We start from the raw sequence: 60,818 nt of genomic DNA on the forward strand, positions 1-60,818 counted from the left end.
TGGCCCGGGCACCCACCTGGCTGTGCCGGGAGCCCGCGCTGAGCTGGGGGTCAGAGGGTGAGGGTGGCAAGCGTCGTCTCTCTCCCACGCTGGGCTGGACGCGCGCTTTATAGCGGGGCAGGCAGGGTGATTTACAGCGCACGGAGCTCAGCTCCATAAACCTCTCAGTCCCACTCACATGACCCATCTTTCCTCCGAGCTGAATTTAGGGAAGAGCGCGGGAGCCAGATAAGGTGAGATTTATATTTACCCGTTAAGAGGCGCCCCACCCCACCCCCACCCCCACCCCCACCCCGGCCGCCCCGTCACCTCTGTGGGGCCAGGCTCGGGCACGGCCCCGCAGTGCGGCACCCGGGCCCACCACGCCCTGGCACCCTGAACCCTGAGAACTTATGTTCAGGGGACGCCCCAAGGACCTGGGGGCATCGCAACGCCCTCGGGGCGCCCTGTGCCTTTGTGCGCCTCTGTTGCTTCCCCATCTCTGGCCCCTCGTGCCCCTTTCCCCGCGCCCTCTCAGTGATCTAAGTTCCCTCTCCCTCCTTCCCCTGCCCCCCTTCCTCTGCTCCGCTGGATGCGCCCAAGTCGAGCTCGGATACAAGTTCTCCCGTGACGCGCGGAGTCCGCGCCGGTCTCCAGCGCCCCCTGCTGGAGAGGGTCTCGCTGACCTCGCGGGAGCGGACGGCGGACGGGACCGCCGGGTTCTATTTGCTGACGGTCCCGCGGTTGGTCCTAATAACCTTCTCCGGCCCACTGTCCCAGGGGTCGCGACTGCCGCAGACACTCCTCCCCAGCCCTCGGTCCGTTCCTGGGATGCGTGGAGACACGGGAGCCGGCACCCGGGCTCCAGTGAGGACAGACCTCGGACTGCCCCTAGACAGGTCCTCACTGCGCAGGGAGCTGGGGTGGACATTTTTGGGGAGAGGGCAGGGCCTCGCCCGGTCACCCCAGTGCTCTCGGACCCAGGGTGTTTAGGACCCAGGGGCAGCCGGGGGCGGCTCCCTGGGCCGCGGAGATCCTCCCCCTCCGGCCGGTGCGCGGCTCAGATGTCGGAGTAGCGGCGGCTCTGCGCTCCGCACCCACCGTCTGCGGCAGCGGGGCTGGCGGCCCCGGCCCCTGCCCGGCCCCCTCCCCCCACCCCATGCCTCAGTCCTAACCCCGAAAACCTCCCCCGCGGGGGGCCTTTTCCCGAGCCGCTGGCCCGCCCCGTCCAAGTCGGGAGCCATGAACGACCAGTACCACCGGGCGGCCCGGGACGGCTACCTGGAGCTCCTCAAGGAGGCCACCCGGAAGGAGCTGAACGCCCCCGACGAGGATGGCATGACCCCCACTCTCTGGGCTGCTTACCATGGCAACCTGGAGTCGCTGCGCCTCATCGTGAGCCGGGGGTGAGTGCCCAGCCCAGTCCCTAGGGGAGGGGGCAGAGCGCCCGCGCTCTCAGCCCCCAGCCCCGCCCGGGTCCCAGGCCGCTCTCCTCTGAGCCACTTCCTTCCCTGGGGACGGACCCTGGGGTGGGACTTTGGGGCCTGGCCGTCGTGGGAGGGAGGGGGACACCGGCTGAGGCATGTGACACTTGTGACCTGGATATGGGGCTAGGAGAGGAGGGCTAGGATTTGGGGGTTCATGATTGTGGGAGGGGCTGCAGAGGGAGGGGGAGGTGGGAGAGGTCTCCTGCGTGGGTGGCACCTTGCAGCAAGTGTGAGAGGCACAGTGAGAAGGGAGAGAAGGTGCGGAAGCCTCAGAGGGGACAGGGGGGCTAGGAAAGGAGGGGTCCCCGCTGCCCACCCAGCCTGGATCTGAGGGCTCGCCCAGAAGTGTGCCCCTCCCCCCCCAGGGTGGGCACACACTCTCTCTCTTGGCTCACTGCCGGGATTTATGGGCATTGCCCACAGCACCAACTGTCACTGGGTTCAGCCACCCTACAACTCCCGCTGCACCCCTCCCCCACGGAAGGCTCCCTCTTCCTCCCTTTGGAATTGTCTAGGGGGAGGGGGAGCATAGAGCCCAGGCGTCAGGGCCAGGGAAGGGGTTTGGGGGTAGCCGTTGAGGAATGCAGGGTTCAGGGACACTGAAGGGGGCTCCCGGGGCTGAATGGCATTGTGGACAACTCCCCCGCCCCCAGCAGATTTATAGAGAAGTCAGGCTGAAGTGGACAGACACCAGGGCAGCCTGGACAGAGAGAAAGAGGTGGAGATGCCCCAGGAGGGTCCTGGGAACATGGTGGAGGGCCAGGGGCCGGCTGGCCCTCGCGCCAGGTGCTGGTCTGTGGCCCGAATATGTGGTGGGTGGGGGAACCCCTTGCCTTCCCTGGGTGGCTGTTCCTGGGGCCCAGCAGGCGGGGGCAGCCCCTACGACCAGGCAGTGGAACCATGTTCCAAAAGGCTAAGACTGGCCCCTCTCCACGCCAAGAGGGCACACGTGATCCTGCCCTCCTGCCCCTCCCTCAGAGAGACTCATTTCCCTCCAATGCCCCCACCTCCAGCAAGGGGCACGGGTGTGGGCACCAGATGCCAAGCAGCCCTCCCCTCATGGCCCTGCGGGACTTGGCAACTTGGGAGGGACGTGAGGAGGGGTTGCTCAGGGAGCGGTAGTGACAAAGGGGTGATTCTCCAGCCCCGAGGGGTGGCCTTGTGGCCTCATTAGCCTGAGGCAGAGGCACTGAGCTAGGCTCCTGCGGGAGGAGGGAGCTTGGAGGAGCCAGCGGGAGCCTGCCCTGCCTGGTGTGGAGGGTGCTGCAGACCTGGGAGGGTCCCGTGGACAGGCCTGCCTCGCAGGGCTCCTAGTGATGGGGCAGCGGGGCGGAGAGGGCGCTGGGCCCCGGTGGCAGACTTCCCTCCTCCTCCCTCTAGTCCTGGCTGCCCCCACGCTCCCCTTCTGGCCCAGGCCAAGACCCGACACCTGCTCTCACACTCGGGCTTGCCAGGCCTGGCCCTGCTCCCTGCAGACATGGCTGTGCCCGCCGCCACGCAGGCACACACCCTCACGCACACGCACTCACCCAGGGCTCAGGCCCAGCACACACCACCCCTCATCCTCCTGCGATCACTCCCGCACACGCAGCCATGCTCACCACCACGCCTGCCTAGAGACCCAGACGCCCCTGGCCCACCACCTCTCTGGGCCATCTCCCCACTGGGCCGCATGAATAATTCACTCCTTTCTCTCTGGGCATCAATTATTCATCCCCTGAGATTCCCAGCCCTCAGTTCTCTTGGGGAAAGCCCCGCCCTGGCCCCGCCTTCTCTGTCGCCCCACCCCCTGCGCACCCGGGGCGCCTCTACGTCCGAATAGTGGCCCAGGGCTGCGCGTCTCCTGGTATCAGGAGAGATCTCAGGCCCTCGGGTCCCGCTGGTGTGCCCGTGGGGGAGGCTGGGAGCTCCCCACACCCGCAGCCACAGCCGAAAGCCCGCCTGAGCTGCGATGGCTCATCACCCCTCCCCACGTGTTCCCACTGCAGGGGCGACCCGGACAAGTGTGACATCTGGGGCAACACGCCCCTGCACCTGGCCGCTTCCAATGGCCATCTGCACTGCCTCTCCTTCCTGGTGTCCTTCGGGGCCAACATCTGGTGCCTGGACAACGACTACCACACCCCGCTGGACATGGCCGCCATGAAGGGCCACATGGAGTGCGTGCGCTACCTGGACTCCATCGCGGCCAAGCAGAGCAGCCTCAACCCCAAGCTGGTGGGCAAGCTGAAGGACAAGGCCTTCCGCGAGGCGGAGCGGCGCATCCGCGAGTGCGCCAAGATGCAGCGCAAGCACCACGAGCGCATGGAGCGGCGCTACCGGCGCGAGCTGGCCGAGCGCTCCGACACGCTCAGCTTCTCCAGCCTCACGTCCAGCACCCTGAGCCGCCGGCTGCAGCACCTGGCGCTGGGCAGCCACCTGCCCTACTCGCAGGCCACCCTGCATGGCACCAACAGGGGCAAGACCAAGATCCAGCGGAAGCTGGAGCGGCGCAAGCAGGGCGGCGAGGGCACCTTCAAGGTCTCCGAGGACGGCCGCAAGAGCGTGCGCTCGCTCTCGGGCTTGCAGCTGGGCAGCGACGTGATGTTCGTGCGCCAGGGCAACTACGCCAACCCCAAGGAGTGGGGTCGCTCCCCGCTCCGGGACATGTTCCTCTCCGACGAGGACAGCGTCTCCCGTGCCACGCTGGCGAACGAGCCGGCCCACTCGGAGGTCAGCACCGACTCAGGCCACGACTCCTTGTTTACCCGCCCGGGCCTGGGCACCATGGTGTTCCGCAGGAACTACCTGAGCAGCGGGCTGCATGGGCTGGGCCGGGAGGACGCGGCGCTGGACGGCGCGGGCACGCCGCGGGGCCGGCTGCAGAGCTCCCCCAGCCTGGACGACGACAGCCTGGGCAGTGCCAACAGCCTGCAGGAGCGCAGCTGCGGGGAGGAGCTGCCCTGGGACGAGCTGGACTTGGGCCTCGATGAGGACCTGGAGCCCGAGACGAGCCCGCTGGAGACCTTCCTGGCCTCCCTGCACATGGAGGACTTCACCCCGCTCCTGCGGCAGGAGAAGATCGACCTGGAAGCCCTGATGCTGTGCTCAGACCTCGACCTCCGCAGCATCAGCGTCCCCCTGGGGTCCCGCAAGAAGATCATGGGGGCCGTGCGGAGGCGGAGGCAGGCGCTGGAGCGCCCACCGGCCCTGGAGGACACGGAGCTGTGAGTGCCTGCCCCACCCCCACCCCCACCCCCGCAATGGGCCGGGAGACAGGCGGTCGAAGGGGGAGGGGATCTGCTTTTCCCGGAAGTGAGGGGTAATACCGCATTTCATAAAACCCAGTCCCCACCCATCACATGAGGCCCCACTTCTTTTCTTTACCCCCAGTTCAGAAAAAGAGGCTGCCAATTTGGTGAAGCCTTATCACAGCGAATGAAAAGGGCACCTTGGTTTTGGGCAAATCAAAATGTGGGGAAATGGGTGTCTTAGTCTGGGCGAGACATGGGGGTCACAGTCATGGCAGCCCTCCCAAGTCCCGGCTCCTTGTTCTTTCATTTCATCCTCCCCAGCTCCCCAGCTCCCCAGCGCAGGGCTAGATCACCCCCATTTTCTAGTGAGCAAGTGGGGGCTCCGAGGGTTTGAGGAGCTCACCCCGAGGGCCTGCTGGGCTGGCTCCCTGTCTAAAGCCTGGGACTGGGTGACTCCCAGGAAGGGCAGCGTTGTCACTTGCGTTCAGGAAACCTCGGGGCGCTCAAAGCTGCTGCCACACTAGCCGAACCGTGGCCCGTCCCTGCCCCGACCCCTCCCCCCTGGCAAACCACAAGCCCTTTTGGTAACTCCAGCCTGTTCCCTACATGTGTGGGCAGGGGTGGATGTGGGGAGGCAGTCTGGTTTAGAGTTTGGGGTGTGGGGTGGGCACCCCTAGGCAAGTGTCCCCATTCCTGACCATCAGCCTGCCCAGCGGTAAGTTGTCAAGTTGTCCAAATGGCTAGTCTTGGTTTAACATGTCTCAGAGGCTCTTCTCTGAGGTCTGTTTCTGTCTCTTTCTCTACAGATAAAGGGGCCTCCTCTCCCAGACCAAAGTGAATTGCAAGTTGCCACAACCTACGGTGGGGCCACAAAGCCTCCACAGTTGCCAGCCCTGCAGCCCCAGGCCCCTCCCCGGGGGCAAGGACTCGGAAGTAGAGGGTATGGCCCGGAGGCACCCAGAAGGGTCCTGGAGCCCTTGAGCCACCCCCATTGGAGTGGCCCTAAAGGACATGTGGATTTGCAGGAGGCCCGGGGACTAGACGAGGTGCCCATGAGAGCGGGTGGGAGTGGGTGCGTGGGGGGTGGGCGCAGCCTGTCTCAGGGGCCGCTGTCTCCCGCATCCCTCCTCCGGGGATCCCGTTGCTCAGGCTCGACACTTGCTCACGTCCTACATTTTTGGGAAGAGGAGAGTTTGGGCTGCCTCCCCTCACACTCCACAGAAGAGGTCCTGGCTCGACTCTTCAGCCAAATGCCCTGACCTCAGCCCTCACCCGTGCCCCTAGCACAGCCAGCCCCCTCCCCTTCTCCCACCAGCCATGCTGGGGAGTTGGAGTGCCAGGCTGGAGTGTGTGTGTGTGTTGCGGGGGGAGGAGTGACTGGTGCCCTTCCCAGCTTACCCTGGGGTGGAGCCCAGTCTGACTCTGCCCTCCCTACCCTGTCCTCCTCCACCTCCCCTCTCCTTGGCTTTGTAGCCTGGCCCCCCAGGGACCCCAGAGGGTCAGGGCAACAGACGCAAGGTGCTAGAGTAACCGGCTGCAGTATTATGGCCCCAGGCCCGAGACAGGTGGAGGCTGGCATGGCAGGGAGTCCAGCCTAGTGTGGGCAGGCCGTGGTGCGAACGCTGGAGCAGCCTGCGGAGGTGGATAATCTAAGCTGCTGATTGTCCCCAGGGCTCTGTGTGCCAGTGTTGGGGGTTGGTGGGTGGATTTCCCTCAAAGCCTGGGAGCGGCTGGGCGGCGGCCTGTTCTGCATGAAGAGTGGGTAAGGGAGAGCTCGAGAGCTCCAGAGCTCGCAGGAGAAAGGCCAGCCCCTTAAGGTCCTCAGACAGGTGTCCTCAGAGCTCTCCAGTCACCGAGGTCACAGATGTGGGCGTCACTCAGGAGCTCACACGCATGTGTGAGCACATGCACACCCCCATGCAATGAACCCCAGCCCCCGACCTTCAGCTTGGAAGCAGCTTCTGCTGGGAGCACTGCCACAGCTCCCCCCGCCCGACTCCTTCCCTGGCTGGGGCAGGGGAAAAAGAACCCCCAAAGAATGCCATGGGCCTCCCTTTGGGTGTGAGCCCTGTCCGGCCATGCCCAGAGCTGGGGGTGTGATGGAGGTGGTCTGTAGTGCCTGGTCCCACCCGGAGGGCTGTGCTGCCTGCCACTGCCACCCTGAGCCCACCCCAGTCCTCCTCCCTGTTCTCGGCCTGAGCCTGGGGCCACCCCCAAGTGCCGACTAGATTTCCTCGGAGCCCCAGGTGCTGCCCTTTCTCCCCTGTTCCTGGCTGTGCACTGCCTCAGCCCCTCCTGTTCTCCTGTGCTGGGGCGGGCGGGCTCTGTGACCCCCACCCTGTGCACAGCGCCCCTCCTGCAGGTTCATTATAACTTTTACAGAGTATGTTCTGCATCATTGTCATGCCTGTGTCCTGTTCTTTAATCACGTGGGGGTGGGAGAGGGTTGGGATGAAGAGGGCAAGGGGGTGGGGTAGGAGAGGGAGAGGGTCTTTTTGTGCCTTCGAGGACTTGGACCTATTCCTTGCAGGGAGTCCTGGGATGGGCGGTTGGGCGCTCCTCCCTGGGCATCTCTGCAGGGCCTCCACCTGCTCCCTGGGCCCAGAATTTGGAGCTGATGGAGAGGGAAGGCTCAGAACGGGGATGAGACAGCCCCCAGCTGCTGAGTGAGGAGGCCGCCCAGCCGCCAGCCCTGTTCCCAGGGCCTGCAGCTGCTGAAGGTAGGACCACGCTTTCTCTCCCTCTCACCGGGGTCTGCCCGGGCTTCTCCAGACACGGGCAGGAGCCGAATCCAGCACACTGCCATCCACCACCTGGGCCCCATCAGCCCTGAATCAAGGCCCCCTCCCCCCAACCCACCCCTGGGAGGCCTCCCAGGCAGCTCTTGGGGCAGCCCTGTTTAGAACCCTCCTTTCTTCCAGCTCCCCCTTAAGCTGCAGGACAATGAGCTCTGTTTTCTCGGTCAAGTTTGGGAAAGGGCTCTGGAGTTTTGTTCCATTCCCTCAGGATGCTGGTCCAAGTGCTTCTGCCAAGGGGAGTTCAAGACAACCCCCCTCCCTCCAGCATCCATCAGAAAGGTTCACAGGACCTCGGGGCTGGAAGGTTGCCTAGCAACCATCTAGGGGTTCTAGGCCACCTCCCTCCACTCTACAGATGGAAAAACTGAGGCTTACCAAGAGGAAGGTCCAGACCTGACACAGGCCTCCTTTCCTCACCCTGGGTCTGTCAAGGGGGCCAACAAGACGTGAGAATTCGGCCTCCCATGCTCCACGGGGTTCATCAGCCCAGCGACCCCTACTGGCCATCCTGGTCACTGCACCTACCTCTGGAAAGACCGGCCTGTCCGGGCAGCGAAGCAGGTCCAGGGACGGACATGGGGATGAAGATTTGCAATGACAAGAGATCAGAGCATCAGCGTGGAGGCAGAGACTAACCGGAAGCAGTGGGGGCGGAGGTCTCCAGAGGTCAGTGTGGCTGAGGGTGGAAGCCCGGGGTGAAGAGCCGGTGGCTCTAGAAGTCTGGGGAACACACAGAGTGAAGGGGAGAATTTTACACCAGACTCAACTTTCTCCACGCATTCCCCTAAAAATTCAGATCGAGTTAGGGAGTCTTCCTACAAGGTTAGGGTAACCAGTGATGCTTAGCCGTTGGGGATTAGAATCTGATGATAATATGGACACTTTCCCTGGAAAATGCGCATCCGGCACACACACACTCAAGTGCACTTTCATTCACAACTTCAGGCCGTTCACGGAGCCCCCAGAGGCCCAGGGACCCAGGTTACGAGCCTTAGTTAGCCTGCTGTGGGTCGTATCGTAAGTGGGATTACTGATGGATGGAGATGAGGGTGGGGAATGAATCAGAGGCAGGAAGGGCCTCCGGGTATGACGTGAAATTCTGCCTCCCATGCTCAACGGGGTTCGTCACCCCAGCGTTCTCATTTTACAGACGAGGTTAATTAAGGCCAGAGGGCAAGGGACTGGCTGAAGGTCACAGAGCAGCCAAGTGGGCAAAGTAGTACCAGGTTTCCCGATGCTTTCCATGGTGCCAGCTGCCTCCTGTGCCCACGTTAGCCAGCCCTGGACAGCGTGACACTCCCGTTCTCCCAGCCCGTGCCTGCGTCACATCCTCTGAGATAAGCCTGGGTTTATGGGAGGCGGCAAACCTCTGGGCAGCAAAACCATCTCCGCCCCTGTCTAGCTGTATGGCCTTGGATAAGTCACCCCCCCTTTGAGTCTGTAAAATAGGTATTATAATTCATTATAATGACAGTGTTAATCCCACAGGTCATTAGGGGGGTGAAATGATAATGGGGCAAAGCACTTCACGCATAGCAGTTAATAATGATCGTGTTTATTGGTGGCCTGAAACAGACCCATTGTTCCTGCGGTCCCAGCCCTACCCAGTTGGTGAGCCCTAGGCAGTCCCAGGGTGCAGTCTCTTGAGACGGAACCCCTCCCCCACTAAACACCTAGAGGCATCTTCATCTGACCAGCAGGGGGCGATGACAACCCAGCCTGACCTGGTGGACAGGAATCTGGAGATGAGGAGGGTTCATGGGCATCCGCCAGGCCTGGGCATCCCTGTGCCCATGGCAGAGAGAACTGACATGCTGGGTGGTCCCCAGACTCCCCTTTCAATGCTCCCCACACCATCTACACAGCGTGGTCATACTTCAGAGCTGTGGGAGGAGTCACCATGGCCCTGAACCTCAGCCCTACACACACGCGTGCGCGCGCACACACACACACACACACACACACACACGGAAAACATGGGCAAGGAGGAGCGGGAAATAGGCAGAGAGAGCATGTTCAGGCCCTGTTCCTGCTGGAAATGGAAGCCACGTTTTACTATCATTATCTATCATCGATACCAAAGGGTATCAGATTTAAATCATATCAATATTCAACATAACAATAATTACAATTGCACAAGAACTGTCATCAGTGATAACTGTATCTACCACGAGCACTTGCCCTGTGTGGCCCATTGGTATCCATTCTACAGAAATGATCTTTTCTGGCTGGTGTGGCTCAGTGGTTGAGGGTCAACCTATGAAGCAGGAGGTCAAGATTCCATTCTCGGCCTGGGTTGCGGGCTCGATCCCCAGGAAGGGGCGTGCAGGAGGCAGCCGATCAATGATGCTCCTCTCTTATTGATTTTTTTTATCTCTCTATCCCTCTCCCTTCCTCACTTTCTAAAAATAAATAAAAACATATTTAAAACAACAACAACAACAAAAGAAATGATCTTAATACTCTGCCCAGAGAACTGTTAAGGTAACTGGTGTCGCCTTCATCTACTCCGAATCACCCTCTCAGGAAGTGACCTGCCTAGGGTCACACAGCAAGGACTGGAACCTGGGTGTGTCTGAGCCCAGAGCCTCGCTCTACACACGGTTCTGGGCCTCCATACTGTGTGAGAACCCCGGCTCTCACTCCCAGCCCTGGCACCAACCCCGCCAGGCCCAACACACTCCCTTAAAGGCGAACCCAAATCCAGAGTCACTGGCACACACTGGACCGTGGTGCCAACCGGACTCAGAGGGAGCAACCAGGTGCCCCCTGGGGAACCTCACCAGCCAGGAGTCTGGGTTCCCAACATCCCAGCCTTGGGTGTTCAAGGACCGAACTTGCTGTGTATTTTGGAAAGGTAGCCTGGGCCTCCGTTTCCGTCCTGTAAGGTGGGGACAGACTGACAGCGCTGGGAGCCTCAGCGGTGTCCCCAGCAGCACCAGGCTGGCCCCCTCTCCCTCACCCCCTCACTCCCTGACCAACCTGGCTTGGTCCTGGCGGGATGGCTGGCAGCCTGGGAGGGCGGATGGAGGCTGCAGGCAGCTGGGGCAGGCCAGGGGTCCGGTCCTCGGAGGGTGAGTCTGAGGCACCCTGTCCATGTGGGCCCGCCCTGCTGGAGCCAGGGGAGCTTGGGGTGCCAGTCCCACTCTCAGATGACCAAGATCTGAGCCAGAGGCTAGGCTGCTGCTCCCCCAGCTCCCTGGACCCCACCCCTGTGAATAATGCCGCTTGCCTCATGGAGCCGGCCTCACCAGGCTTTGATGACCGGGGGTGGGGGTGGGGCGGGGAGGGTGGCATGATGGGTGGAAGACAAGAAAGGGTTAAAGACCCAGCCACCCAGGCTTAGAGCATAGAAATGGTTGCATTGCTGGAAGAGGTGTTCTCCAGCCTCCCAGGTCTCCAAACTCTCAGGATCCCCCTCCAAGCCCTGGGGTCAGGGCAGCGCTCCTCCCCCCCCCCAACCCCAACCACAACAATAATTAACCCCAGTGAACCCCAGCAAATAAAGATCTGAATCACAAAAAGGAGGAGGCATCGCTGCCCCAGGGTGGGGAACTCCGGAGGTCCCGGGAAGGCCAAACCTAGCGTCATGTGACACCCCACTCCCCACACCACTGCTAGGCCCAAGGGCACCCCGTCCACTGGGGCCTGGAGGAGGGCTCACCTGTCTTGGGTTTGGACCAGAGAGAAGATTAAAAATAAGATAAATAAAAAAATGAAAATAGGAAACTGTACCTGTCTCTTCCCTGAATATTCTAGTATGTCCCAGGGGGAGGGGCTCAATGGCGAGATAGGGAGGGGGTAGGGCACCGGCCCCTTGTCTGATTGTAACACCTCTGATATAAACAGAAGATCGTTGGGTGTGGGAGCCAAGTCCTGGGCTGGAGTTCTGGCTCTTTCCTTTGGTCCCTGTGGGGTGCGTGTTGGGCAGATTAGTTCCCGTCGCTGGGCCTCCACCGATTGAAGTGGGATGATGCCAGGCTCCGCAGCTGTGGGGAAATCCCACAACCTAATACGGATGTGAACATCATGGTACCTTCCAGGAGCGGATGTGTGTGTGGGGAGAACTGGTCTATTAGGTTGTAAGCCCCTTAGAATACTGACCCGATAAAGAAATCCTGCCCTTTTGTAAAGAATTGGGAGGACAAACTCCTAAGAATTCATGAAGGAAAACAGAAGGAGATGTCTCTCTCCCTCCCTCCCTCCCTCCCTCCCTCCCTCCCTCCCTATGCTGGTCTCATCACCCCTCCCAAAGGTCTCCTGCTGAAAGTGCTGCTGCCCTCACCATACCAGACCTCATTTCACCCCGAAAAGTATATTTTTATTGTTTTCAGAGAGGAAAGGAGAGGGAGGGAGGGAGAGAGACATCCATGATGAGAGAGAATCATTGGCTGCCTCCTGCGCGCACCCCCCTCCCCCGCCCCAAACACACACTGGGGATCCAGCCTGCAACCTGGGTATGTGCCCTGACCAGGAATCCAACCGTGACCTCCCGGTTCATATGTTGATCCTAAACTGCTGAGCCGCGCCCACCAGCCGGGCCCAGACCTCCCTTTTAAAGGGACTTCAGGGTAAGACCAGGGAGAAAGTACAACAGAAGCAAAAAGGAGAAAGCTGAGAAGGGTGTTTGCAGAGCACAGTGGCTCCAGCCTCCAGCCCTGCTGGGTGGGGACCTGGGCTGATGGGAAGGGGCTAGGACCCAAGTCTTGGGGGGAGGGGGGTGGGAGATGTTTGCTGTGGCCTTGGCCTTGTTCCTGGGTCCAGACCTGGACACCCCTGAGTGAGTGAAGGATCCCACCGGGAATGGTGAAGTCTGGATGTGTTTCCTCTACAGCTCTCTCTGTCACCCCAAAATCACTGGACTGACCCTGGCCGGTTTGGCTCAGTGGATAGAGTGTTGGCCTGTGAACTGAAGGGTCCCAGATTCGATTCCAGTCAAGGGCACATGCGGGGGAGGGAGGGTTGCGGGCTCAATCCCCAGTGGGGGGCATGCAGGAGGGAGCAGATCAATGATTCTTTCTCATCATTGATGTTTCTCTCTCTCTCTCCCCCTCTTCCTTCCTCTCTGAAATCAATAAAAAATATATATATTATTTAAATATATTTTATTGATTTCTTACAGGGAGGAACGGGAGAGGATAGATAGAAACATCGATGAGAAACATTGATCAGCTGCCTCCCGCACACCCCCCACTGGGGATGTGCCTGCAACCCAGGTACATGCCCTTAACCAGAATCGAACCTGGGACCCTTCAGTCCGCAGGCCGACGCTCTATCCACTGAGCCAAACCGGTCAGGGCTAAAAATATATTTTTTTAAAAACTCACTGGACTGGTGGGCCAACTCTCCAGGGGTCACGTGTCTGCCAAGTGCTACTAAGAAAGATACTCAGGCTGTGGAATAAAATCCTGCAACCGGAGCTGGTGAGGGGACAGGAGTTGTTTGAGGTCAGGCGGTCAGGGACCCTGGCGGGTATCCGCGCGTCCCCCTGCGCTGGTCCCCTCTACTCTGGGGCTCCCAGTCTCCTCCCCACCCTCCCGCATCTACCCGCTCCTCCCGCGGAAGTTCTGGTCCAGAGGCGCTCGGTGCCCAGCGCGAACCATCACACGGGGCGGGTGCCAGGCGCGTGACTCCGCCCCGGCCCGCCCCCGCCCGTGCCCTGCGCCTCGCTGGGCCCCGCAGACGCCGGTGTCTTCCCAGTGGTCCGGAGCCCATGGAAACGGCGGCGGCGCGGGGAGCGCCCGGAGGGAGCGGCGGGGCCGAGCAGCTGCTGGGCGAGCTGGAGGCGCGGGTTCAGGACGTGGTGAGGGCGAGCTCGTGGTGGGAGCGCCACGGCGTGGATTGCTCCATCCTTGCGCTCAGCCTCCTCGCCCTGCCGCCTGGTGAGGGACACGGGACACGGGACACGGGGACACGGGGACAGGGCGACAAGGGGCCGGCTGGGGGGAGGGTGCGAGGAAGGGAATGAAGAGGGCTGGGGGTGGAATAGGGGAGACGCTGCGTGCTGGGGACCTCAAATCTGACCGTCTGTTTGGGGTGTCCTGCCCTGTGTCCTCAGAGGACCTGGGCCCGGGGTGAGGGGGTGGGGGGGAGAGAGAGACCAGGCATGAAGGGCAGAGGAGGGGCAGCTGAGAGGGGTGGGGAGGCTGGGAGGGGTGAGGACCCTAGTCCAGGGGAGGGGAGGAAGTTCCGTGGGACCACCAGAGATGGGGTGAAGCGGGAGGGGGTTTCCCTGGACTTCCCCTGGTCTGGACCCCCACCATGCCCAGCCATTGCTGCTCTGGCTGGGGCCCAGGATCAAGACTCCTGGAATCTCCTTGAGGAGTCAACGGGGCTCTGTTTTGTCCCCAAATCCCGATGAGAGAGCCCTCCCCTCAGGCCACAGGGGGACCCGCCACACCGCTGCCTGTGGTGGCCCCCAGGGCTGGGCTCACGTTGGTCTGGGCTTCCCCGGGTTTGGGCCCAGATCTCCAAAAGCTGAGAAAAACCTTGCTCCCCTCCCCCCTCCCCCGCAGGGTTCCTGTGCCTGCGTTCGGAGAATGGCCTGGTCTTTGTCCTGGGCATCACCATCCTGGGTGTGTGCCACTACACGCTCACTGTCAAGGGCAGCCACCTGGCCACGCACGGTGCCCTCACTGAGTCCAGGCGCTGGAGCAAGATCTGGGCACATTTCTTCGTGGAGGTGAGCCTGGGAGAGGGCGAGGCAGCTGCTGGGCCAGGCGGGCACCCTCCTTGCTCGGTGCCAGTGTGCAGATGTGTACAGCTGTGTGCCCACGTGGGCAGGTGGCTGCAGCTGCTGGGATGTGGGTCCACGTGTGCAGCCTGCACCACAGTGTGTGTCTGTGGGTGCCCTGGAGGGTGGTGGTACCTGTGGGGGGAGAACTGTATGAGGGGATGTACGCGTATCTATGGCAGTGGACTCGGCCTGGGTACCCCTGCTTCTCCGGGGGCACCCGCTCAGCTCTCTGCAGCCCTAGCCCAAGTGGTGACGGAGCTTCCTCCTCCTACTACACCTGTGCCTGGCAGGTCTTGGCTACAGCCTTTGGGGCCTCCTGGTTTTGCAATCAGGGTTTAAAATGTGAGCCGGGGACGGAAGGGGGCGGGAGGAGGTGCCTGGTGCCACAGTGTCCCAGCTCCGGAACACGTGTCCCTCTGATGCCTGGTGACGACTGAGCCATCCTGAGAAGGCCCCTCCCTGCTCCCCCAAGTCTGCTCCAGGAAGGTCCCTCCTCTCTCCTGACCCTGCGCCCCCTCTTCCTGCCCCTCCCCATCCTGCTTCGGCCTTCTCACCCTGACGCTCGGGCAGGGCCAGGGAGGCAAAGGGTTCTGGCCAGGTTGGCTGTCTCTCTGGCCTGGTCTCAGGCCTCTCCGGTTCCTCTGTGGAACTTGCTCCCTCCTCGCCTGCGGCCTGGCCAGCCAGGCAGGTGACAGGGCAGGGCAGGGCCTTGGGAACTGCCCTCCCCGGTGCATTCCCAGCCCCACTGGCCGCCTGACCTTGGGCATGCTGTCAAGTTCAGCATCTAATCAGGGGTCCTCAAACTTTTTAAACAAGGGGCCAGTTCACTGTCCCCCCGGACTATAGTTTAAAAAAAAACTATGAACAAATTCCTATGCGCACTGCGGGCCCGGGACGCGTCGGCTGCTAAGCAGGACAGGCAGCGGCACCCGGCGGGCCGGATACATGTCCTCGGCGGGCCGCATGTGGCCCGCGGGCCGTCGTTTGAGGACGCCTGATCTAAGTGTTCGCTTCCTCATCTAATAAACGGGACTGACTGCATTACCTCCCTTGAAGCCAGTGTGGGGATTCACCGAGACCTTGACGTAGGGCCCGGACCTGCTCTTCGATGCTTGTTAGTGTCAGCTGTGCTTTCTGTACTCCCGAGGGCGCGTGCAGCCGTGGAGGGTGCGTGCAGCCGTGGAGGGCGCGTGCAGCAGCGAGGAGGGGTCAGCAGTTTTTGTCGTTTGTTCGTGTTGTTTTGAACGGAAAGGTTGATGCAGTTATGCAAAGCAGACAGAACTGTGTGTGTGTGTGTATGTATGTATGTATGTGTGTGTATGTGTGTGTATGTATGTGCATGTGTGTGAATGTGTCTGTGTGTCTGTATGTGTATGTGTGTGAATGTGTATGTGTGTCTGTGTGTATGTGTGTGTATGTGTGTGTCTGTGTGTCTGTGTATGAATGTGTATGTGTGTCTCTGTGTGTGTGTGTATGTGTGTCTATGTGTGTGTGTGTGTGTGTGTGTGTGTTGGGGGGCCGTTGGTTGTGGCTCTGGCCCACCACCTGTTCTCTGCGTTGCACAAAGGACCAGCTCCTGCTGCCCAGGACCCTCCTGGACCCCTGCCTGTCCACTTCTCCCACGTCCTGCGGTCACTCTTCCTGCTGGGTGCCTGAGTCTCCCAGCACCGTAGAATAATCTAGTCCTCCGCTCCGCAGCCTTCGGTGTCAGCTGAGTATCCTTGGCTTTCCTGGGGCACCCAGTTTTGCCAGGTTCGTCTCAGGGGCTGCTGGCTCCAGATGGGGGTGGGCAAGGACCTCACCCTCTCTGACCCACTCTCCCCATCGGGGGGAGGGGCAAGCAGTGACGCTCCAGGTGGTTGTTGTTTCTCCACCAAAGTGTCCCAGTCATACGCACCTCCCCACACAGCAGGAGCCTCCCTCTGAAGACCCGCTTCCGGTCCACAGTCTATGTGAGGAAAGTTCCAGTCCTCCTAGCCGCCCTCTGACCCTCACTCCAGCCCACTGATAACCTGCCTTCCCCTGCAAGAGCGCCTGCCCCTTCCTGTCCGGGGGATGTCACAGGGACTGCTGGTGAAGGGCCACAGGAAGGTGGGGGGAGGTGGGGGAGGCGGGGGGGAGGCGGGGGAAGGTAAGGGGAGGTGGGGGGAAATGGGGGGAGGTGGGGGAAGGTGGGGAAAGGTAGGGGGAGGTAGGGGGAGGTGGGGCCACCACCATTAAGTCCTGAAGCTCGGCAGGGATTAACCCCTGAACTGAGAGGGACCTTAGACACTCCCCTCCTGTCCCCCATGGATGCTCCCGGAGTGGGAGGGAGCAGGCTGTGCCAGGTGCTAAGCTCCGCTGTTTCTCTGTTTCTCAACTTCCGGGGCGGGCGAGTCCCAGCTGCTCCAGAGCCAGCGCAGCCCAGCTCTGCGCCCAGGAGTCTCACCCACGGGGAGGCCCCACCTTCATCCAAGGCCTTTGTGGTGGCGGAAACAGAGCCAAGAACCACAGCCTGGTCTTCATTCTCAAATGTTCTCTTCCCACGAGTTCAGTGTGGCCATCATCCTCAGGGCTGACTCTGACCTTCTCTCTGCCTTTTCCCACCTGAGCCCCGAGGGGTGTTAGACTGCGTAGGCTCAGCTATGACTTAAAAAAAATTTTTTTTTTTTTAGTCCTCACCTGACGATACTTTCCCCATTGATTTCTAGAGAGAGAGAGAGAGGAAGGAAGGGGCGGGGGGGGCGGGGGAGAGAAACATTGATGTGAGAGAGACACATGGATTGGTCACTTCCTGCAAGCACCCCCACCAGGGCTGGGGAACCTGTAACCAAGGTACATGCCCTTGACCGGGAATTGAACCTGAGATCCTTCAGTCCTTGGCCTTATGCTCCAACCACTGAGCCAAACCGGCAGGGCTATGACTCTTTTCTTATCTTTTTAAAATTATATTTTTATTGATTTCAGAGAGGAAGAGAGAGATAGAAACATCAAAGATGAGGATGAGGACAAATGTTAATACCTTAATCAATAAAGAAATTTAAAAAAAAAAAAACATCAAAGATGAGAGAGAATCATTGATCGGCTGCCTCCTGCACGCCCCACACTGGGGATGGAGCCTGCAACCCGGGCATGTGCCCGGACTGGGACTCGAGCCGTGACCTCCTGGTTCATAGGTGGATGCACAACTACTGAGCCATGCCAGCTGGGCTATGACTATTTTCTTAATTTAAAATACTAATTTAGAGGACAAACGCAGATCTGCAGTCCAAAATATACTTTTGTAAAAACACACACACACACAAAACCAACCCCAGAGGCCCTCAGCACTCTGAAGCCAGCGTGACAGGCTGCCCAGCCCCTGGGAGTCAGGGAGAGGAGCTGGCGGGGGGTAGGGGGGGGGAATGGGAGCTGGCAGACTCCAGCCCGGAGTCCGTCCTGCCCGAGGGACACGCGATGCACAGCCCGCTTTCTCATCCTGTGCACGCCTGCTGCCCTCCGCTCCTATGTCCACCTCCGGCGTGGCCCTACCATGGCCCTGACCCTAAGCTGGACACCTGGCCTTGTCCCTGATTCCTCTCCTCTCCCAGCCCTCACCTTTCCCCCAGATCCTGCCTCCGGACCTGCCCGTCCGCCCTCACCATCTCGCATCTCCCAGACCAGCAGCCTCTGGCCAGTCACCCTCCTCACCCTGTCCCTCCCCTTCCAGTCTCAGAGCGTGACTTATTTGACACCCAACTTCGGTTGCGTCATAATTTTATAATGATGGTGTTTAATCCTGCAAAGTATTGTCTGTTTGCGAAATAAAGTAAAAGGAAATATTAGAAGACACTTCAGGGATCGGGAGCCTCCCTTACCCCTTAGGGCGGCTCAACCACTGAGCCACACTGGCCGGACTTCCTTTTTTTTTTAATTTTATTTCCACCCCCCAACCCCTTCCCCTTTGGCAACCACCCATTTATTCTCTGTATCTTTGAGTCTGTTTTTCTCTGATTATTCTTTTTTTAAAAAAATATATTTTTTAATTGATTTTTTACAGAGAGGAAGGGAAAGGGATAGAGAGTGAGAAACATCAATGAGAGAGAAACATCAATCAGCTGCCTCCTGCACACTCCCCACTGGGGATGTGCCCGCAACCAAGGTACATGCCCTTGACCGGAATTGAACTTGGGACCCTTCAGTCCGCAGGCCGACGCTCTATCCACTGAGCCAAACCAGCTAGGGCTGATTATTCTTTTTTTGGTTTAGATTCCACATATCAGTGAAAGCAGGTGGTAGTTGTCTTTCTCGGACTGACATACTTCACCTGGCATAAAGCCCTCTAGGCCATCCAGGCTGTTGCAAATGGCGAGTTTTCATTCTTTGCGGTGGCTGAGTCACAGTCTACCGTATGGGCGCGCCGCTTCTCCTTTGCCCACTCCTCTGCTGATGGGCACTTGGGCTGCTTCCATGGCTGGGCTATTATAAACAACGCCGCAGTGAACATAGGGGTGCATAGATTTTTTTCAAATTAGTGTTTCTGTTTTCTTCTGATAAATACCCAGAAGCCGAATTGCTGGATCACATGGCAGCTCTAGTTTTAATGTTTTGAGGCACCTCCGTTCTGCTTTCCACCGTGGCTGCGCCCGTCTGCATTCCCCCCACAGTGCACAAGGGTTCCATTTCCTCCACGTCCTCGCCAGCACCTGTTAATGGCGGTTTACTGATGATTCAGCTGGTATTTCTTTTTTTAAAAATTTCTTTATTGATTAAGGTATCACATATTTGTGCTCATCCTCCTCCGCTGGCATTTCTTTTTTTTTTTTTTTTAAATATATTTTATTGATTTTTTACAGAGAGGAAAGGAGAGGGATAGAGAGCTAGAAACATCGATGAGAGAGAAACATCGATCAGCTGCCTCCTGCACACCTCCCACTGGGGATGTGCCCGCAACCAAGGTACATGCCCTTGGCCAGAATCGAACCTGGGACCCTTGAGTCCGCAGGCCGACGCTCTATCCACTGAGCCACACCGGTTAGGGCTCTGCTGGCATTTCTTGATGAGAGAGGCAATGCAGGAGGACTGACCCTGGGAGAAGAAGGGCACAGAAGGAGCAGTTACAAACAGTTGCTTCTTCCACCTGGGACACAACCGTGAGCCTCGCAGCCCCTGGTGCCCGCCGCCAGACTTCTGCCACTGACTTGACCCAACCAAGGAGCCCCAATGGGTGTGTGCTCTTGAGCAGGCGGGTCCTCGAAGACCAGCAGGCCTGGGAGAGATGTCACTTTAAACCACGATACCCTCCCACCCTCTCAGGTTCTGTCCCTGTTGCGAGGTTACAAAAAACAGAGAGCACAGCCCAGCCCTGGGGGTTACGCCATCTGAGAGCAACGCAGCCGGGCCTGTCTCCGGGGACTCCGCAGCAAGGCTGCCCCGGAACCGGCATCTCCCCCCGCCCCCCACCCCCGCCCCCGTCTACCTTCCGCGGACAATGCAGCAGCGACGTGCCACATCTCCGGTGGCTGCTGTAAAACTGCACAGTGCCATCATTACCTGTGCCCCTCAGTGTTCTTTATATATATATATATATTAAATATTTTTATTTAGCCCCAGCCAGTTTGGCTCAATGGATAGAATGTCAACCTGCAGACTGAAGGATCCCAGGTTCGATTCCAGCCAAGGGCACATGCCTGGGTTGCGGGCTCGGTCCCCAGTAGGGGGCGTGCAGGAGGCAGCCGATCAATGATTCTCTCTCATCATTGATGTTCCTATCTCTCTCTCCCTTCCTCTCTAAAGTCAATAAAATATATTTTAAAAAATACATTTTTTATTTTAAAAAATATTTTTTATTGATTTCAGAGAGGAAGGGTCAGGGAGAGAGATAGAAACATCAATGATGAGAGAGAATCACTGATTGGCTGCTTCCTGCACGCCCCCTACTGGGGATTGAGCTCACAACGAGGAATGGAACCACCACCTCCTGGTTCATAGGTGGATGCTCAACCACTGAGCCATGCCAGCCGGGCCTCAGTGTCCTTTAGATGGGGCTTCTGGCTCCATTTCGGCTCCATTTCGTTCCAAAGGAGTACGTCTTGGCACAGTCTGGGCACAGTGTCCTTCGCTGTCTTTCGATTTCTCCTGGCTTTGCCTGGCCCCAGAGCCTGGGCCCTGCTCTCTGGAGTGAGAGGCACGTCTCAGGGGTCGTATGGCTTACCTTGGATGAAAGCTGGGTTCAAATTCCACCTCTGCTGCCTACATCGCGGAGGGAGCTGGCTGCTCACGTGGCCTCTCTATATCCGTTTCCGCTTCTGTCGACAGTGGGCAGTCACAGCCCTGACCCCGGCCTTGGAGATTAGCGCGGCCCGCAGAGTGCAGAGCGCTGCGTGCTCACCGAAGGCCTCCTGCTGCCTGAGAGGCTCTCGGTGGCTGGCTTCGGGGACCCTTCCCGCTCTCCCGCACACGGGCAGGCAGTGTCCGCAGCACAGTTAGCAGCATCTCGTGGCCTGGATAAAACGCGGGAAGAGGCTGCCGTCTGCGTGTTCATCTGCAGGCCTCTGCACAGGAAGCACCTGGGCCCCTCTTTTGCGTCCAGAATGGCTGCTCTTGGCGTCAGAGAGCAGCTGCTCAGGACCGGCTGTGGAGAATCCCCCAAATGCTATAGAGGAGTCACCCCAGGGAGCAGTTAGCCCGGCACCCTCACCCCAGGTGCCACCCGCGTGGACAGCCCAGGACATGGCCTCCCTTCACCCCTGACTACTCCCACACCGCCCCCTCCCTGCGGCAGGCTCAGGGCGCAGAGGGGAGCTCTGAAGGTCCAGATCTTTCCAAGAGAAACACGCACCAAATGATGGCAGTCTGATGCCAGGAGTGGGCCTTGTCCAGGCCTCTCAGGCTGGCAGGTTTTCTGGATGGTCAGGGGCAGCGTGGCAATCTGGGGGCTGGCCTCGTGCCCCAACACGTTGCAGCGCCACACCCGGTGGACACAGTTACTCTGACTGGCTGCCACTCTGCGCTCACAGACACCTGAGAGTTGATGGTCAAGGCTGATTAGCTGGGGCTGTGAGCGAGGCAGGAAGGCCCTGGAGGGTGGGGCGTTCTCGAGGCTCCCACAGGTCCTGCTTTGCTGGGCTGTGCTGACCTGGATCCGGGGCCCTTTCCGGCTCCCTCCGCTAGGTGTGCACGGCCTTCCCCGCCGAGGACGCCCGGTACGGGCACGTCAAAATGCACCACGGCTACACCAATGTGCTGGGCCTGGGGGACTCGAGCACCTGGAGGCTGCCTTGCCTCAACCGCTACGTCTACATGTTCCTCGCGCCTCTCTTGATCCCCATCATCACGCCCCTGGTGGCTGTCGGTGAGTGTGCTGGGCCTGGGTCCCGAGTGGCCTGCAGAGACCTGGTCTTCCCTTTTCTTCCTCCCCTCCTCGAGTGTGGAGGCTGCCCATGGAGGAAGTGAGGAGGCCTGAGCTGAGACTGGACAGGAACTTTCTGAGGCAGCCAGGCTGGGTGGGAAGAGCTCAGACCTGGGGCCAAGCCTGGCTTAGCCGCGTACGCGCTGGTGACCTCGGGCAGGTAACTTAACCTCTCTGAGCCTCCGGTTCTTCCCTGCTCAGCACGATTACCTCATGAGATCACAGACGTTAAAACGCTTTGAAAATGCCTCGCACTGTATTGCATGTTAGACTTTTTATTTTTATAAAAGAAACTTTTTTTAAAAAAATGTATTTTATTGATTTTCTACAGAGAGGAAGGGAGAGGGATAGAGAGTTAGAAACATCGATTGGCTGCCTCCTGCACACCTCCCACTGAGGATGTGCCCGCAACCAAGGTACATGCCCTTGACCGGAATTGAACCTGGGACCCTTCAGTCTGCAGGCTGATGCTCTATCCACTGAGCCAAACCACACAGGGCTAAAAGAAACTTTAAAAATTTTTTTTCATTGATTTCAGAGAAGAAGATTGATTTCAGAGAGAGATAGAAACATCAATAATGAGAGAGAATCATTGATCAGCTGCCTCCCACACGCCCCAGTGAGCCCGCAACCCAGGCATGTGCCCTGACCGGGAATTGAACCGTGACCTCCTGGTTCATAGGTCAATGCTCAGTCACTGAGCCACGCCGGCCGGGCACATGTTAGAATTTTTAATATCATGGGAGCAAATCCTCTGGTGGAAGGACAGGGGCTGGGGGCGGCAGACCTGGATTCAAGCCCCAGGCCGCCAGTCACTATCAGAGTGACCCTGGTCAAGTTGCCTAATGCTCCATTTCCTCATCCCTAACGTGGGTGAATCTACTTTCGGGGCTGAGGGTGGATGACCCAGATCGCCTAGTTAGCACCATTGGGCCAGCAGGGAGCCAGCTGAGATGTGAGCCTTGCCCACCCGTCGCTGTGTTTCTTGTCTTCTGGCAGAGCGGCTGAGGAAGGTGAAGCTCGGGGTCGCTCTGCGGGCGCTGGGCCTCATCTCCCTGGGCCTTTATTCTCACTACTGGCTGCTCCGGCACGTGTCTGGCTTCCGGAGCCCCGCCTCAGCCCTGGCCTGCATGCTCTGCACCAGATCCCTGCTGGCCCACCCGTACCTCCACGTTAACGTCTTCCAGGTGAGGCCTCCCCCGTCCTGGGCGCTGGGGACCACGGGGTACCCAGGCCACGCCCCTCACTGGGGACCACGGGGTACCCAGACCACGCCCCTCACTGGACAGATGGGGAGAGAGGCCCAGAGATGGATGAGACTGAGCTCGGGGCTCAGCCTCTTCAGGCCTCTACCAGGTCCCGCCCGAGTGCGAGTGAGGGGGGCAGAAGGGCCCACTGATCCCCGAGTGCCGGGTGAGGACACCGGGGCGGGTGGGGAGGTGCAGGAATGGCTCGGGCCGTGACCCGCGTGTCTGTCACAGCACATCGGGCTGCCCATGTTCTCCCGGGACAAGAAGCCCCGCCGGATTCACATGATGAGCCTGGGGGTGCTTAACCTGCCCCGGCTGCCCGTACTGGACTGGGCGTTCGGCCACTCCATCATCAGCTGCCACGTGGAGCACCACCTGTTCCCCAAGCTCTCTGACAACATGTGCCTAAAGGTAGTGGGGGTCGAGCTGGAGGGCTGGTAACCTTCAGCATCCGCCTGAACCCTGCGTCCCCCAACTGGCCTGGTCAGAGGTCCCCAGGGGGGGGGTTTCCGGTCAGAGACACGTGCGTTTCTTATTAGCAGTGCGACTCAGCAAGCTCATGGGCGTCTCTGAGCCTCAGCTTCCTCATCTGACCTGGGCAGATGAGGAGCACGCAGTGCTTACATTCACAGGCCTTGAGCAGGAAGTGGAGAAATGGATCTGAGATGCTGGGCACACAGTAGGTGCTGCTAAAGGGAGCCATGGTTTGTACCCTCTGTGCCAGGAGGACTGTCCCGTAGTTGGGAGCCCCGGGGGGTGCTGCGAAGTCCGCCCCCCTGTCCCTTGCCTGCTGGGAGGGGAGAGGCAGGAACTCTGCAAGCCCCCAGCTCCTCCGGAGCCTGTGGAACTGGGCAGACAGGCGCAGGCGCTGGGAGGAAGGAGGGCCCTCGGGGAAGGGCCGGCCCGCAGTCCGCAGGCCGGCTCAGCGCGCCTCCTCCCGCCCACCTTCCGGCAGGTGAAGCCCGTGGTGTCCCAGTTCCTCCGGGAGAAGCAGCTGCCTTACAACGAGGACACCTACCTCGCCCGCTTCCGGCTGTTTCTCAGTCGCTACGAGGAGCTCCTGGTGCACGCCCCTCCCATCACTGAGCTGGCGGGGCTGCAGTGAGGGGTGCTGGCCAGGACCCCTGCTCCCCTGCCCGGGGCCCAATCCCGGATCTTCTTTTTCTGCTTGTCGCTCCGGGGGCCGGAGGGCACGGCCCCTCCCCAGTGGGTGTGGCTGGGTGGCTGGTGGCGGACCAGGAGCGCGGGGCTCTGGGGGTGCAGGGAGCTGGTGTTTCTCTGGGCGTTGAGGGGTGTGTGGAGGAAAGGACTAAAGGTGGGCATTCTGGGCAACTTCTTCTCAGGACTACACAGCTGGGGTCCTCCCCGACTTGGCCTGAGCCTTGTGGGGCTAAGGGAGGGTGACCGGGTGAGGAGAGGCCTGTGCAGGGGGCAGGCAAGGAGGGGGCATCGAGAGAGCAGGGTCAGCCCGCAGCTAGGGTCTGTCTCCCTGGCACTGGGAGAGTCGTATGCGTAGCTGGCCACTGCTTCTTCCGTGCCCAGGAGCCCCCTGTCCTCTGAGGAGCCCTCTCGCAGGGGCAGGGACCACGGGGAGGTGACTTTGGCGGGACCTTCCGGCTTCCCAGCCAGAGGTGCCTGTGCAGGACACGGGCTCAGCAGCTCCCAGGAGCCGCAGCCTCAGGGAGATCAGAGCGTTTGTGCTTTAGAAATAAAGAGGACATTCCAGGGTCTGGAAGTAAGGGGAGAAAGAGTACAAATAGCTTTGAGCATGATCTTGGCTAGCTCCAGAAGTCTGCCTTGTTCCATGACATTTAGAAGGAGAGGACCTGGAGGAATTATCATTGAGAGAGAGAGAGAGAGAGAGAGAGAGAGAGAGAAGGTAACAGGTAGGGGGTGATGGCACAGGGTCTGGAGGGCAGGCACTTTAGAGAGGAAAGGAAGGAGAAGGAGGTGGGGTGCAGACATAAGAGCTGGGAGTCCAGGGCTGGGCTGGGCAAGCATCGTCTGCAGCCCGGAAGCCAGCCTCCATGGGTAGACTTGAGAGAGGGCCGGAGCTGCCCTGGCTGGGGCTGGAAGAGGACGTGCAGGAAGGGCCCAGCTGGAGGCCGAGGGAGGAACAGAGAAGGGGGCCGGAGCAATCAGGTTAACCAGGGTTTCTCCCCTCCGCACTGTGACACTTGGCCGGAGAATGCTTTGTTGATGGGGCCTGTCCGGTGCATTGCATCCCTCACTTCTACCCGCTGCGTGCCAGGAGTCCAAGTGGTGACAATCAAAAATGTCTGAAGACACTGACGAAAACCACCCCTGGTCGACAGCATAAGGCCCGCGGGCCACATGCAGCCCGCCGAGGACATTTATCCGGCCCGCCGCCTGTCCTGCTTAGCAGCCGACTCGTCCCGGGCCCGCAGTGCGCATAGGAATTTGTTCATGATTTTTTTTTTAAACTATAGTCCGGCCCTCCAACGGTCTGAGGGACAGTGAACTGGCCCCGTTTACAAAGTTTGAGGACCCCTGGCATAAATCAGGATCTGAGTGTAGAACTGCCTTGGTTTTCAGTGAGGGCCTTGGGCGGGTGAAAGGCATGCGGACCCTGCTGATGGGCTAAGTCAGCCAGCGGGGCTGGGCAGAGGGGTGAGATGGCAGGTGAAAGGTGTTCTCTACGCCTGGTCCGTCCTGTCGGAGAACCCACCAGGTGTGGCCTGAGGTGGCTCTGCTGGGTGGCTGCCATTGGCCCCTCCCCATCCTTCCCCCCTTCTCTCCACCCTGCCTGCCGCACCCTCTCCTGCAGCTACAACTCTCACTACCTCCTCGCAACAGCCCCTTCCTTCGCTCCTTTGGGGCCTGGGGTGGGGGTGGCTTCCAGCGGTGGGTAGCCCAGGGGTGCTTCACTGGTCCCTCAATCCTGCTCACACCTCTGTACAAGGTTCCTTTAGTGAAGCCTCTACCAGTGGGCACTGCCAAGCGTGCCCTCTGTTTCCTGCTGGGAGGCTGGCGGACCCAGCAGAGCTTGGGCTCCAGCAGCCCTCTTGGAGGGAGGCCGGCTTGGCAGCCTCCCCAGCCCGCTGCGTTGCTACAGTTTCCTGCTGCTCCTTTGAAAGGCATTAGTAGCTAGAAATGGCCTTCAGGTCCAGGAGTGCGACTCCTCAAACTGCCAAATCTCCACATGAAAAATGCAGCGTCAGAGAAGGCCCCGTTGCCGAGTCCTGGCTAATGATTAAAGCCATCCTAATACATAACCAATGACTCAGGGTTATTGATCTGGGCCTGAGTGGGGCGTGGGCAGCGGCTGGAGGCCCTGGAGCAGACCTGGCTGTACCACAGGCGCCTGGGAACAAGCCACTTGCTCATTCTGAGACCTGATGTTCTGTTACTCAGAGAATGTGGGCTGGGATGCATGGGGCTTGTGAGGGGAGGGGAGGCGACAGGAGGGAATGAAGCCCTTCGCGGGCTCTGCGGTGACCTAAGACCTAATTTACACAGGCCTGTCAGAGGAGATAATATTGATGAGGATGATGATAGTTGACATGTATTTAAAACATAAGGCACATTTTTTTTTGGTAAGAGAACATTTATTTATTGGGTAAATCACAGAGGTAGAAAAAGTAATTCCTAGAAGAAAGGGGCTTAAGAAATGAGTTATGGAGGTAAAGGAAGGGCCCTTGGAGCTTGGGAGTGGAGAAGCTAATGGTAATGTGCCTGGGGGTGGCGGGGGTGGGGAGCAGGGGAAACAGGAAGAGAAAGAGAAAGTCTCCCGGGAGGGAGAGGCACTGGTCCTCCATCCTAAGGGTTTTAAGGGCGGAGATTTAGGGGAGGTCCCAGGGGAAGATCTTAATAGAATATTCAGCAGCTTTCCAGGTGGGTCTATTCAGGATTGTGGTCTCCATGGATTGAGTGGCGGGCATTAGGGCAGGATGTCATTATTCGATGCAGCTGGGCCCGAGGTCAGCCATGGCTGGTTTTGCTGCCTCTCTGGGCCGGGAGTTGAACTACAACTGAGGCCTAGATATTATCTTAAGGCAGATTTTTTACTATCCCATTTCATTTTAATCTTTACAAGCACTTGACTCTATTTTTCCTAACGCGACATGTTGTGAGGAGAAGTCTTGGAGGGATTACCTTTCTCAAGGTCATACAGCTGGTAAATGGTGGAAGAAGGATTCGAACCCACGTGTCCAACTCCAGCCTCCCTGCTCTTAACCACCAAACACAGTGCCTCTGGGAGGGGAGCCTTAGAGGGCTTTCAGTATATCTGATCCTGCATCTCCTTCTCTTCCTCCCATGGAAAGAAGAATAAATGATTTGATCATTAAGACAAACTCTTGCCCTAGCCAGTTTGGCTTAGTGGCTAAAGCATCGGCCCGCAGACTGAAGGGTCGCAGGTTCGATTTCGGTCAAGGGCACTGGTCCGGCCCTGGTCCGGGCATATGCAGGAGGCAACCAATTGATGTGTCTCTCTCACATCGATGTTTCTCTCTCGGTGTCTTTCCCTCCTCCCTTCCAGTCTCTCTAAAAATCAATGGGAAATATCCTCAGGTGAGGATTAATAATAATAATAATGTAAAAAGACAAACTCTTTATGTGCCAGGCACTGTGTGCAGCTCTGGGGATATAAGAGTGAATGAGATTGGGCCCCAACCTCCAGGAGTTTACAGTCGAGTGCGGGAGTTAACAAACTTTTTGGAAAGGACCAGATAGTAAATATTTTGGGCTTTGTGGACCATGTGGACCCTGTCACAAATACTCAAAATTTTGTGTGCCATTAAAGTGTGAAACAGCTATAGACATACATAAAGAAATGAGCACGAGTGTGTTCTAATAAAAAATTTTGAACTTGTGTAATTTTTACATGTCACAAAATATTACTCTTTACATTAAAAAAAAAACACACTTAAGAATGTAAAAACCTGCCCTGGCTGGTTTGGATCAGTGGTTAGAGCGTTGCCCTCGCACTGAAGGATCTCTGGTTCAATTCCTGTTCAAGGGCAGGTTTGATCGCTGGGGCTTGTGCGGGAGGCAGCCAATTGATGTACTTCTTTCACATCGATGTTTCATTCTCTCCCTCTCATTGTCTCCCCGCCCCTCCCTTCCACTCTCTCTAAAAAAAAAATCCATGAGAAGAAAATATCCTTAGGTGAAAATTAAAAAAAAAAAAAAGTGTAATAGCCATTAGCTTGTGGGTAGTACAAAAATAGGTGTTGGGTAGGGGTTGGCCTGCAAGCCATAGTTTGCCCACTCCTGTCTAGGAAAACAGGCACAAAATGCAATGGCTTATCAGAAATTAGGCCGTAGCCGGGTTGGCTCAGTGGATAGAGTGTAGGCCTGCAGACTGAAAGGTCCCAGGTTCGATTCCGATCAAGGGCATGTACCTTAGTTGCGGGCACATCCCCAGTGGGAGGTGTGCAGGAGGCGACTGATCAATGTTTCTCTCTCATCGATGTTTCTGCCTCTCTATCCCTCTCCCTTCCTCTCTGTAAAAAATCAATAAAATATATATTTAAAAAAAGAAAAAGAAATCAGAACATTAGGAGGGAGGGGAAGTGATGAGAAGGGGCATGAGGGGCTCTGGGGGTGCGGGCCATGTTCTACTCTGGGAGTGGTGGTTACAGGATAACATCTTGTGATAATTCATCAAACAGTACACTTCTGCTTTGTACACTTTTCTGTTTGTTATACTTCAATTAAAAATAATAATAATGGGGTCGAGTGTTAGAAGATAAGAAGGGGCCCTACACCAGCTTGGGAGAGGATGGGTCAGGGAAGGTTCTCCAAGGAAGGGTTTGATAAGAGGGCCCTCGGGAGAAAAGGAAGCTGAAGCTGGTATTAGGCTTGCTGGGTCAGATGGGACCACGGATCCTGTCATTTAAAAATATACTTTGCTCACCGTGTGTGTGTGTGTGTGTGTGTGTGTGTGTGTGTGTGTGTGTTTTGCATTAATTTTGCTCTTTTAAAATGTTGCATTAAATTATTATTTATGTTGATCACTGTGGTTTTTGGTGCTCTCTTAAATTTTGCACTGGAGGCCAGTGCCTCCCTCACCGCACACTATTCCAGCCCTGCGACAGGGTCAAGATCTGTCCACAGCACCTGGGGCAAATCGCTCCTTCCATTTCCTCACCTACGTAAAGGGAAGGGACGAGGCAGGACAAGATCTCTGTGGAAGAAAAAGGGGTTCTACAGGGTGATTTGATCATAAATTCCTAAATGGGCAGTCTTGGTGGGTAGTCATGCCCCAGGCCTATAGCTTCTTCAGTAAAACGTTTTTAAGCCAGCCCTGTCCATTGTTTTTGTGCATATAGATTAACACATTTTTGAAATACCATAAGTAATACCTCTCGAAGCTGTAAGCACCCTCAAGAGAGCACATGCATGAAAGAAACGGCAAAACTCACTCTCGGGAGCATCTGAGATCTTGCTTCCTGGCAATTGTCATCAGTTTTGGCTCAAACACATTTTTATAAAAATTCTCTACAGGTTTAGACATTTCTTATGTGGGCAACTTGGCGGGGTCATACCTGTATAGCACGCTGCTAAATGAAAAGAGCCGCCAAGTTCCAGGCGGAGCCCCTTTTTAAGGGACTTCCGGGTTTGCTTGCGTTCACTGGTGATTGGCTAGCAGGAAACCGGCCAGGCAGGAAGTACCTATCAAAAGGGAAAGGCTCTTTGCGTCATCAGCCAGCGACGAGAGGCTAAGTAAACTCCTCTCTAATTGGTTCCCTTCTTCAAGAGGGATTGAAACAGCGATGGGCATTTGCTCTTTTTTAACTCCGGACTTCAGATAACGGGAGAGAGTGTGAAGATTGGGGAGCAATTTATTAAGTCACGCAGGGACCGGAAGTCTTGGGGGCGGGCCTTCAGCAGAAGGGGGTGGATCCAAGGGCGGGCTTCTCCTTTGGGGGCGGGATTCTTTCCGGCATGGGGGTGGAGCAGCAACGCTGTGCTTTCCCAGAGCGTGGGAGGCGGGGTTTGGGGCGGGCGGCACCTGTAGGCGGGGTCAGGGCGGGGCCAGGTCGAAGCCCGCGCCCGGCGCGGAGCGGGGCGGTCATCGGCATTAGTTCCGCAGGCTGAGTGCAAGTCCCAGCCATGGCTCCCCGCTGCTGGCGCTGGTGGCACTGGTCGGCATGGCCTCGGACCCGGCCGCCTCCCGCCGGGAGCACTCCGAGTAGGAGCTGGGCACCCCTGGGACTGGATGGGAACGCGGGGAGGAAGGCCTGCGAGCGCCAAGTGGAGGGGTTGGAGCCCGACTGGGGCAGAGCTGGAGAGGGACGAGAGAGGAGACGGGGGCGAGACTGGAGGCGTCCACTCACAGGGACAAGATGGGGTGGTGTACGGGGGCAGATGGGAGCCTGTGGGGTGAGGTGCCTAGGGTGAGACGAGGGTCAACAAAGGTGAAAGGGGGAGACCATGATTCCACAGGTGGGAGAAGGGGTGAATGAGGGTGATATGGAGGTCTGTAGGGCAAGAGAGAAGTCTGAGGCGAAACGGGTCGATAGGAATGAGGCGGTCTATTGGGGAATGTAGGTTCTATGGAGGGAAGATTAGAGAGATAATTGGAGCACTGTGGGAAGATCCACGGGGAGAGATTGGGATGAAACGGGGTCCGTTGGAAGGATGTGACATTCTAGCTGCGTGGGTAACCCCGTAAGAAAAATGGAGTACTGTGCAGCGCAACTTCAGGGGTGCGTGGGTGGGGAGGTTGTTGAGTAGGTCATCTTCTGCGACATAGTAAGTTCATGCGTGGAATGTGGGGTTCTGAATGAAGACACGGCCTTTGAGGCTCGGATGAAATAAGGAACCCTACAAACAGCAAAGCCTTGACAGAAAGGAGGGAAGCCCCCCTTGTGTTTAACACTGAAGTTGGTTTGGGAGTGGGCGCGAGTGTTGTTCTGACCTCCCCTCCCCCATCCCCAGGCTCCCGCCGGCAGTTCTCCACGCAGGAGCAACCCCCCCAGATCTGTGTGGTGGGCAGTGGCCCGGCTGGCTTCTACACTGCCCAACACCTGCTAAAGGTAAGCCACGCCCCTCTGGTCCCCTCACCCATTCACTTGCTGCTCTAATCTCAGGGGCAAGCCCCACCCTTTTGGGTTGTAAAAGCACTTCTGGATCCCTGATGGGGAAGGGGCCCCCAGCTCATCTAGACAGGACACTTTCTACATACTTTGTCACCTCCATCCAGGGCTCCCCACTCTAGGTCCTCAGCTATGAGGGAAGTGTTTGTGCCTCATGAGTGATGGTCGATGGTCAGTGGCAGGTGGTGGGCCCTCCAGGGAGCTGATGCAGACCTGCAGGATGAATTGATCCTGCCCCTCGCCTTCCCTTTCTTCTCTGTCTGCACTCTGCCCCCAGTATCCTGCATCTCGAGGCTCTGCCCCCTCTTCTCAGGGTCTCCTGGAACTTCATCCACTTCCTTGTGCTCTCCTCACCCTTGACCCCTGTCTCCCCATGCTGTTCTTTCAGCCTGCTCTGCACCCCCCTCCCCTCCCCCAAAGGCCAGGGTCTCAAGGCTTACCGTATTGGCCTTGGTGGGCAGGGCCCCAAGGTTACTCATTACCCTTGAGACTTTGCCAGCCCTTGGACCATGGTGGGAGGGAGGGGGAACCATAGTGAGGCCTGAGGTAGATGGGCCCAGATCCTGGGGCTCGGAAGCCACCAGCCAGGCTTGGACTCGGACTGCTTATCTTGGTGCTGCCCACCCTCTCCCTCCGCACAGCCCCGTATTAAAATGCACATTCCTGGGCCTAGCTCAGGCCTAATCAAACTGTGGCAATTGTCATCAGTTTTGGCTCAAACACATTTTTTAAAAAAAAATGTATTTTATTGATTTGTTACAGAGAGGAAGGGAGAGGGATAGAGAGTTAGAAACATCGATGGGAGAGAAACATCTATCAGCTGCCTCTTGCACACTCCCTACTGGGGATGTGCCCGCAACCAAGGTACATGCCCTTGACTGGAATCGAACCCGGGACCTTTCAGTCCGCAGGCCGATGCTCTATCCACTGAGCCAAACCGGTTAGGGCTCAAACACATTTTTATAAAAATTCTCTGCAGGTTTAGACATTGAGCACAGGAGTCAACGGTTTTATTTAATTAATTTATTTATTTAAAATATATTTTATTGATTTTTTACAGAGAAGAAGGGAGAGGGATATAGAGTTAGAAACATCAATGAGAGAGAAACATCAATCAGCTGCCTCCTGCACACCCCCCACTGGGGATGTGCCCGCAACCAAGGTACGTGCCCTTGACCGGAATCGAACCTGGGACCCTTCAGTCCACAGGCTGACGCTCTATCCACTGAGCCAAACCGGTTAGGGCTAGGGAGTCAACGGTTTTAAACACCCCGGGCAATCTGGTGCTCGCTGCCACGGTGGTGCCTTCACTGAAGGGTTTTAGGGGAGGGACTGCCAGCACCCCGTTTTTTATTTGGAGCTCTCTCTGCCTGCAGTGGGGTGGGGAGGCAGGGCTGGTGGCTGGGAGGAGTGGGGGACTGCTATGTGGCAGTGGGGAGGAAGAGGGGAGGGTGGGGGAACCCAGTGGATAGAGTAGAGGAGCCCCAGGTCTGGGCTCCGGGCGTATGTATGGAAGGGAGTACAGGAGCAGAGGGAGAGGTTTGGGGGAAAGGGAGTGGGTTGGGATCGAATGGATTTGAGGTGTCTGGGGTGAGTCCAGGGCTCTCAGGTTTGGAGCTTGTGGGGGGCTCTGGGCAGGAGGGAGAGAGTGGAATATCATCAGGTCCACGGAATTTGAGGTCACAGGTGGGAGCCGATGAACCTTCCCCAGGGGATGTGTGCCTAGAGGGGACTGGGGGTCCCAGATTAGAAGAACCTCAGAGAAAGTTTCTGTTAGAAGGGGACAGATCTGATAAAAATAAAAAAGAAGAAGGGGGATGCCTTAGCTGGTTTGGCTCAGTGGATAGAAGCATTGGCGTGTGGACTGAAGAGTCCCAGGTTCAATTCCAGTCAAGGGCATATGCCTGGGTTGTGGGCTCGATCCCCAGTAGGGGGCGTGCAGGAGGCAGCCGGTGCAGGAGGCAGCCGATCAATGGATTCTCTCTCATCATTGATGTTTCTATCTCTCCCTCTCTCTTCCTCTCTGAAATCAATAAAAATATGTTTTAAAAAAGAAGAAGAAGCCGGGGAGCAGAGGAAGAGGGAATTGAGAAAGAACAGCTGGAGGGATAGGAGGGAACTTCAAGGTTAGGGAGGAGACGGCTCCCTGGGAGTCGAGGTCGGCCATGCAGGCTAACACATCCGGGGACTTAGCTTTGTGGGGGTGGCCTTGCAGAGAGCGGTGTGACCTAGAGGGAAGGAGCCACAGCCAGGAAGAATGGAAGATAAAGTCGGGTTGTGTAAGGTGTCCGCCAGGCTCAGCAGTTTGAACTTTGACCTGTGGCAGTGGGCAGCCAGGGAAGATTCATGGGCGAGGCCGTGACTGGCAACAGCAACAGTAATAGTAATGCTAGCTTTGGCGGGTTGCACACTCACCGCGGTCAGGCCTTGCCTCACGCCAGGAGCCATGCCCTGTTGTATAGAGAAGGTAGGGAGCCAAAGAGGGCTGGGGTCCCCGTGGCTCTTGACTCCAAAGCCAGCTCTCCCTGGGGACCACATCAGCGGGGTTTGAAGGAGGTGGGTCAGGGGCCACCCGTGGCAGGCACGGACGGGGAGAGTCAGGAAACACGGATGGGCGGTGGGCGGCGGGCGGCCTGGATTGGGTGCAGGCGATGGGGCGGAGGGAGAGGGGCACTTGGGCAAACCTGAGGAGGCGAGCACGAGCCTTTGTCGGGATGAGGGTGCCTGGCGGCAGGAGCTCCTTTGGCCTGAGTCCCGTTGAGTGGGGAGCGTTACAGCAGGAGCCAGGATGGGGGGGAGGCAGGGCCGTGTGTCCTCGGACACGGCTTGACTTCGAACCTGCTGAGGCCCAGCGTCCCTCACTGCCCTGACCTCCAGGTGCTTCCCACCCTGACGGGGGTGTATCTGTCCCGGTTCACAGAGACGGGCAGATCCTGGACTTGCCAGTCACATGGCTGGTGGGTGCCTGACCCCCAACACTGTGCCCTCCCACAGCCCCTCTAGGTGCCCCGGAACCAGCGTGTGAGCGAGGTGTTTTTTTTCAAGGCCGAGAGGAGGGCCACTTTTTTGTCCCTCAGCCCCCCCAGGCCCAGCTTGGGCCCCTTTCCCACAGGATGGCTGGAGACGAGAGCGAAGGCAGGCGTGCGTTGCAAAGGCTGACTCTCAGGCCTCCAGCCTGACCGGGCATGTCTCGGGGCGCCGAGGCTCTAAGGCGGGGCGCGTGGAACATCTGACCAGGGAGCCGAGGCAGCTCCCCTGGTCCCCTCCAGCGGAGGGAACACTCACCACCTTCCTGTGGCCGAGTTCTGCGTCCCCCCTCGGCTGGCAGGCCTCGAGGCCTGACCTCGGCGGCCCATTCCTCTCGTGTGGCTCTCTAGGCAGATGGGGAGTCAGGGGCCTCCTTGTGTCCTCTGCCCACTGCTCTGTCCGGGAAGGGGGGACCCGCGGGGCCCAGCCTCCCTCGGCCCACCACCTGCTGCCCTCCCGCAGCACCACGCCCAGGCCCGCGTGGACATCTACGAAAAGCAGCTGGTGCCCTTCGGCCTGGTGCGCTTTGGCGTGGCGCCCGACCACCCCGAGGTGAAGGTGGGTCTCTCTGGGCACGGAGGGCAGGTTTGGAGACTTTGGTCAAGGCGAGGAGGGAAGGGACGCTCCCTGGCTGCATGGAATGACCCCAGACGCACCGAGATCCCATCCTGGGGACATTGTGGGGCGAGGGTGGCACAAGCATGGTCCCTGGAGCTGCCACATCCTCTAACCCCTCCCACTCCGGGGCCTGGCAGAATGTCATCCACACCTTTACCCAGACGGCCCTCTCTGACCGCTGTGCCTTCCACGGCAACGTGGTTGTGGGCAGGGACGTGACCGTGCCAGAGCTGCAGGGGGCCTACCACGCTGTGGTGCTGGTGAGTGCGCGTGGCGGGGGAGGGAGCCGGGGGCAGGGCAGCAGCAGGAGGTGGAGGCTGAGGGATGGAAGGCAGGGGTGAGGCCCAGGGCAGGGCAGGGTTGGGGGGGGTGGGCCAGAGAGGAAGCTGAGGAGGCTGGTGGGCTGTCTGGCCCCGTGGCTGGCGCTGAGGGCCCTGGGTCTTCCCTCAGAGCTACGGAGCAGAGGACCATCGGGCCCTGGGAATCCCCGGCGAGGAGCTTCCTGGCGTGTTCTCGGCCCGGGCCTTTGTGGGCTGGTACAATGGGCTTCCTGAGAACCGGGAGGTGAGTTTGGGGAGCACTCCTGCTGCCTCTCAGCCGGGGCGGGGGCGCTCTCAGATGCCGGAGCTGGGGGAAGAAGGAGCCAGGGTCGAGGACTGGAAGGCTCCCGGGAGATGAGAGGAGAGACATCAGGCTGGTGAGGTGGGAGGTCAACCGTGGAAGAGAGGGGTGGGGCCAGGTGGGGTGGGGGGCCTGAGTGGAGGCTCAGATGGTGTGGATTTCTCCAGGGTGGGGGAGCCCAACTAGAGCCAAGGCTAGGGACACCCCATCCAGACCTCTCCCCTCCAGCTGGCACCGGACCTGAGCTGCGACACGGCCGTGATTCTGGGGCAGGGGAACGTGGCTCTGGACGTGGCCCGGATCCTGCTGACCCCACCTGAGCAGCTGGAGGTGAGTGGGCAGGTTAGGGGCGGGAGAGGCGGGGGAGGCCACGCTGAGGAGAGGAAGTCCCTTCTGCGGGCTCAGGACTCATCCCTCCACGCTGGGCTCAGTGCCTTTCCCCTTGGCGCCAGGCAGCGGCCTCCTGAAAGGCAGCCGGGAGCTTCCTCTCATACAGCTTCTCCTTTACTTTCAGCACTCTAGCTACATGGGCCTTAAAAAAAAAAGTGTTCGGTGTGCCTCAGGACCTTTGCACATACCACTCCCCCACGAGGAACCCTCTCCGCTCACCTCCTGCTGGTTAATCTTTTAGTTCTTGCTCAATTGTCCCTTCAGGAAGCCTTATGCTCCCTCTCACAGACTTGTCTACTGTGGCACAGCATGTGACCTCTTTCATTTTACATTTTTCATCAGTGAGCCTTTGATAAGTAACTCTTCCTCCATCAGAGCAGGAGCTCTGGGAGGGCCGGCACTATGTCTCTTTTGTGCACCATTAGCACCTCCCTCCCGCTGCCCCTTGCATGGTGCCCTGCACAGGGTAAACGTGTTGAGAGCATGCACCCGGTTTGCTACTAGTTGGAGCCATTTGCAGAATTGGCGGCAGTGCTCCATATGGCCACCAGGTGGGGGCAGAGGTTCACTTTCCACTTTCCAGCTGGCCCCTCTCTCCGGCTCTGGGTAGGGACATGAGGAAGTGGAGAGGCTTAGTGTTGGATGAATTTAAGGCTTTCCTCTCCTTTTGTGCCAGAAAACGGACATCACCGAGGCTTCCCTGGGGATCCTGAGGCAGAGCCGGGTGAAGACGGTGTGGATAGTGGGCCGACGTGGACCCCTGCAAGTGGCTTTCACCATTAAGGTGCTGGGGCCCGAGAGAGAGGGGTCTGGGCCCTAAGAAGATGGTCTTCCCTTGGGAGGGGGAGCAGGGCAGAGCCCTTTGGAATGCTGCTGCCCAGGGTCGAAGAGGGGAGCCAGACGGGGACGGGGGGAGGGTGTCCCCTACCTGGCCTGGGCTTTGGGGTGTGCTCAGGAGTGGATAGTGCTCTGGGCCTGACCTCCTCACCACTTCCCACCCCCACCCCACCCCCACCCCCAAGGAGCTTAGAGAGATGATTCAGTTACCAGGAACCCGACCCATTTTGGATCCTGCGGATTTCTTGGGCCTCCAGGACAGAATGAAGGGTGAGGGCCCTGGCCTGACCCCCCAGCTCACCAGGGAGGGGATGGTCTAGGAGGTCAACAAGGGCTTGGGGAGGGCATTTGGGGAGAGGGCTGTACCCCAGGGACAGCCCTGAGATGCTCTGTGTTGCTGACAGAGATGCCCCGCCCCAGGAAGCGGCTGACGGAGCTGATGCTTCGAACAGCCACAGGGAAGCCGGAGGGGGAGGAGGCTGCCCGCCGGGCAGAGGCCTCCCGAGCCTGGGGTCTCCGTTTTTTCCGAAGCCCCCAGCAGGTGCTGCCCTCACCAGACAGGCAGCGGGTGGCAGGCATCCGCCTGGCGGTCACCAGACTGGAGGTGAGTTTCCTGTTACCCAAAGACACCCCTGTTCTCAAGTCTCCTCACCTCAGCCGGGTGTTGCCCACACTCTCCCCAACAGGGTGTCGGCGAGACCGCCTGGGCAGTGCCCACTGGCGACACGGAGGACCTCCCTTGTGGGCTGGTGCTGAGCAGCGTTGGGTATAAGAGCCGCCCCATTGACCCCAGTGTGCCCTTTGACCCCAAACTTGGGGTCATCCCCAATACGGAGGGCCGGGTTGTGGATGTGCCAGGTGAGAGGGTGCAAGAAGGCTAGGCACCACACTGTGGTGGGGGACAGGGAGGCTGCTGTCTCCGGGGCCGTTCACATTCATTCACTCATCCAGGGACACGCACTGGGAGACGGCTCTGAGCCAAGCCCGGGGGTCTGGGCCCTGGAAGCAGCCCCTCCTCCTCCTGGCCCTGGGGAAGCTCCCAGTCTAGCTCGGTGCCCACCTATGTATGCTCTTAAGTTGTTCCATTTCCTGACGGAGGCCTGTCTGGGCAAGGCCCTGCACTCAGTGCCGGGTTTGGAGATGGGCCTGTGGCCACAGCGGGCCCACCTGCTGAGGCTGCTGGGAGGACTTGGGGTGTCGGACATATATGTACACAAGTGTCCAGCCACCAGCCCTTGCTTTACCCCTTCATTACACCTCCCCCCCCAGGCCTCTACTGCAGTGGCTGGGTGAAGCGGGGGCCCACGGGCGTCATCGCCACCACCATGACCGACAGCTTCCTCACCAGCCAGACCCTGCTGCAAGACCTGAAGGCCGGGCTGCTGCCGTCTGGCCCCAGGCCTGGCTATGCGGCCATCCAGGCCCTGCTCAGCAGCCGAGGTCTGGGCCCCTGGTGAACCGCTGGGAGTGGGGTGGGCGGCCTGGGCCTTTGCATTGGGAGGGGGTGCTCTGGGCTGGGATGGAGGAAGGGGTGGGGCAGTGACTCCCTTCCCTCTGCCTCAGGGGTCCGGCCCATCTCGTTCTCGGACTGGGAGAAGCTGGATGCCCAGGAGGTGTCCCGGGGCCAGGGTACGGGGAAGCCCAGGGAAAAGCTGCTGGATCCTCAGGAGATGCTTCGGCTGCTGGGGCGCTGAGCCCAGATCCCAGCCCGGCAGGGAGGGGAGTGCTGTGCAGAGGAGAGGGGCCAGGGTCGGTCTGAGCAGGACTCTGCACACAGCTGCACCCCCTGCCCGCCCTGGCCCAGGGCCTTGGCTGCCTCTTTTCCAGGGACCAATGAGCACTCCCTCCTGCCAGAAGGTCACCCTTGCCAGCGTGGGTTTAACTCTCAGCGAGGAGATAGCCTCAGTTAGGGCTGGGTGCAGGTGCAGGCTGACCTCGCTCCCTCCCACCTCTCCTGCTGGACTGTGTGGGTCACCAGGTCCAGAATATGCTGAAAATAAAACAGCTGCCACGGAGAGCCAATGGTTGATGTGCCTGTGATTTCTTCTGGGGCCTGGGGTCACCTTCCAGCCGCAGCTCCCCTCCAGCCCCCAGGTGGCGCTGCAGAGCCAGCTCCCTGCTCTGGGGCCTCCGGGGGCTGGAGGTGGGTTTGGTAGCCAGGCCTGGCTAGAACCCTCCCTTTCTCTCCCTGGCCCTGCTGCTGTGGCCTGCCTGCCTTCTGCCCACACACCAGGCACCCTGGCACCCGGGCCTGCCTGCTCTGCTGGTCACACTGGTCAGCTACCGGTACAACCAAAACGAGAAAAGAGAAAAATGGGAGTGAGGGGACTGGGCAGCAGCTTGTGGGTCCCCTGCTCTGTTCCCAGAGCCTTCCCTGCCATGTCAGTTTCCAGCCAGGTCCACAAGCCGACAGCACTGAAATCTCCGTAGCGCTTTGCAGTTTACAATTTACAAAGCATGTTCACCGTCTAAATGCCAGTCCCCAAGGTGCTGGCCTCGCTTTGTAGACTGAGGGATCTTCGAAATTAACTGGCCCAAGGTCGCACAGCTAGTGAGCTGCGGGCTCGAACCCAGGGCTCCGGGCTGGTGTTTTCTCCGAGGCCGCCTTGATTTCTAGCCTCAGTCTGGAGACACAGTCCTGAAGAGGGGCGAAGGGATCCAGGCGATGGCGCGCGGGCAGCAAGGAGGGGGTGGAGGAGCGCGGGTCCAGGGGGCGGGGCGGAGGCGCGGGCCTGGGTGAGCGCTCGCTCGGCCACAGCCGGCTGGCGAGCCCCGGGAGCCCGAGGCGCGGCGCGCACCCAGCCTGGGACAGGGCCGGCCAGAGGGGCACGGGGGCGTGGGCGGGGGCGGGCCCAGCGTAGCCCAGCCCGCCGCCGCGCCAAGGTACCGGCCGGCGCTCCTGGGCTCCGGCGCTCGCCGAGCTCTGAGCTCCAGCGCGGAGCCGAGGCACCGGGAGGTGCACCGCGCGGAAGGCAGCCGGCGCGGCTCTGAGCGCGGGCGCAGGGCCCCTTCCCTCCGGTGAGTGGCAGGAGGAGAGTCAGGGGCGCAAACTTCGCCAACTTGGGGCTGGTCTCGGGGGCCGCGCGGGCAAGGACGGTGGAGGCAGACGCGGGACACACGGGGAATTGGGCCGATGCAGGGAGCCAGAGAAGGAGGCGGCCGAGGGAACGGGACCCTCGGGACCAGGCCTGGGCTCTGGACTCAGGCGGGAGGAGAGGAGGCGAGGAAGAGAGGCCGAGGTGACAGGCGCGCGGAGGACTTGAGGGAAGGACGCGGGCGAGGCGCCCAAGACGTTCTTCTCCGGGGTCGCCTAGCCCTCCCTCCAGCTCCTTCGCCTGGCGCTGCGACAGCGCGGGGGGTGGGCCGGTGCGGGGACGCGAGAGTCTGGGCTGCGGAACCCCCAACTGTTGCTGCTGGAAGCCGCTGGGGCAGGGAGCGGAGCCGTGAGCAGGGACCGCGGCTGGGTCAGCGCGGGGTGGGCTGGAGCGGGTAGGAAGCAGGGAAGACGGGGGGGAGGGGGGGCTGTGGATGACTCCAGGCGCCCGCCCTCCAGCTCCCGGAGGTCCACTGAGCACTTGCAGAGCGCGTCTGCCTTCACCCCCTCCCTTCACCGCTCTGAGCGCCTCAGCGCCCCCTGGCCCACCCCGCTCCTTCTTCCTCTCCTAGGCGGGCGTGAGCTTCCTCCTCTGACCCCGGCGAATCAGCGCGGGCTTTAGGGGGTGGTGGGATCTTCCCAAATGCTGACCCTGCGCCCCACGGACCCAGGCTCCGAGGACGAGAGAGAAACGGTGGACGCAGAGGCCCTGGGAGAGCCGGAAGCCCGTGGCGCTGGCCTTGGCTACCGCACCAGCAGGTGGCTCTGTCCCCCGAGGCTACGACCCTGATCCCCGACGGGGAAGGGAAGCCCGAGCCTCTGCGGAAGGCGGGTCCTGGCTAGGCTAGGTGGGCAGGGCCAGGGACGTGCGAAGGCCCAGGCTTCCAGCAGACAGAAGATCCCCAAGGTGCGTCCCCCGACCCATCCGAAGGTCCTGCGGGGTGAGTGAAGCGGGAATTCCGCCGGGCCCTGTGCTCACCGCAGTGTCCACGCTGGTTCCCACCCCTGCTAGCCCGATGGGACTTCTGGCTACCGCTGCATCGCGTGTCCTTGAGCCGCGAGTGACGGTGGCTCTCGCCGCTCGAGCCCCCTCCTCCGCGGGGGGGAGCCTGATGCCACGTTCCCTGTGAATTATTTGTCGCCGGCCTAAAAATACCCCGAACTTCACAGCCCCAGTGTAAGAGATTCCTGCCGAAGGGCGGGGCGCGGGGCAGCGGGGGGGGGGGGGGGGGACGGGACGCGGAAGCAGGTGGGAGGAGGAAGACCTTCGTGCGGGAACCAGGGGGGCCAGGACCGAGGGGCCGCCTTCTCCCCTGCCTCCTGGGTTCGGGTTTGGGCTCCGCAAAAGGGAGGGAGGGAAACCCGACGGCAGAGCTGAGGCCGCCCGCAGGAAGGGCAGTGGATCCTCCAGTAGTTGAGGTCCCTCCGCTCGGGAAGCAGCGCAGCTGGTGGGCTCCTGACCCCGCAGCGGGCAGCCCTCAGTGCCGGGGTGTGTGCGTGCGTGTGTGCGTGTGTGTGTGTGTAGGCGCGCACGCACAGGTCCGTGTTCGGAGCTTGCCAGAGATTGCGGGAGCTGGGGTAGAGGGTGGGGGGAAGAGTCCTCCCCCGGGCCATTTAGGGGGTCCATGTTCATCAAACATTAACTTCTGCGTTTGTGAAAGGAATGGGCCGCAAGGGGGTGGGCAGAGCTTTCTAAGACAACAGTCCACCGTGGGGTTGGGGCGAGACTGAGGGGCAGTGCCTGCCAGGGGCAAATGACAGGAGCCATCTCAGACGCAGAGCCTGCTGCTCCCCAACCCCAGAAGTGGGGGAGGGGTGGGAGGCAGTGCACCTGGCCTAGAGCCCCGCACAGACCCTAGGTCTTCTCACCCCGTGACGGAGCCTGGATGGACTAAGGCTGGTGCCAAGTGGCAGAGGGACCGAGGTTGGGCTCTGGCGATTCTGGAATTCTGTCGTGGAGAACAGCCTGCGGGGGCAGCAGAGCAAGGCCCCCTGTGGGGGCTGGCAGGAGAGTGGGGTCCATGGAGGGGAGGGCAAGTGGTCAGGGTGTATGGCGAGCTGTCCGTGGGGCCCAGATGTCTGGACTTCATCTGTGGACGTTAGGAAGGCCCTGTGCTGTTTGAGGAGGGGTGTCATGGCCAGTGGGCTGGCAGGGTGGGCGGATGGGGGTGGAGAGGTGAGAGGCCAGGGGAAGGCGAGTGGCAGGTGGGATTGGCCAGGGCTGGGGTCCAACCCTCCTGTCCTGCAGTGGCTGGGTGCCTCGTGGTGACAATCTCCTGGAATCTTCCCATAGCTATTGGAAGCTCAGAGATTGGCCTGCCCGGGTCGCCTCCCTCCCGGGTCTCTGTGAGCACTCCTGGTGAGAGGCATAGCCTGCCTCAACTTCCTCTGCTCCTCCGCTCCAATCCCAGAAGACACATTCCCATCAGAGAGCGTCCCTGGGTCGGGCCCGGGAGCTGAGAGCCTGGGGCATGCTGTCCACAGGAGAGAACATGAGAGCTGCATGTGTAATTTAAAGATTTCTAGTAGTCGCCTTAGAAAAAGTAAGAAGAAACAGGCGAATTTAATTTTAATAGTATATTTTATTTAACTCAATGCATCTAAAATGGTATTAATGTAATGCAACATAAAATGATTAGTGAGATATTTTACTTTCTTTTTTTCTTACTACGTCTTCAATCTCCAGTGTGTATTTCGCACTTGTGGCACCCCCATGTGGACGAGCCGCATTTCTAGTGCCCAAGTCCTAGGGGAGGTGGCTGCTGTACTGGTCAGCACGTCTCTGTGGGGGGGGTTGCTTAGTGCTTCCCAGAGGGTGGGCAGCCTGTGGAGACTGGTGGTGTGGGCACAGTGGGCATGACAGGGTCCTTTGCAGGTGTAACCTGCAATCCCTGATGGGTGGTGGCCGAGTGTGGCGTGGCATGGCACGCTTAGGTACCCTTCCCAGACTCACTGTGTCTCCAGGCTGACAATGTACTAGGAAACCATACACGGGCGAGATCTCAAGGGCTCCGAAATGCATGCAGTATTCTCTCCCAGCCCCAAATCCTCTTCTCGGAGATGCAAGCAGGCCCGCCCTGGTCGCCCTTCGGCGTTCCCCTGTTCAGAAGTTCTGCTGGGGATGTGATGAAGATGGAGAGGGCTGCAAAGCTATGGCCGATGGCCAGCTGGGAGGGAGAGCTACGTCAGTGGGCGCCACTCACTGGCTTGGCTCTTGGTCCCAACCCAAAGCAATGACATTCATGTAGCAGGTGTACACGGCAGGCTCTGGGGTCAGGCTTAAAAGGTCCTGCATAGCAGTGGTGGCCTGGGAAGCAGCTCGTGTGTTAGACACCGACCCCAGCCCTGCACAGGCCGGTGGGGTCACACTCTGCTGTGGAAGAGCTGCCGCTGATGGAGGCCATGGGGGAAGGGTAGGGATGGCCAGTGCAGGAGGAGGGGGCTCTGTGCCAGGCAGGGCCACACAGAGCAAGGCCCCTGGGGGTGTTAGATTCAGTTTATAATGGAGAATGTAGCGGGGGTTGGGGGGAGGGGGCAGAGTGTCACAAGAGCTGCCTTTCTTCACCCGGCCGAGGGCTGTCACCTACAGGATAAGGATGCTGATCACAGTGGGTGGCCCTCACACGGCTGTGAAGTAGATCCTGTGATTATTGTAGGCAATGGAATGTGGCTCAGAGGGGGTGAGCAACTTCCCCAAGATCACCCAGCTAGTAAGCGGCAGAACTGGGACTTGAACTCGGGTCTGTTCGACTCAAATCCATGCCCTTGGACACCAAACCTTGCTCGGGCAGAACCCAGCTGGACAAGTTTCCAAAGGTCTGGCTTTCTAGCCAGCGTGCTGTTCAACAGCTGAATGGGAGTCATGAGCACGCCCCGTGGCTCATGTTCTTCCCAGCCCCTGCCTTCGGCGCTGCCCTGGGGAGGCTCAGCTAATCTCTGCCTCTTTCTCTTTGTCTGTCTGTGTCTGTCTGTCCGCCTCTCTCCGCCTCTCTTTGTGGAGGGGTTTTCCCTCTTCTCTTCTATCCTCTGTATGTCTGTCCCTTTGATTCTGCCGTCACCTCCTGTCTGTCTGTTCATCTTTTTGTTCTGTGCCTCTCCGCCCCCCGCCCCCCGACCCCGTGCCTCTCCTGATCTCTCTGCAGGACACGCCCGTGGATATGGGTGGGGCCCTGGGGACAGCCCTGCTGCTCACCTCACTCCTCGGTGCCTGGGCAGGGCTGGGCCTGGGGCAGGGCGAGCAGGCTGTGACGGTGGCTGTAGTATTTGGCAGCTCGGGGCCGCCCCAGGCCCAGGCCCGGACTCGCCTCACCCCCCAGAGCTTCCTGGACCTGCCCTTGGAGATCCAGCCACTCACCGTGGCGGTCAACAACACCAACCCCAGCAGCCTCCTCACCCAGATCTGTGCGCTCCTGGGTGCGGCTCGCGTCCATGGCATCGTCTTTGAGGACAACGTGGGCACTGAGGCCGTGGCCCAGATCCTCGACTTCATCTCCTCCCAGACTCACGTGCCCATCCTCAGCATCAGTGGGGGCTCTGCTGTGGTCCTCACCCCCAAGGTGCCCATTCAAACTCCTGTCCCCTCGTCCCTTGGGCCTGGAGCCAGGCTGGGGCTGGGGGAGCATGGCTGAGTCTGAGCCGGGGAGAGACTTAGGCCTTGGGAAGTTGGAATAGGGTGGGACGGGCAGGGAGATGCAGACCAAGGGTGTGACATGGCGAGGGAGGAGAAGGCTGTGGGAATGAATGTTCTAGAAGATAACCATTCTGGGCTGCTTTCACATGTTGTCTGGATGAGCTGTGGGCAGGTGGCAAGCCCACCTCTGGCTGCGCTGGCAGCCCCGCCTATCTTCTCTCTGCTTCTCTGACCTTCCTTGGCCGGCTCTAGACTCAGGGGTGGAGGACCGGGCTGGGCACCGGACCGAGGAGATGCACCTGCAGGAGAGAGCATGCAGCGGCCACCACTGTCTGAAGCATGGGGAGGGGAGGCATGCCCTCAAAGAGATTACATCCTGTGGGGAGAAATTTCTAGACACATTCATCTGCAGTCACAGTAGCATAAGTGTTCTGGAGGAAAAACACAGGACACCACAGGGGCGTCAGCGGGGCCCATCTGGGTAGGGGGTTGGTCAGAGAAGGTCTCTTAAGAAAGGATATGGAAGCTGAGACCTGAAGGAGGAGGGCAGTGGCATGCTGTGTGGGTGTGGCGGATGGCAGGGAGTGTCCCAGGCAGAGGCAGGCGGCAGGAACACCCCGAGGTGAAGAACAGGGAGAAGCCTGGAAAGGGAGGTGGAGTCCGACCCCGTGGGAGGACATTTGGGTTTTGCCCTAAGTGGGGAGCCAAGGAATGTGTCCAGGGGAGACTGACCTGAGTTGCCTGTCTTTATGATTATTTTTATTTTATTTATTTTTATTTTTTTAAAAATATATTTTATTGATTTTTTTACAGAGAGGAAGGGAGGAATAGACAGTTAGAAACATCGATGAGAGAGAAACATCGATCAGCTGCCTCCTGCACACCCCCTGCTGGGGATGTGCCCGCAACCAAGGTACATGCCCTTGATCGGAATCGAACCTGGGACCCTTCAGTCCGCAGGCCGATGCTCTATCCACTGAGCCAAACCAGTTAGGGCTGATTATTTTTATTATGGAGCGTCTTGAGCACACGTACAGGTAGCAGAGTATATTGACCGCATGTACCCCATCCACCCCTGACTGACCCTGCCCATCCTTACCCCCACCCAGGCTGCCCTCTGCTGTCATTGAAGCAAAGCCCACAAGCCCTATTATCCCATCCATAAAGATTTCCGTGTGTATCTCTGCTAGAGAAGGGCTTTAAAAGAAACCGCCATCTATTATCACATCTAGAAAATAATAAAAATTCCTCAACATCGTCAGATAGCCAGCCATTGTTCAAATCCTCCCCCCTACCCCCGGCTCATAAATGCCATGGAAGCTAATTTTTGTTTGTTTGTTTGCTTGCATCAGGAGCCAAGTTAGGTTCCCATGTGGAATTGGTCCTATGACTTCCGAGTCTCTCGCTTTTTCCCCTTGACTTGTTTGTTGAAAGAACTGGGTTACCTGTTCTGTAGAATTTTCCCAAATTTTCTTTTTAAAGATTGGAGGGGCCGCGGTGGCCGCAGGGAGCCCTCCGTTAGGGAGTGGTTAGCATTAGCCTTAGAGCCGTGGTTTGCACGGCCCGGGCTGGAGCCTGCGGTGCCCTGGACACTGGTGGTGGCGGAGGTGGAGGAGGAGGATTGTCCTCATCCCCAGGGCTCCGTGGAGGCTGGTCCTTTCCCAGTGACCTTTGGGCCCGATATCAGCTCTCAGCCCAGTTCCTTTCTAAGGAACTTTCTTGAGTTCCTTAGAAAGACACTCAAGCCAGCGCCCCAACTCCGCGATTCCGATTCAGTTGGTCAGGGGGCTCGACAGTCCCCTGAAGAGCTTGTTGAAATACAGATTCCCTGGCCCCGCCCCAGAGGTTCTGATCCAGCAGGTGTGCGAGGCGCCCCAGAATGTGCATTTCCAACGAGCTCCCAGGTGACGCGGGCAAGAGCGTTTAAAAAACTCTCCAGGTGATCTAATGGGCGGCCGTGGTTAGGAACCACGTGTGGGGCGGGAGGGAGGTTTTGCGGGGCAGGGCCTCCCCGGACTCAGCGCAAAGACATCTAAGGGCTGACCGAGGGAGCCGAAGTTGGGGCGCGGGCTCGGGGCGGGACTCGGCTCGCTCCGCCCGTCCCGCCTCAGGCCCCGCCCCTCCCGCCCTCAGGAGCCGGGCTCCGCCTTCCTGCAGCTGGGCGTGTCCCTGGAGCAGCAGCTGCAGGTGCTGTTCAAGGTGCTGGAGGAGTACGACTGGAGCGCGTTCGCCGTGATCACCAGCCTGCACCCGGGCCACGCGCTCTTCCTCGAGGGCGTGCGCGCCGTCGCCGACGCCAGCTACCTGGGCTGGCGGCTGCTGGACGTGCTCACCCTGGAGCTGGGCCCCGGCGGGACGCGCGCGCACACCCAGCGCCTGCTGCGCCAGATCGACGCCCCGGTGCTGGTGGCCTACTGTTCGCGCGAGGAGGCCGAGGTGCTCTTCGAAGAGGCGGCGCACGCCGGCCTGGTGGGGCCCGGGCACGTGTGGCTGGTGCCCAGCCTGGCTCTGGGCAGCACCGACGCGCCCCCGGCCGTCTTCCCCGTGGGCCTCATCAGCGTGGTCACCGAGAGCTGGCGCCTCAGCCTGCGCCAGAAGGTCCGCGACGGCGTGGCCATCCTGGCCCTCGGCGCCCACGGCTACCGGCGCCAGCACGGCGCCCTGCCCGCCCCGGCTGAGGACTGCCGCGGCCACCCCGGGCCTGTGAGCCCTGCCCGGGAGGCCTTCCACAGGTGGGCACCTGCCCAGGGCATGGGGTGCGCGCTCCAGGGGACCTGGGCGGCAATGAGCTTGGTCTCGCTGGCCACACCTCCCACTGGCTGGGTGCCTGGGACCAAGTTACCAGGGTGCGATGAGAATGGTGGCGGTCAATACAGGGAAACAGAAGAAGACACCATAAATGCTCCCTGTTGTCAGGTGGTGAGGCAGATGGGGGGGAAGTGGGGGTGTCAGAACCTGAGCGGGGCTGCGGGCAGGGCTAAGGGAATGCCCGGCTTCTCTCCCGCTTGCAGGCACCTACTGAACGTCACCTGGGAGGGCCGGGACTTCGCCTTCAGCCCCGGTGGGTACCTGGTCCAGCCCACCATGGTCGTGATCGCCCTCAACCGGCACCGCCTCTGGGAGATGGTGAGAAGGGGGTGAGCCCAGGGCCCTCCGTTTCCTCTCACGTTGTCCCCACCCCCTCTTGTGCCCACAGCTGAGCAGAGTCCCTTCTGTCCCTCACCCAGGCCTTCATCCCCAGGTCTCAGCTGAAACATCTCCACGGGGAAGCCTTCCGGGTCCCCAGGTTGGGTGAGGCCCCTCAGCTCTGGGCTCCCACACACCCTGGGCCCCCCCCCCCCCCCACTGCAGAACTTACCTGCCACCTTATCACATAGCCCTGCCCCTGTGGGAGGAGTAACCCACAGCTGTGCTGGCCCGGCTGACACGTAAACAAATAGGATTTGGGGAGATCGGGGCTTAAGTAGAGATGTGTGCAAAGCATTATGGGAGTAGAGAAGAAAGGCAGGAATTAGTTCTGCCTTCAAAGGAGGAAACTGGGGAAGGCTTCACAGCAGTTGGGACATTTGGGCTGGGCTGTGGAGGGGTGAGTAGGAGCCCACCAGGAAGGGAAGAGATACTAACCTGGTGTAGACACAGGAGCAGGAGGGTTTGGGCATCTTTACATGATGAGAAGAAGAGTGGGGTGATGGGTTAAGGACTTTATACTAAGGTCAGGAAAGTGAGTGTGGCAAATGAGTGACAGACCCAGGTGTGGCTCTAGGCAGGTGCTGGGCGCCGGCAGCAGTGTGGAGGCGGGACGGGAAAGCGCAGGGACTGGAGCGGGAGGAGGCTGCAGGGAGCCCTCCCTGTGGCCCATGCCCAGCCCCTTGCCCTGACCCTCCTGTTGAGCAATGTCCCGCCCAGGCCCTGCTCGGTCCTGCTCCAAGCATCTCTAGGTGAGGGACAGGGATTCGAGGCCCTGGCGGCCCCACCAGAGGCCTCACGGAGGGTGGGAGTCCTAGGGCTGGAGGTCCCGGGCTGAGGCCGTCACCCTCTGCAGGTGGGGCGCTGGGACCACGGCGTCCTCCACATGAAGTACCCAGTGTGGCCTCGCTACAGTGCGTCCCTGCAGCCCGTGGTGGACAGCCGGCACCTGACCGTGGCCACGCTGGAAGAGCGGCCCTTCGTCATTGTGGAGAGCCCCGACGCTGGCACAGGCGGCTGTGTGCCCAACACCGTGCCCTGCCGCAGGCAAAGCAACCACACCTTCAGGTCCGTGAGAACTCACGGGAGGCTCGGTGTGGAGGGCCAGGCGGGGAGGCGCTGCTGGCTCTGACTCCTGGCGCTCTCGGTGGCAGCAGCGGGGACACAGCCCCCTACACCAAGCTCTGCTGTAAGGGCTTCTGCATCGACATCCTCAAGAAGCTGGCCAAGGTGGTCAAGTTCTCCTACGACCTGTACCTGGTGACCAATGGCAAGCATGGCAAGAGGGTGCGCGGCGTGTGGAACGGCATGATCGGCGAGGTAGGCCTGCCCCGGGGTCCACCTGAGCTGCCCCCCAGCCCTGCTGCCCAGGCCCCACCCCCGCTCAGCCACCCAGCTGCTCCTAGGGGGCTTGCTCCTGTGTGGGGATCCTCGAGGGTGGGACCCCGGCCCAGCTCCCTAGGGTCTCCCAGCTGGCAGGGGGGACCGGGCTGTCACCGATGAAGCCCCCTGGGGTGGTGAGCCCTGAAAGCGGAGCTCCGAGGGCCCCAGGTGGGAACTGACTCGGCTGGTGGTGCTGGGGCGGGGGGGGGGGGGGCGGAGGAGGCTGGGGCTAGAGCTCCAGTGTGGGAGCCCCGCCTCCCCATGGCCCCAGGTGTACTACAAGCGGGCAGACATGGCCATCGGCTCCCTCACCATCAACGAGGAGCGCTCCGAGATCGTGGACTTCTCGGTGCCCTTCGTGGAGACGGGCATCAGCGTGATGGTGGCTCGAAGCAATGGCACTGTGTCCCCGTCAGCCTTCCTGGGTGCGCTCGGGCGGGCGGGGATGGCGCTGGGGCAGAGGGGCCCACTCGGTGGCTGTGCGGAGCTTGCGTGGAGATGAGGAGTAAGAGGAGGAGTGGGGGGTGGGCCCTCCGGGGCAAACACAGCAGCCTCGGTGCCCCTGAGCCTGCGTGTGGTGCAGGGGTGGGGGCTGGAGGGGAGTGGGATGAAGGGTGGCCTCAGATGAGGGACAGGAAAGCCAGAAGGCAGGCTGGCTTCAGGACCGCTCAGTGGGCTGGGACAGCAGAACAGGGAGAAGCTCCTTGGGGTGTGGGAGAAGCTCCTTGGGGCGTGGGAGAAGCTCCTTGGGGCGTGGGAGAAGCTCCTTGGGGCGTGGGAGAAGCTCCTTAAGGCGTGGGAGAAGCTCCTTGGGGCGTGGGAGAAACCCCAGGGCGTGGGAAGTGGTGCTAGTTGCTGACTTGACTAGGACATCGGCATTTGTGGGGCAGCCCCTGTGCGGGCGCCACGCTGGGCGCGGGGAGGCAGCTACAGCCCCGGCCGTCCCAGAGCGCCCCGTGGGGAGGTCAGCTGCGACTTGCGGTGTGGGGTTGACAGAGAGCCGGGAGGACAGGGGAGCCCCTCGGCCAGGAGCAGAGGAGGGAATCCCAGCTCTGCCCCTTCCTGCTGTGTGGCCTTGGGCAAGTCGCTGAACCTCTCTGAGCGGGGTACCTCTGCCCCTTCATAGACAGGCATCGCACCAAAGGAGCAGATGCTCATGGCAGCAATGGCTTCTCGTCAGGGGCACTGGCAGGATTTGTCAGGGGCCTCAGGCCGGTCTCCCAGCTCCGCGGGCCTTGGCTTCCGTGTCAGGAGGAGGAGTGAGACGTGACCTCCGAGGAGGCCCTGGGAGAGCAGCCAGCTCATCCGAGTGGGGCCAGGGAGGGGAGCTCCAGAGCAGGAGTGTGGGCAGTGGGGCTGGCTGGCGCAGAGGGTGGTGAGGAGGACGGAGCAGTTCCTTGGGTTTGCCGATGTGGCTTCCTGGGCTGAGGCTGGGGGGGCGGGAAGGGGGTACAGGTGAAGGCAGTTGCAGGCAGGGGGATGAGAGGGGACGGGAAGGAGCGTGGGGATAGACCTTTTCCTGAAAGGAAGTGGGGGGAGGACGGGGGAGGGGAGCCAGGGGCCGTGTGAAGTCAAAGGGAGGTGTCCTGGGAGGGGGGTGATGGGGCCCTGTTCCAGGGCAGCTGGGATGGGAGACCAAGAAGGAGGGAGAGCCTGACCTCCCTTGGGGGTGGGGTCTCTCCTGGGGCTCTGCTCAGGCCTCGGGGCTGCCGGAACCTGCCTTGACCATGGGGTCCCACTTGTCCACCCCGTGCTCTGGGCTGTGGGGGGAGGGCCAGCGCCTAGGCCGCTGAGCCGCCTCCTCGGTTCCAGAGCCCTACAGCCCCTCGGTGTGGGTGATGATGTTCGTCATGTGCCTCACCGTGGTGGCCCTCACCGTCTTCATGTTCGAGTACTTCAGCCCCGTCAGCTACAACCAGAACCTCACCAGCGGCAAGAGTAAGCTCACATGCGGCCTGGGAGGAGGGAGCGGGGCCGGAGCATCTCAGAGGGGTGGGCTGACTTGCCCTGGGGTGGGGATGGCCAGGGAGGGGGTCCCCACCCAAGATAGAGGGGGGACAGGAGCTATCTGTGGAGTCGGGTGGGCTGAGACCTGGCCCCTCTGTGCTGGGCAAGAAGTCCCAGTGCCCACCCTCTCACCCCCAGAGTCCGGGGGCCCATCCTTCACCATTGGCAAGTCCGTGTGGCTGCTGTGGGCACTGGTCTTCAACAACTCGGTGCCCATTGAGAACCCCCGGGGCACCACCAGCAAGATCATGGTCCTGGTCTGGGCCTTCTTCGCCGTCATCTTCCTGGCCAGCTACACCGCCAACTTGGCCGCCTTCATGATCCAGGAGCAGTACATTGACACAGTGTCCGGCCTCAGTGACAAGAAGGTTCTGGGGCCACGGCCAGCGGGGGGCGGGGGATGCCTGGGGCAGGGGCAGGCCTTGGGTGGGACACAGGACAGAGTTGGTAGAAGGTGACGTGGAGGCCAGAGCAGGAAGGAGCTGGGGAGCCTAGTGGGGGGGTGGGTGGGAGGCAGGGGAGAGATGGCTCAGGTCCACTGACAAAGTGGCCTTGGGCAAGTCTCTCTTTATCCTGGCCTCAGTTTCCCCACCGAAGTGGCCTGAGCAGAATCTAAGACCATTCTGCTCAAGTGCAGACGATGGGGCTGGGACTGGGGGGTGGGGGAGGTGGTGCCTGGAAGGTTCGGGGGAGGGTCACTGATGGCGGCCGCCCTCTGCCCGCAGTTTCAGCGGCCTCAAGATCAGTACCCACCCTTTCGCTTCGGCACAGTGCCCAACGGCAGCACGGAGCGCAATATTCGCAGCAACTACCGGGACATGCACACCCACATGGTCAAGTTCAACCAGCGCTCCGTGGAGGATGCGCTCACCAGCCTCAAGATGGGGTGGGTCCTCAGCCCTGAGCTCACCTCTGTCTCTCCCCTCGTCTCCCCTGGCCTGCTCCGTCCCTGCCTGCGAGACCCACGTTGGGGACAGTGAGGCTGGGCTGTCCTGTAGGACTCTTGGGGGCAGGCGGTGAGGTCTTAGGGCAGAGTGAAGCTGGAAACAAAAATGGACGCCCTAAAAAACAAAACAAAAAAACAAAAAAACAAAACAAAAAAAATGGACGCCCTCAGGTGGTCCAGATGTGCAGCTGTGGTGCTGACCAGGGTGCGGCCTTGCCCTGAGGTGGAGGTTATGACCTTCTTAGGGTCTTAGGGGCAAGAAGGGCTGGGCAGAGAGGGGGTGTCCTCTGGGGGTAAAGAGTCCCCTGGCCTCTCTGAGAAGGAGGGTGGGTGGGGTCCCCAAGCTGTGGGAGGGGCTCTTCTCTCCATCCTGGACCCAGGGGAAGCAGAGAAGGCTCTGGCCATCCATCCCTCCTGGGTGCTGGCCCCACATGATCCCTGCCTGAGGGCTCCGCCTGTCCCTAGGAAGCTGGACGCCTTCATCTATGATGCCGCTGTCCTCAACTACATGGCGGGCAAGGATGAGGGCTGCAAGCTGGTCACCATTGGCTCCGGCAAGGTCTTTGCCACCACCGGCTATGGCATCGCCATGCAGAAGGAGTCCCACTGGAAGCGAGCCATCGACCTGGCGCTCCTGCAGTTCCTGGGGGATGGTGGGTGCTGCTGCCGCTGGGGGCTGGGGGGTTCAGGGTGGGCCGCTGAGGCTGGGCAGGTTGGCTGTTCAATGGCTGGTCAGCATCACCACCGTTCTCGAGCCCCCAGGGCCTGTGGACAGGGAGAAGGCTCTGGGTTGAGAGATTAGGGCAGTGTGTGTGTGTGTGTGTGTGGGGGGGGGGGGGCGAGGGAAGGGGCGGGATTTGGAGGGACTGGAGGGAGACCTGGGGAAGAGATGGCTTTGCCGGGAGGGAGTGGGCAATAGGGTTGGGGAGTCCCTGGAGGGCGGGAAGACAGGAAGGAGCTCAGGCCACAGTGGGGTTGGGGGTGGCTGAACTTTCCTTTTCCATCTGGAGATGACCTGGGTCGAGCCAAGGGCCTGCCTCGTCCGAGTCGAGGCCCAGCTGGCCTTGGCACCAGGGCTCACACGTGTGAGGAGGCCAGCTGAACCTGCCCCCGCCAAACCCAGAGAGAGCTTTGAGTTCAGAGTCCAACCCTATTAGATAACGAATGGTCTGATTTCCCGTCAGGACCAGGGAGCAGCGAGAGAAGGGACCACGGAGGTGTTTGTGGTTTCCTGGGGGCCCAGGTCTTTTGTCTGTGTGCCCAGCTCCATGCCTGGCATGTAGGGGCCAACAAGTGTTCGATGAATAAATGAATGATAACATGTACCCAGCCAGCAAGCTTTTACTAGGCCTGAGTGGGGCGGGGATGTCAAAGGCTGGCACTGCCCACTCAGCCCCCTCTGTGCTGTCCTTTATCCTGCTTGTTGACACCCCGACCCCTCATCCTGTGCCTGCCTGGCCCTATCCATGTGGTCCTTCAAGGGCTGGCACCCTGGCTCCAAACCCTTCTTGCTCAAGACGTGGGTGAGCATTGGGAGGGTCCCTCCTGAGCTAGGTGTGCCCCCGCCCAGGGGAGACCCAGAAGCTGGAGACGGTGTGGCTCTCGGGGATCTGCCAGAACGAGAAGAACGAGGTGATGAGCAGCAAGCTGGACATCGACAACATGGCGGGCGTCTTCTACATGCTGCTCGTGGCCATGGGGCTGGCCTTGCTGGTGTTTGCGTGGGAGCACCTGGTCTACTGGAAGCTGCGCCACTCGGTGCCCAACACATCCCGGCTGGACTTCCTGCTGGCCTTCAGCAGGGTGGGTACCGCCCCGCCCTAGACAGCACCAGCATTAGGGGCACCGACCCAGAGAAGTCAGAGGTAGCCACGGCCCCCACTCACAGATGTAAAAACGGAGGGTCCCCGAGGTGGCCTGGCCTGCGGCATCACAGCCCCAGGGAAGCAGAGCTGCGCCCGCAGGCAGGCAGCACTCTGCGGCCAGGCTCCTCCGCGGGACCCCTCCGCGCCTTCCGGCCCGCGCCTTCCGGCCGGCGGCTTTAAAAGGGGCTTGGAGCCGCAGAGAGTCCTGGGTAATCTCACAGGAGCACAGTGCCTGGCACTGGGGGGCGCTTAACAAGTGCAGGTTGCTTCCTAGGACTTAGAGGTGCCTGGGCTGGTGCCTCAGACGGGGAGAGGGCCCCCCGGAGAGGAGGGCGCGCTCACAGCGGGTCTCCCGCCCCCGCCCAGGGCATCTACAGCTGCTTCAGCGGGGTGCAGAGCCTGGCCAGCCCCGCGCGGCCGCCCAGCCCCGACCCCTCCGCCAGCTCCGCGCAGGCCAGTGTGCTCAAGATGCTGCAGGCGGCGCGCGACATGGTGACCACGGCTGGCGTGAGTAGCTCCCTGGACCGCGCCACGCGCACCATTGAGAAATGGGGCAGCCGCCGCGCGCCCCTGACTCCCGCCTGCCCGGGCCCTCGGCCGCCCACCCCCCGCCGGCCCCCCGACCCGGGCTCCAGAGGTAGCGGCCGCGCCGCGCTGGGGCGCAGGACCCCGCAGCTGCTGGGCCGCCCCCCGACGCCAAGGCCGCCCCTGCCCGACGGCTCCCGGGTGTCGAGCCGGCCCGCCTGGGAGGTGCGGTGGCCGGTGCGGACCCGGCGCTGCGGGCGGCACCTCTCGGCCTCCGAGCGGCGAGCGCTCCCGGAGCGCCCCCTGTCGCCCGAGCGCTGCCACTACAGCTCCTTCCCTCGAGCAGACCGGTCGGGACGCCCCTTCCTCCCGCTCTTCCCGGATTCCCCGGAGCCGGAGGATCGGCCCCTGCTCGGGCCAGAGCAGCTGGCCCGGAGGGAGGCCCTGCTTCACGCCGCCTGGGCCCGGGGCCCCCGCGCGCGCCACGCTTCCCTGCCCAGCTCGGTTGGCGAGGCCTTCGCGGGGCCCAGCGCGCTGTCCGCCAGGTGCGCCCGCCCGGCCTGCGGGCGCTGGGCGCAGGCGCAGTCGATGTGGCTGCCGTCCTACAGGGAGGCCTGTCAGGACCGCGCGTGGGCAGGGGTCCCCGCCTGGCCCCACAGACAGCACGCCTGCCTCTACGCCCATGCCCACCTGCCGCTTTGCTGGAGGGCTGTCTGCCCTCATCTCCCACCCTGTGCCAGTCATGGCCCCTGGCTCGCTGGGGTCTGGGGGCCTCCAGGGCACAGGAGCAGGACCCTGGGGCTGAGTACAGGCTACAGGGACAGTGCGGGGCCGGGAGAGGTCAGCAGGGCGGCTTGCGGGACGCAGGGCTTCCTGGGACCTTGCACCTGGAGGCGGATCAACAGCTTGGAGTCAGAAGTGTGAGGTGTCGCCTGCTCTGGCTCTTGGTCAGCTGGGTCCTCCACGTGGCACTGCCAGCGTGAGGGGCGGGCAGGCTTGGGCTTTTCTGACTTGTGCCATGAAATCCTGGCCATGGAGCCCAGCGACAATGTCCTCCGTGGTCAGTTGAGTGACCTCAGCAGCCTCAGGTCCTAGTGTGGGCTCGGTTCTCGCTGTCCCCTCATCGTGCCCAAACCTTCCCCAGGACCTGGAGTCAGGGAGCAGCAGGGGTCGCCCTTCCTGCTGTCAGCCAGTCCTGGTCTTGGCTGCGGGAGGAGGGGGCTTGGTGTGGGAGCACGGAGGCTGGAACTCGGGGATGGGGCAGGGCTGTTCTGCCCCTTGGCCCCACTGGCTGGAGTTTTCTCAGAGCGTTGGGACATTAAACAAACCTTTTACAACCCACTGGTCCTGGCTTCCTCATTCTGCATCCTTTGGACACTAGGAGCATCATGGGAGTATCCCAGGAAGGGTATCTGTCTAGAGCAGCCGGGAGCTCCCTCTGGGCGAGTATCTGGGAGGAGAGGCTGAGAGAGGCTCCAGGGGCAGAGCCACTTGGTATTCAGAGCCAGGCCCACCCACCCCGGTGCCAGATGTGACCCATGTGCTCCGCACGGGGCTCCGGCAGTGATGGATGGAGTTTCTCCCGCCGTTTCCTTTAAGAGAGGCTGCTGCCAGGGGCCGTGGGTGTCCTTCCTGCCAGGAGCCGGTCTGGGAGCCTGACAGTGTCGTGGTGGAGACGGAGAGGGAGGTCTGTGGTGGGGCTGCTGGCGTTCTCCCCATGATGGGGTGCAGGGCTCCGCACCGCCTGCTGGTTCTGGAGGCCTGGCATAGGGGCTTCCCAGGTTGGGCACGGCTCAGCCTCGCTGGCACCGGGACTCCTCGGGAAGGAGGTCAGAGAATCGGCCCACAGCCTCAGTCCTGCTCCCCCCTCCTTTCTCTGTCACATGTCATTAGCCCTGGACCTGATGGCTCTCGCTTGCAATTCGCAATGTTTCCACATCTGCGGTTCCATTTAGCTCCCACAATGACCGTGACGCGAGCGAGCAGGCCCTCGTTCTTCCATTCATTCCACGAACCCAAACCCGTGAGCGTGATTGTTGCCATCAGGCCCCTTAACTGCAGAGCATTTAAAGCCTGAGGCCTGGCCATTCTCGACAAGTTCAAGTTCAGTGAGGCAGGGCAGAAATTAGCCCCACGGAGTGGGGAGGAGGCCGGGGAGGACAGCTGGATGCCAGCACCGTGAGCAGCCCCTGCCCAGTGCCCTTATCCATGCAGCTCCTCACGTCCCCTCGTCAGACTCGAGGCTCCACTGCTGGGACTGGGCCGCGAAACCTGGCCACGTTCTGTGTGGTTCTGAGAGCGGAAACGGTAGCGCGTGGGGTATTGCTAATGCCTCCCATTCTTGGCTGGGGAGCCTGACACCCCCAGGGTGGGTGGCGGGTCCGTTGCTATCAGTCTCCTGTTCTGTGCCCTCCGGTGTTTCATGGATCCAGGTCCAGATCGGGCTCTGTCTCAGGCGGCGGGTACGAGTCCAGGTGAGTGCGAGGCCAGCACCTGGAAGGGAGCTTGACGTTGGTGGCAGCCACTGGTGGTGAGAGGGTTAACTGCTGACCACCAGCCTGACCCCTTCTCGCCTGGCCTCGGGGGTCTGAGCACAGCTCTGGGTGGGAGGCAGCAGCAGGTGGGGCCGAGAGGGCGCACGAGGTCCAGGCTGCTCTCCGCTCAGTGCCCAGGATCATTAATAACCAAGAACTGGAAAGGTAATTAAGGGCCAAATGTGGAACTGAACCTGCTGTTGGCCGGCTCCAAGGAGGTGCCAGTCCTGCTCCTGGGGCCAGGCTCTTGGCCGCCTCGTTCCTTCTCTAGGAATGGATTCTGGGGACAAGCGAGCCTTGTGGGAAGTAGGGGCAGGAAGGACGCTTTCTGCAGCTTCAGAGCTGGGTCGGTCTGGCTTCCCAGCCTCCTGCCCCTCCGAGGCGGCACTGAGGGGCGTCCTGCACTATCAAGGGGATGGGACGAAGGCTGGCAGGAGGGAGGAGGGGCTGACCATGTCAGGGAGGCCGGAGATGTCCAGTCATCATACACAAGGGCCTGTGTGGCAAAGAGCAAGCTGCATCCACCCAGACAGACACCCCAATGCTGGTGGGACCCCGAAGAGGCCCTTGGTCACTAGTCTCGGGAGTAGGGCATCTTCACTCTCTCACCCTGTTCCCTCCTGCGGCTCTGTCGCTGCGCCCTCCTCTGTCTTTCCTGAGCAGCTCATGTCCACGCCACCTTTTCCCTGGGAGCCAGGTGTGTGTGCGGGGAGAGGGCGCAGAGCTTAGAAAAGAACAGGCACTGTGTCCTTGGTCAGGAGGCCTGGCTTCAGTCTGGCTCTTTGTTTGTTGTTTTTAGTTTATTATTATTTTTAATCTTTATTGTTGAGAGTATTACAGTTGCCCCCCTCGGTCCCCCCCATTGGTCCCCCTCCACCCGGTTCCCAGCCTGCACCAGGCCTTCACCATCCTACTGTCTGTGTCCATAGGTAAGTAAGATCATTGGTTCATCTCTTCCCACCCCCCTCCCCACTTCCCTCTGAGATTCATCAGTCTATTCCATGCTTCCATGCCTCTGATTCTATTTTATTCACCAGTTTATTTTGTTCATTAGATTTCTTGTTCATTTTGATTTTTAGATTCAGTTGTTGATAGATATGTATTTGTTGCCATTTTATTGTTCGTATTTTTATTTCTTCTTCTTCTTCCTCTTCTTAAAGAATACCCTTCAACATTTCATGTAATACTGGTTTGGTGGTGATGAACTCCTTTAGTTTTTTCTTGTTTGTGAAGCTCTTTATCTGACCTTTAATTCTAAATGAGAGCTTTGCTGGGTAGAGTAATCTTGGTTGTAGGCCCTTGCTATTCATCACTTTGAATATTTCTTGCCACTTCCTTCTGGCCTGCAAAGTTTCTGTTGAAAAATCAGCTGACAGTCGTATGGGCGTTCCCTTGTAGGTAACTAACTGCTTTTCTCTTGTTTTTAAGATTCTCTCTGTCTTTGCCAAAACCGGTTTGGCTCAGTGGATAGAGCGTCGGCCTGCGGACTGAAGGGTCCCGGGTTCGATTCCGGTCAAGGGCATGTACCTTGGTTGCGGGCACATCCCCAGTGGGGAGTGTGCAGGAGGCAGCTGATCGATGTTTCTCTCTCATCGCTGTTTCTAGCTGTCTATCCCTCTCCCTTCCTCTCTGTAAAATATCAATAAAATATATTTTAAAAAAAAGATTCTCTCTGTCTTTAGCCCTTGGCATTTTAATTATGATGTGTCTTGATGTGGGACTCTCTGTGCTTCCTGGACTTGTAAGTCTATTTCTTTCACCAGGTGATTATTTCTTCAAATAGGTGTTCCATATCTTGCTCTCTCTCATCTCCTTCTGGACCCCCATAATGCAAATGTTGGCACGCTTGAAGTTGTCCCAGAGGCACCTTACACTATCTTCATATTTTTGGATTCTTTATTCTTTTTGTTCTTCTAATTGGGTGTTTTTTGCTTCCTCAAATTCCACATCATTGATTTGATTCTCAGACTCCTCTACTCTACTGTTGAATCCCTGTAAATTATTCTTTATTTCAGTTACTGTTTGCTTAATTTCTGACTGGTTCTTTTTCATGTCTTTTGCATTCTCACTAAGATCCTTGAAAGTCCCTGTGTGGGCTGTGTACACTGTCTTGTAGTTGAGCCTTGATTGCTGTTGGTGTCACTGGGAGGAACTGACCGCTGTGAGGACCAGGTGCAGCTACCGTGGGAGAGCTGCTGTGTAGGAAACACCCCTATGGAGCAGGACTTGCTTCAGTGGGGCTTTGGTGCTCCCTGAGTCTGCCTGTTGAGTGTGTTGCTCATGAATGTGCAGAGTTGTAATCTGCTATGGTCTGAAGCTGTCCACGGGGTGCACTGGCTCTAGGGCCTCCAGGGAGGTGCAGTCAGCCACTGCCTGGGGCCACCCTGCAGGAGCTATTTGTATTGGGCTTGGAGGTGCCCAGACGAGGCCCAGCTGGGAAGCAAGGCAGGCTCATGCTAGTGCCGGGTCTTGGGCCTTTTACTGATAGGCTTGGGGCACACTGGCCCAGCTGCAGCTTGTTTAGAGATTTTAGCAGTCTGAAGCCAGAGCAAGGACAGGCCATTAATATGCAAAAGCTGCTGCAAACAGGTTGGGTGAGGCTGCAAATCAGATGGGGCTATAAATTGGATGGGGCGGGGTCTCAGGGAATCACCAGGGTGGAGCAGAGATGGCTGCCAGTCAGCCCTGCAACCTGGGAGGTCCCAGCACAGGAACAATGACCTCTGGGAGCATGTCCATCTGAGAGAAAGCCGCCCCGAGTTCCTGCCCTGATGCCAGACAATCTAGTTCCTCCCTGTTTGTGTCTGGGTCCCCCAGAGCCTCGCCCTGGCGCTGGAGCTCAGAGGAAGCGGGACCTTGTAAGTTCAGCTCATGTGCCAGCCCTTTAAAAGGAACAGCTGTCTGTCAGCCCCCAATCCCTGCTGGTTTTTATAGCCTGTAGTTACGGGGACTTCTTTTCCCAGCTCTGGGAGCCTGGGCTGGGGGGTCTGGTGTGGGGTTGGGACCCCTTGTTCCTCATGGGCGATCTCAGCGTAGACGATCTCCCTCCCAATTAGAAAAAAGGTGCATGACTGTGTCGGACCAGCTGGTTCGGAGCCTCCACCCCTCCGACCAGTCTCAAAGTGCTTTCTCCTTTTCTAGTTGTAGAACATCCGTTCAACCAGCTTTCCCGTCGTTCTGAATGATGGTTGTTCTGTATTTTATTTTATTTTTTTATTATTTTATTATTTTATATTTTATTGATTTTTTACAGAGAGGAAGGGAAAGAGATAGTTAGAAACATCGGTGAGAGAGAAACATCGATCAGCTGCCTCCTGCACACAACCCACTGGGGATGTGCCCGCAACCAAGGTACATGCCCTTGACCGGAATCGAACCTGGGACCCTTCAGTCCGCAGGCCGACGCTCTACCCACTGAGCCAAACCGGTTAGGGCGGTTGTTCTGTATTTTAGTTGTGATTTTGATGTGGTTGTGGGAGGCAGTGAGTGCAGGCGTTTACCTACACCACCACCTTGGTTCTCTCCCCAGCCTGGCTCTTTGAAAGGAGACGGCTGTCAAGTTTCCTGGGGTTGGGGAGCCAGAGACCACCCCTCCCAAAGCCCCCTAGGTCCTGAGAATTCAGAGACCGTTTCTGGGTTGTAGCAGGCAGTTGCCACCTGAAGACACTTGGCTAATTAGGAGGCTATGAAACTAGGTGCGTGGGGACCCAAACAGGATGTTCTCAGCGAGTCTGGGGTCTGTGGCCTCCCGCAGCCCTGAATTTGGTCTTGGAAGAGCTTTTTAGTGGCCATTAGCATGGCTGGGCCAGGCATGAGCCCTGCTCAGGAACCAAGCCCCCGGCAGGCCTGGTGTCCACCTTCCTGCCCGTCTCCGTCTTCCAGCCCTAGAGCCTGGCACTGCTTGGCTCTTGCCCTCGGGCTGGTTCCCTCTGAGGGGCAGCCCCTGTCCTCACCTCCATGGGTTTAGCCTCAGCCTGTTGCTGGGGCTGCTCCCAGCCCCCATGTGGCGAGAACAGCTGTGTGACTAAGGGCCTGGCCAGGTGCCCACTGCCCACCTTCCACCGCTCAGCAGTGCCTCCCAGCCTGCCACCTGCCCCATCCACACGCCCGAAGCGGCCTCTCTGGCTGCAGGTGAGGGAGCAGCAGGAGCTGCTGGCACGGAGCCCCAGGGCTTCGGCAGGGGACGAGGCAGAGAATGCCAGCTCCCACCTTGGCCTGGCCTGACCTCGGGGCCAGT

At 59.8% G+C, this 60,818-nt stretch overlaps 4 protein-coding genes across 12 annotated transcripts; all 4 read left to right on the top strand.

The window, feature by feature from the left end:
* Window positions 1-1,047: 1,047 nt before the first annotated feature.
* USH1G (USH1 protein network component sans) lies at window positions 1,048-7,090 on the top strand (the record flags this gene model as incomplete). Of its 2 annotated transcripts, XM_080679341.1 has the most annotated exons (3): window positions 1,048-1,385; window positions 3,455-4,672; window positions 5,506-7,090. In XM_080679341.1, exons 1-3 carry the CDS (start codon window positions 1,222-1,224, stop codon window positions 5,507-5,509), a joined length of 1,386 nt encoding a protein of 461 aa, XP_080535467.1. In that variant the 5' UTR covers window positions 1,048-1,221. The 2 variants fall into 2 exon arrangements, with proteins under 2 accessions (XP_080535467.1, XP_080535466.1); XM_080679340.1 differs by lacking the exon at window positions 5,506-7,090 and having other exon boundaries at window positions 1,207-1,385; window positions 3,455-4,676.
* Window positions 7,091-13,182: 6,092 nt separating this feature from the next.
* On the top strand, window positions 13,183-26,086 carry FADS6 (fatty acid desaturase 6). The gene is made up of 6 exons (XM_080680559.1): window positions 13,183-13,379; window positions 14,013-14,179; window positions 21,365-21,545; window positions 22,602-22,789; window positions 23,084-23,263; window positions 23,808-26,086. Exons 1-6 carry the CDS (start codon window positions 13,211-13,213, stop codon window positions 23,955-23,957), a joined length of 1,035 nt encoding a protein of 344 aa, XP_080536685.1. The 5' UTR covers window positions 13,183-13,210; the 3' UTR covers window positions 23,958-26,086.
* Window positions 26,087-29,829: 3,743 nt separating this feature from the next.
* On the top strand, window positions 29,830-38,432 carry FDXR (ferredoxin reductase). Of its 2 annotated transcripts, none has more exons than XM_080678133.1 (12): window positions 29,830-30,011; window positions 30,761-30,858; window positions 34,408-34,503; window positions 34,701-34,823; window positions 35,014-35,127; window positions 35,413-35,514; window positions 36,251-36,358; window positions 36,597-36,681; window positions 36,816-37,015; window positions 37,098-37,269; window positions 37,681-37,851; window positions 37,975-38,432. In XM_080678133.1, exons 1-12 carry the CDS (start codon window positions 29,933-29,935, stop codon window positions 38,103-38,105), a joined length of 1,479 nt encoding a protein of 492 aa, XP_080534259.1. In that variant the 5' UTR covers window positions 29,830-29,932; the 3' UTR covers window positions 38,106-38,432. The 2 variants fall into 2 exon arrangements, with proteins under 2 accessions (XP_080534259.1, XP_080534260.1); XM_080678134.1 differs by having other exon boundaries at window positions 29,836-30,011; window positions 34,725-34,823.
* Window positions 38,433-39,218: 786 nt separating this feature from the next.
* GRIN2C (glutamate ionotropic receptor NMDA type subunit 2C) lies at window positions 39,219-55,449 on the top strand. Of its 7 annotated transcripts, none has more exons than XM_080680841.1 (13): window positions 39,219-39,429; window positions 43,648-44,061; window positions 46,269-46,867; window positions 47,147-47,261; window positions 48,178-48,389; window positions 48,476-48,641; window positions 48,976-49,129; window positions 50,517-50,642; window positions 50,850-51,079; window positions 51,437-51,597; window positions 52,123-52,310; window positions 53,228-53,460; window positions 53,889-55,449. In XM_080680841.1, the coding sequence occupies exons 2-13, from the start codon at window positions 43,663-43,665 to the stop codon at window positions 54,969-54,971; spliced, it is 3,666 nt and encodes a 1,221-aa protein (XP_080536967.1). In that variant the 5' UTR covers window positions 39,219-39,429; window positions 43,648-43,662; the 3' UTR covers window positions 54,972-55,449. The 7 variants fall into 7 exon arrangements, with proteins under 7 accessions (XP_080536967.1, XP_080536971.1, XP_080536966.1 ...); XM_080680845.1 differs by lacking the exon at window positions 39,219-39,429 and adding an exon at window positions 40,136-40,446 and having other exon boundaries at window positions 51,443-51,597; XM_080680840.1 differs by lacking the exon at window positions 39,219-39,429 and adding an exon at window positions 40,138-40,446.
* Window positions 55,450-60,818: the final 5,369 nt, after the last annotated feature.

The sequence above is a fragment of the Plecotus auritus genome (assembly GCF_963455305.1).
Source record: "Plecotus auritus genome assembly, chromosome: 7".
In the NCBI taxonomy this organism is placed as follows: domain Eukaryota; kingdom Metazoa; phylum Chordata; class Mammalia; order Chiroptera; family Vespertilionidae; genus Plecotus; species Plecotus auritus.

Bases quoted from the DNA above. Each gene is read 5' to 3' on its own strand.
- FDXR (XM_080678133.1), top strand. From the start codon at position 29,933: ATGGCTCCCCGCTGCTGGCGCTGGTGGCACTGGTCGGCATGGCCTCGG. The intron at 35,128-35,412 runs GTGAGTTTGGGG...TCTCCCCTCCAG, and splicing joins GGCTTCCTGAGAACCGGGAG to CTGGCACCGGACCTGAGCTG. The intron at 36,682-36,815 runs GTGAGGGCCCTG...TGTTGCTGACAG, and splicing joins CCTCCAGGACAGAATGAAGG to AGATGCCCCGCCCCAGGAAG.
- FADS6 (XM_080680559.1), top strand. From the start codon at position 13,211: ATGGAAACGGCGGCGGCGCGGGGAGCGCCCGGAGGGAGCGGCGGGGCC. The intron at 14,180-21,364 runs GTGAGCCTGGGA...TCCCTCCGCTAG, and splicing joins GGGCACATTTCTTCGTGGAG to GTGTGCACGGCCTTCCCCGC. The intron at 21,546-22,601 runs GTGAGTGTGCTG...GTCTTCTGGCAG, and splicing joins CACGCCCCTGGTGGCTGTCG to AGCGGCTGAGGAAGGTGAAG.
- GRIN2C (XM_080680841.1), top strand. From the start codon at position 43,663: ATGGGTGGGGCCCTGGGGACAGCCCTGCTGCTCACCTCACTCCTCGGT. The intron at 48,390-48,475 runs GTCCGTGAGAAC...TCTCGGTGGCAG, and splicing joins CAAAGCAACCACACCTTCAG to CAGCGGGGACACAGCCCCCT. The intron at 49,130-50,516 runs GTGCGCTCGGGC...CCTCGGTTCCAG, and splicing joins GTCCCCGTCAGCCTTCCTGG to AGCCCTACAGCCCCTCGGTG.